The sequence below is a fragment of the Cetorhinus maximus genome, chromosome 6 (assembly GCF_964194155.1).
Source record: "Cetorhinus maximus chromosome 6, sCetMax3.hap1.1, whole genome shotgun sequence".
Classification (NCBI taxonomy): domain Eukaryota; kingdom Metazoa; phylum Chordata; class Chondrichthyes; order Lamniformes; family Cetorhinidae; genus Cetorhinus; species Cetorhinus maximus.
Genome location: NC_135884.1, coordinates 56,336,289 through 56,402,964, shown reverse-complemented (window position 1 = coordinate 56,402,964; position 66,676 = coordinate 56,336,289). Strand labels below are relative to the sequence as shown.

The following is a 66,676-nucleotide window of genomic DNA, read 5'->3' as shown; positions in this document are numbered from 1 at the left end:
TATAAGCTGGTTTAAGGTGGGGGGGGTGGGGGGGGGTGGGGGGAGAGAGAAGTTGAGGGTGTGGTGATTGTGGAGATAAGCAAGCAGTGATAGGAGCAGATAATCAAAAGATGTCACAGACAAAAGGATCAAAGAGGTGTTGAAGGTGGTGATATTTGTCTAAGAAAAGTGCTAATTAAGAATGGAAGACAGGACACTCAAGGTACAGCTCTAGTGGGGAAGGGGTGGAAAGACTAACAAAGTTTTAGTTTTAGATTTAAAAATAATGGAAATAGGTGGGAAAAGAGGAATCTATATAAATTATTGAAAAAAAAGGGAGGGGGGAGAAATGGAGTGGGGATGGGGGGAGGCGGAGTTTAAGATCTAAAGTTGTTGAATTCAATATTCAGCCTGGAAGGCTGTAAAGTGCCTAGTCGGAAGATGAGGTGCTGTTCCTCCAGTTTGCATTGGGCTTCACTGGAACAATGCAGCAAGCCAAGGACAGACATGTGGGCAAGAGAACAGGGTGGAGTGTTAAAATGGCAAGCGACAGGGAGGTTTGGGTCTTTCTTGCGGACAGACCGCAGGTGTTCTGCAAAGTGGTCGCCCAGTTTGCGTTTGGTTTCTCCAATGTAGAAGAGACCGCATTGGGAGCAACGAATGCAGTAGACTAAGTTAGGGGAAATGCAAGTGAAATGCTGCTTCACTTGAAAGGAGTGTTTGGGCCCTTGGACGGTGAGGAGAGAGGAAGTGAAGGGGCAGGTGTTGCATCTTCTGCGTGGGCATGGGGAGGTGCCATACGTGGGGGTTGAGGAGTAGGGGGTGATGGAGGAGTGGACCAAGGTGTCCCGGAGGGAACGATCCCTATGGAATGCCACCAGTGGGGTGTGTTTGGTGGAGAGACCAAATGCAAACTGGGCGACCGCTTTGCAGAACACCTGCAGTCTGTCCGCAAAAAAGACCCAAACCTCCCTGTCGCTTGCCATTTTAACACTCCACCCTGTTCTCTTGCACATGTCTGTCCTTGGCTTGCTGCATTGTTCCAGTGAAGCCCAACGCAAACTGGAGGAACAGCACCTCATCTTCCGACTAGGCACTTTACAGCCTTCCGGGCTGAATATTGAATTCAACAACTTTAGATCTTAAACTCCCCCTCCCCCCATCCCCACCCCATTTCTCCCCCCTCCCTTTTTTTCCAATAATTTATATAGATTCTTCTTTTCCCACCTATTTCCATTATTTTTAAATCTAAAACTAAAACTTTGTTAGTCTTTCCACCCCTTCCCCACTAGAGCTGTACCTTGAGTGTCCTGTCTTCCATTCTTAATTAGCACTTTTCTTAGACAAATATCACCACCTTCAACACCTCTTTGATCCTTTTGTCTGTGACATCTTTTGATTATCTGCTCCTATCACTGCTTGCTTATCTCCACAATCACCACACCCTCAACTTCTCTCTCCCGCCGCCCCCCCCCCCCACCCACCTTAAACCAGCTTATATTTCACCTTTCTCCTAACTATGCTTCAGTTCTGCCGAAGGGTCGTGAAGACTCGAAACGTTAACTGATTTCTTCTCCACCGATGCTGCCAGACCTGCTGAGTTTTTCCAGGTAATTCTGTTTGTGTTTTGGATTTCCAGCATCCGCAGTAGCTTTTAGCTTTTTGTTTTTATCGATATATTTCCAAGTCAGGATGGTGGGGGGATCTTCTAGGTGGTGATGTTCCCGTGTCTACTGCACTTGTGCTTCTAAATGGTAGCGGTCATGGGTTTGGAAAGTGCAGTCTAAGGAGATAATTTGCACATTCCATATGTATATTTTTCTCCAACAAGTTTATTGATTCCACTTTAAATAGTCAGCGTATTGTTAGCAGATAGCGATAGTATTATCACAAAAACAGTCACAATGCAAGATCAATTTGCTTGCAAGGCTCCCTAACACACCAATCCATGTCTTCTCACATTACACCAAACTCATGTTCCTATCTAATTTCCTGATTTTCATTTATTGATCTGATATAAAATATGAAATGCTGTTGTCAATAATACTGCCATTTAACAAATTTTTGAATCTAAGAGAAATGTCGATGTATACTGCCTTTGAGATCAATTTTTTAATGGCGTTATTCTGATATCATGTCCCCTTTGTGCCTGTTTATTCCTTTAAACAATCCCTTTAATTACTTTCACATTGATGTACCATTTGCTCACAGTCTTTTAGTTACTTTGCCTGATTTTCTTCCCAAATTGCGCTTAGGAAAATTGTGTACCATTTCTCTGAAAGTGCAGAGCAGCAAAGGACATCCATGCCTTCCTTTCAATCTAAAAATAAATAACTCTCCATTCAGATTAGAATTTAATCAGCTATCAATCAAGTTCCTGAACAGGAAATAAAAAGCACTTTCAACTGTTGGAGCCACTGAAAAGATTCAGTTGTAGTTGTTTTAATGTAGCAGTTATAGAGGTGTTTTGCAGCTCATTCGAGGCTTGAAAATGCATGTTATTTTTTTTAAAAACAAATTGCCTTAGATTACCTTTAAAACCCAAAGTATTTTAAAATAGCCTTACTGAAACTCACTTATTTTGGTTGCACATTTCTTCCATGAATTGGTCCACAAAACATGATTTATCACTAAAAATCCCCTTGGTCTCTCTACCTCAAAATAACAAGATTAAGAGATGGTAAGAAGACTAAAGCTTTACTCGTTGACACTATGAATGGTTTGGTTAATTGACATTTTTATAAGGTTAAAAGATGAGCAGTTTGTTTCCAAGTGATATTTTCAAAGCATCTTTAGTTATTGTGTCAGTTTCAGGAGCATTTCAAAGACTTGCTAATGGCTCACTGGTTCTGTACATAGTGGATACTGGGAGAGTGCGCATGAGGGATGCTTGGGAAGCATGGCAGTAATGAAAGGGTACGGGGGTGGAAGGGGCATGGGTATGGAGCGGATTTGTGGGGCAATGGAGAGAGCTTGAGGTATATGAGGAGGCATGGAAGGGGCATAGCTGATATGAGGGGACATGGGGCATATGGGATGAGGGGTAAGAGTGAGGGGGCAGGGGCGTGTGAGGGGACAGGGGGATGTGAGGGTTAGGGGTTCTAACAGCCATGTACAGGACCGAACGATATCCCAGTGAACCAATGCATACCTTCTAACCAACCTGCCTCGCAACCCCATGCCTCTGCCACCTCAGGCCTGCTTTGCAGGCAGGGGGCGGTGTTCCCAACTCCAGCCTGACTCTGACTCCAGGAGACTAAGTCCTCCTAGCAGTTCTCCAGCTTCCAGAAAGCAGGAACGTGACATCGGAAATGGCCTGTCTCATGGTCCTGACTCGAAGGAGAAAACCTGGCCCATGGTCTCTCATTCTTTTAAACAGCTCCTCTCCCTCCACACAGCCAAGAGTTCCTCAAACCCCTTAAATTCTTGCTTTTTAAATTTACATTGTTTGTGATCCTCTGATCTCATTGACTAGGTCATAAACTCACAAAAGGCCTCTCTAACATTTTCTAGCTCTTATTTCAAATCCTTGGGACAGGATTTTCCTGTCAGCGAGCAGGGGTGGGGGAGGGAAGGTGGGGCCTGCTCGCCGACACATAAAATGACCCGCGGTGACATCAGGCGGAACTCCCGACATCACCCCGCTCCATTTAAATTTTCAGGTAGGCGGGGTAGGCTGAATCAGCTGTGCGCCTGCCGACCAGTCAATGGCCAATTGAGGCCATTGACAGAGTTATTAATGTAATTAGTGGACATGCCCATCCATCTTTAAGGTTGGCGGGCAGACCAGGAGACCTGGCGGGCATTAGAAAAAGCATCAAACCTCGTCCAGGGGCAGGATGAGGTTTCATGTAGGTTTTTAAAAATTTTATTAAAGTTTTTTAAAATAAGTTATGGACATATCCCAACTCTTGTGACAGTGTCACATGAGGGGACATGTCAGGGAATTTTTTTTTCTCTTTTTAATATTTTTTACTGTAGAGACGATCTCCCTGAGACAGCACTTTGCCTCAGGGAGATGAGTGCGCTCTTTCATGCGCGTGCGTGAAAGAGCGCACTCTCGGGTTTAGGGCTTTCCTACCCCGCCCCCCTGCCTGCACAGGGAGCGCAAAGCACTTCTTTGCAGACGTCACGCTGGGCGGGCCTTAATTGACCCGTCCACGTAAAATGGCGGTACACCCCCAATCAGGGGCGCCAATCAGAGGCTCGCCTCCATGCGCCCACACTTCAACTTCACCCCCAACGGGGGGAAAATTCTGCCCCTGTTTTCCATAAAGTATCCAATCCTATATTGCCTGCTGACTCCCTAACCCTTGGATGTAACGATGCTAGCGACCAGTTGAAGCTGATTCAGAATGACCAATTTGTTATTTATTCATTGCTGATGTGTCGCCTCACACTGCACTTTCTCTTTTTCAACATACATATTCTATTTTTGCTTAACAGTGTGCAAAAGTGAGTCGAGCATCTTAACCAATGCCTTATTGCTCTTAATGTATTTTTCTCATTCACCAAATCTATGTGGGTCATCACAGTCACATGCAACTTGTGTTTTGTTTGTTATGGTGATCACTGCTGGTTATGCAATTAATTTCTTTTGAAGAGCTTCTCTGACAGTCACCATGGTTACTTGAATGACTGGATGGTAAATCCCACAAACCTTCCAAAATGGTTACCTACCAAAACAAAGTTTGATTATGTACAAGTCCCGATCATTCAAGGCACATAATATCACACAGGAAGGAGTGTTGCTAGTCAGATTCTGGCACCACTCACTAATATAGGAGAATTCAACTCTGACACTAACACAAACTGTAGACATACAGGGAAATAAATGCAGTTACCATGTTTTTCATCTGGGTGGTGGCATAATTTTCATTGATGCTGTGACTTTGACTCTCTCTACAAATTGAGAAGAAAAGTTCAAGACCTTTATAGGCCTTTAGGCGTGCACGTTGTCTTTGCTGACTTATTAGGCTGAAGTTTTTTGCAGCAGTGATGGGCCAGAAAGCCAGTAGGGACACCCCTGCCTTGGCCATATCCAGGACCTCGACCAGAATCAGTGGCAACCAAGCAGCTAATGAACTGCTGTCGCGGCTCCCATCTCTTTAAACTACGATATCCCACCTCCAAGAACTGCCAGCGAATCGAAAACCGACAGCTCTTCAGTTCAAGCAGTGGCTACTGCTGGGACCACACCGTGCTCAGAACAAGCTAAGTGGGGTCAGGTCGCTGTGGCCAGACTGGCTGGCCCCAGAAAGGGGATGACTGGTGAGGGCAAGGTGGTGAGGGCAATGGCGGGGGAGGATGTCCAGTGGTCAGCCCTTGCCACAGAGTGGCTGATCAGGAGGCCCACCACCATAACCCATATGGAGGCCTCTTAAGTTTTATTGGCTGGCCTCCCCATGTCGTGGAGGATTCCCCGCAACTGATAACATGCCAGCAGCAGCCGGAAATGGCCCTTAAGTGACCCTTATTTGGTCACTTAAGGACATCAATTGGCCTATAGGCAGAAAGGCTGTCCTCCACCTTCCCCACTGCTCATATAATTCCACAGTATTGGGAAGGCATTGGACACTCCACTCACTGCTTTCCTTCATGATGCTCCAGAAACTTCCACCTCCCAACCTGTTCATGAGGATGTCATAAATTCAACCCATTCTCACAACATGGTGTCCATGCTGCTTGTCTGAGCTCAGTGTGGTACCAGCAGCAGCCGCTGCTCCTAGTGGCACTGCTTGAACTGAAGAGCTGCCGATTGGCTGGCAGTTCTTGGAGGTGAGATATTGTAGCTTAAAGAGATGGGAGCCTCGATGGCAGTTCATTAGCTGCTTGATATATTGTGATATACAGTAATTAGGTAGTTCCTACAAAACACTAGGTGCAAATTTCTTTGCTATCTAGACATGTGTGAAATCATCCTAACCTTATTGTCCCACTTCCTATCTCTACCTTGGTCCCATTGTAATGACATAAAGAAGTCAGCTGGCATGCATCACACATCTTGTACTTCCCAAATCAGCTAAATTGTATCTTGAAATGTTAAACTCTAAAGTTCCTTGGAATGAAGAACTTTAACCATTTCATTATTGTTCGCTACAGTACAAATCCACCAGTAAAAAGACAGCAAAAACATTAATCATATGGGATTAATCAAAATCCTAATCCTATATATGTGTATCCTAGAGATATATATATATATCCTATATATACAAACTGGGGTATCTTATGGATGTCAGTTTTAAAGTTTCACTTGATACCTTGAAGGTGACCAAAACAAATCTGTAGGGAAAATATTCTGACATGTAAGAACTGTCTTACTGTCATTGATCATATGTATGAGGACCCAAAAATTCTTCTGTTCTGAAGTTGGAACATCATTTTTGCACCTATGTAGACAGCCTGAAGACTTGGCTGATGCCTACATTTCCATCTTCTTAAACAACATTACAAAACCAAAATAATGATGCACCTCATTACCTTCAGAAGATAATGCTTTTGGCCTCTTGTGAATGTGTTTCAGATGCTTGCCTTTACCCATTTCATATTTTTCTGGATAATGTTACTTCTCTCAACATTGCTATAAACTATTATTAAGATAGACTGGGAAAAATTGGCCAACAAAACTTTAATAGCTTAGCAAATTTCATGTAGTTAATCCTCATTCAGGTCAAAAAAAAAGCAGGGTTGATTAATAATCACAGTTGAAATATGGAGTTGAGGCCACAATCAGATCAACCATGATCTTATTGAATGGTGGAGCAGGCTTGAGGGGCCGAATGGCCTACACCTACACCTAATTCATATGTTCATATGTACGTATATTATCATTTCCTGGAAATGAACTGAAATTGGTGAAATGTGTTGATCTAATTAAAGGAGTGACAAATGTTTCTCAATATGTGGATAAAGCTCAAATAAGAAGAAAACCATTGTAAAATATTTTCATTAATCTCACTGACTTGCAGGTAACTTAAATTAATTTAACCTGGAGAATGTAAAGTCTATCGAAGAATATAATGCAAAATCAGTTGACACAAGTATATTTTTTTAATTTTACCACACTCTGCCTTGATATTGCTTCACTTGGACAAGATGTAGTCAGGAGGAAATGTCCTGCTTCATAGCAAAATTAAATAGATAGGCTTATCTCAAACTGTGTAGAAACAGCAAATTCACTCCAGCTGTTCCAGAGACCATGAGAAAAGCTCTACAGCTCAATAACATGATGCAATAGTGGGGAAGATTGCAGAGTAGCACAGTTATTGTAACAAACACCGAACACATGAAAAAGTATTGAGATGAAAAGTTTAAAGCATGTGGGGATGCAAAGTAATTTAAGATTTCAATCTAGCCTCAGACAGAAAGAGCCATGGTGAGCCCCAGCATTGTGCACAAAGCAGCTGCTGCTGCTTCACTGAGGAGGGGGGAAGCAGAGCAGATAAAAGTGAACAGCAAGGCCAAGTGATGGGGAAACACATCCCCAGCGGTTCTGAAGAAGGGTCATATGGACTCAAAACGTTAACTTTGTTTTTCTCTCTCCACAGAAGCTCTCAGACCTGCTGAGTTTTTCCAGCATTTTCTGTTTTTGTTTCAGATTTCCAGCATCCGCAGTATTATGCTTTTATCTAAAAGTTTTTTTTTTGGTTTGCCAACAGTAAATGGAATGTGAGGGGCAAGTTTAAGGGGAGGGACCTCAACGGAGCTGAAAACCTGGACATTTGAGCAATCTGGAGAAAACTGTCAGGACAGCGGGACACTTAGTGAAAAACCCAGTCTGTCCCAACCAAACAGGGATGTCTGGTCACCTTACGTGACACTCCACCAAAAGCCTCCTGAAAATAGCAACTCACCATCCGATTCACCATTCAAATGTATTGAACGCTGTCAAGAATAGAGAAGAAATCATCTACATTGTCCTAATGTCAGAACAAATTGACAAAAGATTTTGTTTCATATTTTGGGACCATGGTTCACTGCCTTTTATAAAAAAAGATTAGACACCCATGTGGATATCAAGACAACTAAACACGTTTTCAAGTTTTACTAGCTCTTATAAATATTTCTCAACAAGTAACTTCTATGCAAAGTAGCGCTGTAATTGTAAATGTTAGAAGTCTTGTCCTAAAAATGTCCCTACATATATGTTTGCATGAATAATCCAACTGAACTTTAAAAATAATTGCTCCTCAAGGAACATGAATGAAAACTGACTTGCTTTGTTTACATCTAGGAACAGAATCAACGTTTGCTGGTTATACTGAACTAAGAGGCGCTTCAAACAGAAAAGAACAAACTGTGGAAGGCATCTGACTAGGTTGGGGAGGTGGATTGATGAATGACAAATGGCATTTAATGTACATTTAAGCTAAACAAAAGGAAATAAATAATGTGAGTGGAAATTAAGTGGCTCTTGGCTACAAGGACATTACACAACTGAGGAATCTGGGGTATTTGATGGACGCCTGAATCCAACAGCAACACTATGGAAAGGTAATCAGGTTCAAATTGTATAATAAGGTGATAATGAGTTTGCACAGGGCATTGTCCAGCCAAACCTGGAGTTTGTGTTCCATTCAAGTCATCATACCATAGCAAGGATATCCAGGCAATGCAGAGACCAATCAATCTGATACTAAAGTTAAGCAATCCGAACAATTAGAAAAGGTTTATGAGTTTGGGATTGTTTATTTTGAAGGAGTGTAGGCCCAAGGTGGCACTCACTTAAGCGAATGAATCATTTATACTCCATTAATCTGTTAAAGATTTTGAAACAGTCCAGATAGACGAGTCCTTTCCAGTCTCTTTCCCAAAACCGCTTTTCCCTATGGCCAACTGCCTCCTCTACCCTTCCCACCAATATGTCCGAAAAATATTTTGGGCTGTTTAACTTTGCCATGCTTTCAAATGCAAGGGAGAAAATGGGTAGAAAATGAAACAGAAAAATGAAAATAAAGAAACCAAAGACAAATTGCAGAAGAAAAAGGAAAAGTATGAACAGCAACAGCTGTCCACCCATGTATAAGCATCACATTGCAGCATCACATTCTGGTCTTCAGAAGTATCATTGGATTAAATTATTACAATTCAACAGCCCATCTGAAACTCAAGGAGTATTCATAGCAATTTGATCTTAGGCAAAAGCAAACTATGTACAGGAAACATTGACAAAGATAAATAGAAAGTTATAATTTTTGCTCTCATTCAAAGCTTTCAAGTCAAGCTCATGCCAAAAGTTAGTTTCAATAGGCAGACCTATATCTCCAATATGTTAATTACCCATTCACCTTGGTAGTTTGAACAAAAGATTGCAGAATTTTAAGGGCAAATGTTCAGCACAAATCAAATTTCTGAAAACTTTGGCATTTATTTAAAAAAATTCAGACCAGAAGCCAGCCCTGCCTACTAAGTTAGCCATGCCCCACATCATTATTTAAAATTATTCATTCACAGGATGTGAGCTTCAGCCAGCATTTATTGCCCATCCCTCGTTGCCCTTGAGAAGGTAGTGGTGAGCTGCCTTCTTGAACTACTGCAGTCCATGTACACCCACAGTGCTGATGGGAAGGGAGTCCCAGGATTTTGACCCAGCGACAGTGAAGGAACGGCGATATATTTCCAAGTCAGGATGGTGAGTGACTTGGAGGGGAACTTCCAGGTAGTGGTGTTCCCATCTATCTGCTGCCCTTGTCCTTCTAGACGGTAGTGGTCGTGGGTTTGGAAGATGCTATTGACAAAGCCATGGTGAATTCCTGCAGTGCATCATGTAGATGGTACACACTGCTGCTACTGTACATCCGTGGTGGAGGGAGTGAATGTTTGTGGATGGGGTGCCAATCAAGTGGGCTGCTTTGTCCTGGATGGTGTCAAGCTTCTTGGATGTTGTGGGAGCTGCACTTATCCAGGCAAGTGGGGAGTATTCCATCACACTCCTGACTTGTGCCTTGTAGATTTTGGACAGGCTTTGGGGAATCAGGAGGTGAGTTAATTAATTATCCGTACAAATTTCCACTAATTGTCATTGATTCTGAAACTTCAAGGGGGCTTTAAAATTAAGCTGGTCCCTTTGGATGTAAGGATGGGGGGAGATGTAGGATAATTGTTCCTCATTACTCACCTCTCAGCTGACCACAACAATAAGTTTTTTTGAGAAGGCGTGTTTTTCTTTTTTTTAATTCTGTGACTTCAAAGAACAGACACAAAACAGGCTTTCTTGTAAGTTTAAATGAAAAGAAAGGATTAATGTTTATTTTTCACAGCGCCCAAAATATAAACGTAATAAACACCAACTTCCCAAAAACACAGACACTCATACAAGAAAAGATGAGTTATAAAGATGTAACATGCACATAAATTATTAACAGACTAAAAGAAATCAGGTCACTTTTTTACACAGTCCTTAAGATGGTTGTTGAACCATTGCTGGCCTGCAGGACTCCCTCTTGGTTCACTGAAGACAATGAAGGTTGGAAGTTTCTGGCTGTTTCAGATGAAAGCGTGGCTGAGCTCCTGTAGTGAAGAAATATAGTCTTTCAGGTAAAACAATTAAGCCCCAATTCTCTGTCTAAGGGTCCTTCCTTGAGCTATGTGACAGATGGCTTCCTTCTGGTTTTCATATCCCAGATTGGTCTACTGAGCTGCCCTGGTGGATTAATAAGGTATTGGCTCTCTCTCCAGCTAGTTTCAGCCATGTTATGACAGTATTGATGCATTCTATTGTCCACACAATGTGTTGAAGCCAATGTAATTGTCACACAATAGGGGAATGTTTGATATCCTATCAACATTCCAAATATGATTATCCTCCTGAATGACTTTATTTGAAATTTCACCTTCATGGGGCCAGCAGATCTAGCAGACATTGTCACTTTTTAATCTCTGCCATTGAAATGGTAATGGTTAGTCAATCAGTACCTGGGGGGCATTTGCATTTTAAGTAATTTCCCAGAGATTTGTGCAGACATGTCTGCTTCTTGTCTGTACACACCATAGAAGAAGTCACCCAACTCTCTGGAGTACATTTTGTGAAGGCACAGTATTCCTTGTAGTTTTTTAAAAGATTAAGTGTCCATCTCTAATAAGCTTTACAGATATATGATGTAACTGTGACACAACTTTCAAAGCTTTTGAATATATTTTTTCTAACTTACTGACAATCTGACTACTGTTCTGAAAATGATTCTGTATAGCTTTTAAAAGTCATTTTCAGCTACTTAAAATTGGGGCACCGATAGATGATAATTCATTTCATTTCCAGCTGCAATTATCAAACTGCATAAGTTATCGTTCCTAAATATATCAGGTAACAGTTTTAAAACCATTTTTAAAAATTATGTTTGAAAACTCTTCCAAATTATCCTGGCTGATGGAAGACTTTGCATTTGATGATATATAAATGATTTTGAAATGCAACTTTTAGAAAAAAAACTTCTCAATGCTAACGCAATGTTGTCCAAATCTATTAGTGCTCTAAGTGGAACCTCCATACCAATTTGTTTTAAATAAATGGACTTCCCTCCATTACAACTGGGCTGCATTTTAATATTTGTGCAACAAGCTCAAAGGAAATAAATAGTATCCATGAAAACAGGCATTTTGTCAATTGTGTTCGTACTTTAACATTTGTAACAATTGAAAGCAAATCCGTTAGTAAAATGAATTAAGTATGGGAGTTGGGAAGTATATGCTGTAAGGAGTCTGGGCGTGTGATAGTGGAAGCAAAAGTCAACCCGCTCGGGCTTCAAAGCTGAATTTTCAGTTTCAAAACACTGCAAGGAAACATTAACTTTCAAAGCAATTGCTGACAATTCTGTCACCAGCTTGAGCTCACTGAAAATGTTTAATGATGCACATGAATACTGCATGTCATAAATTCACCTCTCACAAAATGTTTTACTTTAAGAAATTAGTAGCAATTTGTCATAAGTGTCTTCAGCAAGATAGTAATAAATTTGGCCACAGTACTGGCTGCAATTTGTATACTCTGCAGTTTTATTATGCATTGTCTGGAATGGGATGGTGTGACTATCTCTGATGTACAGCACCTTTTTGCCTGTCATTTTGGTCATATCTGTTGGAGCTAATCTCACATTTGAGGAAAAAGGATTTACATTTGCTGTCCATGTTATTTTTCATTCTCATACTCAATATAAAACTAAGTATCTGCAAGATATCATTATCTGTTTAATGTACAGTGGAAACTGCCATAAATCACTTCCCTATGAAGCGAGATTGTCTTGGTTCCAATCATGCCTGCAGAAGCAGTGATAAGTGTTTCAAAAAGGCCCATAAATAAACTGAGATACCACCAAAAAAGATTATCCATATTGCTTTTACTTAATAAACGTCTCCTTTTTTACTACTTTTCACATAATCGAACAGAATTTGGTTAACATAGGACAGGTAAATCAAATGAACAAAATTGCTGCACCAAGGCATAAAAGTTTCTGAACATCCAAACACTAATTATAACGTTGTAAAATTTAAATTTAATGCTCCAGCCTGTGTCAGAAGTGTCAGAAATTGCCTTGAAAGTTAATATTTCCTCACAGGATTTTGAAACTGAAAATTCAGCTTTAATCCCATCCTGATTGACTTACAGCAGCTCCCCCAGATATGAACATATACATCCTGACTCTGCTATTTAATTCATTTTGATAATGGTTTTGTTTTCAATTGGTACAAATATAAAAGTATAAGCATAACTGACAAAAATGTATGGCCTGCTTTCACAGATGCTGTTCTCTTCAACCTTGTGGTACAAATATTAAAATGCAGACTAACTGTAAGCAGTCTGTTTATTTTAAACAAACTGGCATGGAGTATCCACTCTTGCTGCAATCAGAGATCTGGGCAAAACTTGCACTAGATTTGAGAAGTGTTTTCTCCCTGAAGTTCCTACTCAAACTCATTGTATGTTGCCAAATGCAAAATCTGCAACAAACCAGCACAACCAGGCAAAGTTTCCAAATGTAATTTTAAATAATTTACTTTTAGGGATATTTCTTGATACATTTAAAAGTAGTAACTCTGTTCAGAGGGGATGAATTCTGAATATGCAATGAATCAGTGTTGGAGTAAGCTTCCGCATCTTTCTTTTTTTTAATGGGTGGCAGATGAAGTCAATGTAGCTGTGTACAAAGCATGGGTCGTTTTTATTTTAAATTGTTGGTGCTATGGGGCCTGATCTTGAAGAAGAAATAATAGTAAGTTAACAATGTAGGCTGTTACTAATGTGCAAATGGTCAGCACATTCGAGGGGTTAAGAGATATGTCATGAGTTGTGAAACTTCATCCAGAGACTCATCATCTGACTTGGACTCAGCAGATTCCTTGCCTCCAGCAGTCCTCTGGGTGCCGGCGACCAAGGATGTCCCTGTCTCCACCTGCTGTGGAACAGATTGTGTGCTGTGCTCACTAGATTGTGATCCCGAGCCTGCTCTACATCTAGGTCCCACCAAGGTGTGTGTCGCTGCGCTGGTGGAGGGTGTGGGTGAGCGCTGTGACGGGTCTTCAATGGTGCTGCCCTCAGTGGTCCTTATCCGAGGTGCTCATTGATGCTGGGGTCGGGGCCAAGGTTGCCTGAGAGTGACATGTCAGATGTGCCTAGGAGAGAAAGTGGAGATTATTAGTGCTTGGCAGCTGCGTTGAACACAGAACAGTGGACTCAGAGTAGCATTGGAGAGGGATGATGTGATGCAGGATCCTCCCGTGGGTGTTCACTGCCGACTTCACCATTGCTGCAGGAACGGTCGACATCCTCTCCAGCAAGCTCCAACGTGCGACTCTCGAATGGAGTGAGGACCTTGATGTCCAGCACTCCACCCCCACTCTCCCCGCCCGGTCTGGAGCCTCTCCTATTGATTGTGCTCAATCTTGTCCTGCATACAGACAAATGGAGAGTGTGAGCAAGGCACATGCCAGGCCAAATGGGAAGGATGCCAGTGTGTGTTTGCTGAGTGGAGCCATGGAGAGGATGGAGGCAGTCTCCAGAGGAGATGAGGCCAGATGGAGATGTGAGGGTGTGTGTGAGAGTGAGTGCTGATGTCCCTTGAGCTGGCAGTGAGTGAGATGCCAGTGAATGTGTAATGGGCTTATGAGTGGGTGAGTTTAGACTGATGAGATGGTTGACTTACCCTGGCAGCACGGATGAGATCATTCACCCATTTTCTACGCTTGATGGCTGACCTCTTGTGTGCAGCGTTGGCACTGACCGCCTCTGCCATCGCCTCCCAAGCTGGAGTGGTGAGAGTGATGGGCCTCCTGCGGCCAGAGCGGGGGTAGAGGACTTTGCGGCAGGCCTCCATGGCGTCCAGAAGGCATTCCAGGGATGCGTCACTGAATCAGGGGTGTGCAATCTTTCTGCCTTTTGGGGCCATGTCTTCACCGGAGCAGTCCTGGGCTGCAAGCATTAAGAACTGTGTGTGTGTCTGCATTTTAAATATGCCACCCGGCATGAGGAAGCGGCGAGGTAAAGGCCAATTGGAGGCCAACTGCCAACAATCTGGTGTGTTTCCCGTGACTGCATAACTTATGAGGCGGAAATGGGACAATACGCCGTGAAAACTCACCATTGCAGCTGGTAGGTAAATCATCTTTTTTCACGCTGGCTACCGCACTTAGTGCCAATCTGGACAGTTTCGCCCCGTGTCTTTATCACAGGGTCACTCTGTGCTTTCAACTCATGAATCATAATATTCTGGATACACAGTGAAGGTCCAGCTCTAACAGCCCCAGACGACCAACTAGCACATGATGCATCCACTTTATCTATGGATGTCTTTCCTCCTTATTGTTTTTAATGAAAGTAAGATGGTGGATATTGAAACAGGAAATGTAAAACACATTTTCTCCTATAAAAGAACTCTTATCAAAGGTGAAAAATGTTTGGGATCTGGCTAGTGACTCAACATGGAGCTCATTTACTGCTTGACCCTTCCTTCAGGTTTCCTTTCATAACCCAAAACCAGTTGTAATAATTCTGCAATATATTTGATGAGGCCATCTTTGAAATTTCAATTTTCAAGAGGATGTTGCTGAATTGGGGAAGATTTAGGGAAAAGTGCTGAGGGAGATTCAAAGCTGAAGAATCCAAGTTATTACAAAGCTGGACTTATTTTCTTCAAAGACTGAAGAGAAGACATGATGAGAGTCTGGAAGAAAGCAAAATGTATATATAGCTTTTCTCATTTGTTCAGTGAGCACAGAAGTGGAGAAGACAAGTAAAACTTTAATGAGTGTCAAGCAAGATATGAGATTTAAAGTATTTTTTTCTCTGAAGCATTATGGTATATGGAATAGGTCCCAGATAAAACAGTTTATCATGTCAATTAATACATTTTTAAAAAAATAAATGGATGAATGTTTGGCTGTTCTGTGCTTTCTTATGTATGAGCATCAAGAATATCTTTCTTCGCTTTGCTAGAAGTATAAAATCCAAGAATATACAAGTGGAGGTGCTTAAGTGCCACACTATGTATAAAATCCATGAATATACAAGTGGAGGTGCTTAAGTGCCACACTACGTATAAAACCAATCTTTGGGTTATTAATCTTTATTAAGTCTGCTTGATCATGATTTTAATGCATCTTTTGAACTATTAATCTCTGCAATTGTGAATATGTGAGATGAGTAATTCTTATCTCATGTTCTTACCTCATGTAGTCTTTCTGAGTAAGATTGGCAAGTTATTGATAGTCAATGTTAAAGGTTTGGCAGTGTTGTGTTATTATCTGAATAGTGAAAGATTGCAGAGCTCTGAGATTCAGAGGTATCTGGGTGTCTTAGTGCATGTATTGTAAAAGACTAGTATACAGGTACAGCAAGTAATCTGGAAAGCTAATAGAATGTTATCATTTATTGCAAGGGGAATTGAATACAAAAGTAGTGAGGTATGCTTCAGTTATACAGAGCATTAATGAGACCACATCTGGAGTACTGTGTACAGTATTGGTCATCTAATTTAAGGATGTAAATGTGTTGGGAGCAGTTCAGAGGTTTACCAGACTAATACCTGGAATGGGTGGGTTGCCTTATGAGGAAAGGTTGGACAGGCTAGGCTTGTATCTGCTGGATTTTAGAAGAGTAAGTGGCAATTTGATTGAAACATATAAGATCCTGAAGGGTCTTGACAAGGTGGATGTGGAGAGGATGTTTCCTCTTGTGGGAGAATGTAGAACTAGGGGTCACTCTTTAAAAATAAGGGGTCACCCATTTAAAACCGAGATGAGGCGAAATTTTTTCTCTCAGAGGGTCGAGACTCTCTTCCTGAAAAGGTGGTGGAAGTGGAGTCTGGAGAGGTAGAGTTGGGTATCGTTAGCGTACTTTTGAAAAACTAATAATGTGCTTCACCAAGAGGTAGTCTGTACATGTGAAAAAGGCAGGGGCTAAGGATAGATCCTTGGGAGACACCAGAGATAACAGTGCAGAGACTAGGAAGATAAACTATTACAAGTGCATCCACAGATGCTGCCAGACCCACTGAGTTTTTCCAGCATTTTCTGTTTTTATTTCAGATTTCCAGCATCTGCAGTATTTTACTTTTATCGTATTGCAAGTGATATACTGACTATGATTAGATAGATAGGAATGGAAATGGAACCAGGTGAGAGCAGTCCTACCCAGTTGGATGACAGTGTGAAGGTGTTGGAGGAGGATGGTGTGGTCAACCATATCAAAGGCTGCAGACAAGTCAAAAAGAACGAGGAGGGAAGTCACATAGGATGTAATTTGTGACCTGATAACAGCTGTTTCAACGCTGTGGCAAGGGCAGAAACCTAATTGGAGGGATTCAAACATGAAGTTCTGGGAAAATTGAAAACATCATGGTGATAATGCAGATCTGGCTCAAGAAAAGACAAGACTGGGTACTAAATATTCCTGGATACAAGGTGTTCAAGAAAGACCAGAAAGGAAAGAAATTAGGTAAAGTGGGAGTATTTTTAAAGGTGTGTATTACAGTGCTTGAGAGAGGATGTCGAGAGGTCAATGACAGAATTGATTTGTATGTAGTTAAGAAATCAGAGGTGCCATTATACTAAGCTCTCTGCCCAAAGGCAGGTCTGTCCCACAACACACAACCTCCACCACGGGTAGGACAAGGAGGCAGATCACAAATCCACCACCCCAGCCAGAACGGGACCGCACCCTGTGCTCCCAATCTGATCCACATCAGTTGTCCAGCCAACTGAGCCAAATGTCAAACATGAAGGCATATGGGATCCTGGGCTTTATAACTGGTATCATGGAGTACAAAAGCAAGGAAGTTATGATGAGCTTTTATGAAACAGTTTTAGCCTCAGCTGGAGTATTGTTACCTATTTCAGGCACCACACTTAAGGATGTGAAGGCTTTAGAGAGGATACAGAATCATTTATGAGAATGGCTCGAGATTAGGCACTTCAGCTATATGCAGCTTCTCCATCAAGAAGACGGAAGAGATTTAATAGTTCAAAATCATGAGGGGTCTAGAAAAAGGAGAGAAACTGTTCCCAACGGCAGAAGGGAGGATTGAGAACCAGAAGACGCCAAAGTAAAGTGATTGGCAAAGGAGCCAATGGCGACATGAGATAAAACTTTTTTATGCAGCAAGTGGTTAGGATCCAGAATACACTGCCTGAGTGTAGTGGATGCAGATTCAATCATGGCTTTCAAAAGGGAATCGGACAACCAACTGAAAAGATTTGCAGAGCTATGGGGAAAGGGCAAAGGAGTGGGACTAGCTGAGCTGCTCTTGTAGAGAACAGCACCAGCACAACGGATGAATGGCCTCCTTCAGTACAATAACTATTATTGTAATTTAAACCAGAATCCTGAAAATTACTGATACTCCTTTTTAGCTATTTCTCAGATCTTCTTGTCAATATTCTACTGGCAAATATGTTTCATCCATCCAATATTTATTAGGAAACATATTCAACATTTGAATTTGTATATTCAGTTTCAGGATCAGAGTTCACTGCCTATAATTTTTCAATCAATAAAAATTAAAGGTTTCTCACTGAAAGGATGTGGGTCATTTTTGGTCACTACTGCTCATGTGACTGTTCAAATTCAACTGAAGCATTTAACAGTAAATGTGTTCTCACTAAATCACGAAGCTTTCTTGGTAAACTAATTGCTCTGCAGAACTGTACAATTATTTTACTATATCGAAAGTGTCAACTATTTCATATTTTTAAATGCTGTCAATATTCTCATGTAATAAAAATTTAAATATTTACACTATCTTTCATAACCCAAGGTCATCCCAAAGTGTTTTACAGCCAATTAGCAACTTAACAACACTGATTACTTCTGTACTTCAGGAGAAAATTGGTAGTCAATTTATGCACAGCAAGACTCTACAAACAGCAATCTGAAAACAACTGCTTAATCTCTTTTTGGTGCTATTGAGGAATAAATGCTTGCCAGGATAGCTCCTTTGGTCTTTTCCAAATGGAATTTTTCATATTCACCTGAGTGCAAATGGGGGTCTCTGTTTAGCATCTCATCCAAAAAATGGCACTTTCAACAGAGCAAGAGGTGAGAACACTACCAGAGACAAGGCTGATATGAGACATATTGCATATTACGTCACCCAATGACTGAATAAACAAATTAAACAAATGTTTAAGCCTGGCAAACTATCAAATTGAATACACTTAGGGTACTAACTTCTTTCCACTAATTCAATCTAGCTTCAACTTGCTCAACCATCAATAATGCCTTGATTATAGCTAAAAACTGTATTTGTATGACTACAGTTGTTTTCTTGTCCCCTTTGACCACTCGTCCATTGTTGCAAAGTCCATGTGCCACTTGATCTGCAGCTAAGCTTCATTCCTCACAGGCGATCATTCACCAAGATTATTTTTTCTATTGAAGAATTTCCTGCCTCTGCCACTCCATTGCCCTGATTCAAACCACCTTCATCACAATGTTTCTAAAAATACATTACTTGATAGCCATGCTTGGTGAAATGCAACTTTGTGGTTCATGTCCTATCTTGCAAATACCCTACACCATTTGATTCTTGTCAAGCTTCAATGGATGCTCATATTTAAAAAGATCAACTGTAAGATCTTTATCCTTGTGTTCCAATCTCTCCATGACTTCACACGACCCAACCCTGGTGATCTCTCAGAACCTTACATCCCCACACACAGGTCAATTCTCATTACTTACTACTATGCACCAGTTCTTCAACTAGTTTTAAAAGGTCATTGGCATGAAAAGTTAACTGTTTCTTTCTTCACAAATGTTGCCTGTTGAGTACTCCAACTATTTTGTTTCTATCTCAAAGTACTATACGTCCCTTCTACACCAGTGAAAAACCATGCAAGTGGTAACAGAAGTTACCTGGCAGAACAACTCCCTGACAGAGTTCCTGTTTAGAAAACAGGTGCTCATTTAAAACAAACTCCTGCTGACTAAGCATTCCACAAGACTATCTTCAAACAATTGTTTCTACCTCCTTTTTGATTTCTTACAGTTAATACATTGCACATGTTTCCTGACTATTAAATTTAAGCAGGTGTCTTTTTTTGATATCAAAGCTTTGCTTTGTGGGAATGAGGATGTGCTGTCATACAGCTTTTTACTACAACAGGAGCATCCTGTGCAACAATTAGATCCCTAATCAGTGCAATTTTGCCAATCAATACCTGAGTGATCAGGTCAACCTTTCTTTGCATTTTCTATGATTTCTGTTCAAAGATGTTAATATAGTAATACTAAAAACGAGTAAAGGTTGACTTGTATACAGAAAGCCAAGTTGTGTGTGAAAATGAAAGAAGGGAAATGTAGACGTTTTTAATCAATGCTTATATGGTATTCATCAGTGCTTAAAATAAAGTGTAACTTAATGCAACAAGATGCATTCAAAACAAAATAAACCCTACAAGTTCAGATGAATCATTCATCGTCAACGCCAATCCTACTATCTTCCTTGAATAGCATCTAGCTATATCTTGAATTAAATGACTCCAATGCAGGAAGGGTGAAGAAGAAATGGTTACAACACCCCAGAGCATAAATGTGGATGGAGATCGGCTTTGTGTATGCTCTGCTCATAATATACATCATATAATAGACTTCCTGGAAGCATTTTGAGACAAAGGAATCTTCCACCAGAGAGCCACTTCAATATGGAATGGACGATAGCACGCTGAAATCACTACTTCCGCCATTTCCACCAGATATACAGTAATTCACGTTTAGACTTCCTAAGGTAATAGCAAAAGGGCACAGTCCTGTGGCATTAACGCCTTCCTATCTCTAAAGGTATATTTACCTGAATTTGTTGTTTTTGAGGACTAATTACTACATAGCTAATAAGTAACAGTTACTAGTTCATTATGATGATGAAAGTAGTGCAAATCCACCAAAACTGCTCTTTGCATATGAATAGTATTTGCGAGAAAGTACGAGATTTATAAAGAGTAAAACAATATTAGAGATGAACACTTCAGTCTATCATCTGTAAAGACAAATGCAAGAATAACATTTGTTCATGAGCTTGGATTTTTAATTTTCTTTAAATGTCCTTCATTACAGAAAAACTACTCAACAGGTTGGAGCAATAATGGGTGAACCTGAACTCAAATTTCATATACAAGCAGCTTTATAGATCTAGTCCTTCAGGTTGCAGTCATTTATCTAGTACAAAGCTAACTTAACTTTTAGCCAAACTGTTCAAACCTTGAAGGCATAATTAGATTAAAGAGTCACAAGATCTAAACTGACTCCTAGTCATCTACACATTCCAAATTTACCCAATTTGTTTTTAAATCCAATTTTGTTGCTTCATAAAACTAGTCACCATATAAGTAAACTACAATGATCTTAGTGACAGAAAAATAAACAGTTGGATTAAAAATGCAATAAACATGTACATAATGATGAATCCAAGGTTGATGATAAAGATTGCAACAAAAACATTTTAGGAGAATAAAAATTGTTTTCAACGTAACGGTCTTTTCCCCTCCGTTCCAAAAGTTGTTGGGATGTGTTTATGGATTTTTTACCATACTTAGCAGTTCTTCCTTATCCATCAGGTAACCACTCTTTTTCCATGTATTCCTAAGTTCCTGCAGCATTGTTCCAATTTCCTTTCCAGAAACAATTCCTATTCTTCTTAGATCATGGCCACTAACAGGAAAGCGTGGAATGGACCACTGCTCCATAGTCTTCAGTAACTTCTCCTCTCCTTGGTACTTCAGCAATTCACACACTCTGCTTTGCACATCCGGTTCTCTGGACTGAAATTTGATCAGAAAACCAGATAAACCAAACCAATAGCATCAGTTTTTTTTGAACTAATACACCCAAGCAGTACCAAGAAGTAACACTAACCAGTCAACACCCAACTTAATGTAAAGTAAGTGAACTAATGAACAGATAACATGAAAATTCATGGTCAGACATTTAAGAGGATATATTTCTGAGTCGGGATGGTGAGTGGCTTGGAGGGGAACTTCCAGTTGGTGGTGTTTCCATGTGTCTGCTGCTCTTGTCCTTCTGGATGGTAGTGGTTGTGGGTTTGGAAGGTGCTGCCTAAGGAGCCTTAGTGAGTTTCTGCAGTGCACCTTATAGATGGTACACACTGCTGCCACTGCTAGTCAGTGGTGGAGGGAGTGAATGTTTGTGGATGTGGTGCCAATCAAGTGGACTGCTTTGTTATGGACGTTGTCAAGCTTCTTGAGTGTTGTTGGAGCTGCACTCATCCAGGCAAGCGGAGTATCTCATGACTTGTGCCTTGTAGATGGCAGGTAGCCTTTGGGGAGTCAAGGGCAGTCACTCTCATATCACCTCACCAGTCAGTGATGAAGCTTGGATGGTTAAGCAAAATATATTAAATGGTTTATTATTTTCACCAGGCAGTGCATGGTAAAACCAGGTTTTACATGGTATGTATATGAAAGCACAGTAGCAGTCGTACACCCAAATTATCCCTTTTAAAAGACTGAATTTATATTACAGATACTGGTACCTGTTTAAAGCAACATGGGAGACATCAGACCAGTTACACTGCTGGTTCCGTAGCGCTCTTTGACCAGGAAAAATGGTGCTCAGCTCATGTTGTATTTCAATTTACTCCCCAGGTTGGTGTAGAAATTATTTTCTGTATGCTCATGTTCCCATCAATCCCATGTTCCCCAAAACACAGAATCCTGTATTTGAACCAGTAGAATTTCTACCTTGGTTACTGAAACAACTTTAAAAAATGTTGTCGATTTAGGCACAAACAGGCCCTGGCATGGATTGAACCTGTTTGACCTAAACATCAAATATGTCAGCTGAAATTGGCCATCATTTTTTAATCACTTAATTTAAACGGTGTGATCCCAAAACCACAAAAATGAAAGAATACTGCACTCAAGACACAGTCAGGGCGCAATGAACCAATGAAGTCAACATATTTCCCATTTCAAAACAACTCAAAAACCATGTGATGCAGTTCCACCAGAAACTCTCATTACATTGTGTTATTTGAATGCTTTATTTACAGAAAAGTCAGACTATTTAAACTTTATAATATTCTATTCACGTCCCCACTTTTTTGTTTTGAAAATTTTAAATTTAATTTGTTACTTACATCGATAATGAAATCTCTGTAGGGTTTTAATGGATCGGTACCATCAGCCTTGATCAAATCTCTTCTGTACTTAACTAAGAATAAGCCAAGTTGCTTTTCCTCTTTTGAAATTTTGAGTCTCAAGTCAAGTCTCAGGACATCATCCTGTATTCGAAACAGTGCTGAAAGAACAGTCATAGGTTTTGGAGAGTGATGATGCACATTTTTGCACACACTGTTTAGTTCTTCCAGGTTGCCTTCAATTACTGGTAATCCTGCAGGGGGTGGGAGGGAGGGGGGAATTGAAGTTAAAATAAATAAAAGTAGTATACAGATCATAAAGATATCACATAACTATCTAGCAAGCAATGTGCTATGTCATACATTGACAACTCAGTAAGGAATTGTACATTACTGTAAGAGACATCAAGAGTTATATGCCTACCAATATACTGGGCTACATCCAGTTCATACATAAGGCTGACAAGATGAGCAGCATGGTTTCCAACTAGAGTTTTTTTTAGCTCTAACCAGATTCTTTCACCAGAAATCCCAGCCATGCCCTTTGCATGTTGTTTGATTGACTTCAGTGTCTTTGGGTCATGGTCCCCTGACTCTTTGGCAATCCTGCCATAAAACCTAGAAGGTATAAGAAGTTATCAGTACAATGAACTAGATTTTATTCCAAGGTTTCAAAGTTTATCTACTTCCCACAACAGTTATTGTACCGATCCAAATACTCTTCCCGCATGAGTTCAGTTGGTCTGAATGTGTATTAACTTTATGCTTTGACTGCAGAGAGAAGGGTGAACTCAAGTGGTTCTTGGGGTAGGGCTCTACATTTCAGGGGTCCCTCAGTTTACCAGAACTTGTTCATCTTCAGCAGAATCTAAATATTTTAAACATGGTGCTTGCAGCATAGAGGTTGATGCTTACGCTGTTCCAAGTTTCCCATTTCTCACGCGTATAAAGTTGATTTGTGAACATGGTACATTTATAATCTGGTCAGAAATAGTTCAGAGTTGTCAACAAAGTAGAATTTGATATGATTCTCAGGTGCACAGAACAGTATTTCTTTAATCTCCTAAGGCTGTCACTGTAGCTACACAATGTTGAATGTTTTCTTGGAACAATTACCAACAATTACTTTGTAAAGTATCTCCTGCCAAAGGGAAAGCATGATAGTAACTTGCTGGTACCACTGGTCAGCAAGAAGCAACAGTTAAGACACTTTGCCCATTATTTGTTTTTGGAGAGTAGGGGGGGGACAGGGAAGAAAGCAAATCATCAGGGGTAGACAGCTCAGTGCTAGGTTGTCGGCTTACATCAAGAAGAGGGCCACAATGATGTTTTTCCCCATCAATTGCCACTCAGGTCTCCTTAATCAATAGGTCTGTAATCACTTTTCTTTAAAGAAATGAAAGGAAGGTTTAAATTAAAATTTTATTTATTTATATATATAGTCTCATCTACTGGTGGTAGTCTCACTTACAATCAGGGCAGGAAAACAGCACAAGGTCAGCATGGGAGGTCAGATCTCCTGCACCACTGGATGTGGATCTGGGTGAAAGCACATACACGTAGACAAATTTAGTTCAATATATGGGTCAAAATAAAATACAGGCCTCAACCAGGCTCAAAACAGTATTCCCGGAAACTTGCAAGCTGTAACAGTTGAGATTACAAGCAGAAGGATTGTGTCAAAATATGTTTCATTCAAATATATTCTGAGTGACTGTTGCACCTTGATGGCCTAGAGGGATCCCACAAATAAGAGTCCTTCCCCAATAGACAGTAGGTGCTCAGGCCCTTCTCTCTGCAATTATATTTGTAAACAAGAATCAGCTTCTGGAGGAGTGACTGAATTTAGTATCACAGATCATGTTGATATAAAAATTTCTATAATATCTTGATATTCTATTTCAGTATGCTATTCCCTCAATGCATCCTAATTGGGGAGCAGGGTAAAGAAAGGAGGGTATGAAGATTTTTCTAAAAAATATAATGGTTTCTGACATCTTCAACAAATATATAAAACACTGAAATAGCAATTCTGGTAGATTGAAAACAGAAGTTTAGTTAATGCCATATGTTCAGCAATAATTCGTGAAACAAAATTCTCTGTGCATACATCTTGAAGTATTTTAGTAAATGCTTTAAACATTTTCTTAGGTGGGTTATCTAAGATATTACTTCTTTTTCTTACTGAACCAGAATAGAAATATTTTATATCATTATTACATTGTAAGGTTTTCAGGATTTGGCTATTTAACATGAAGGAATAAGTGGTGAATGCAAAGTTCACCTTTTGCACAGCTTATTGCAGGTTACATAAATATATTTCCAATTTTATTACTTCTAGAACAGTGAAGCTACAGTGACAGCTAAGTACATGGAGTGATCTAAGTATTTGAAGCTACATAAATCATTTTTAGAGTGGGAAGGGAGTAATTGAAAAACAAATTTTAGGTTTTTATAAAGAACCGTGTGCTGATTTCATGAAACAAAAATGCTAGAATTCCATGTTCCTTGGATAACTTATACTTGGTCCTGTGCTTTCCTATCACCAAGCCCTTGATAAATATTTGTAAAAAGGCGAAAACGCAATTCCTTCCAATTATACGATAATAGAGATGTCCTTCAGAAACCAAGGCCTGTTATTTGTCAGGTTTCGCCCTCATGCAAGATTTTTAAAAACTGGCATCACACCATTTTCAATCAGATATACCAAAAATGCAAAAATAAACCAACCTAAAATACCGCATTATTCTCAAATAATCTTCCTGTATTCTCTGTGATGGATCACCTACAAATCGAACTTTCTTGTTTTTCAGATCCTCATAGCCATTGAAATAATCATATAGTGTACCATCAAGATCTGAGAAATAATTGAAACATCAAAATGAGTTTCAGTACAAAGCCACAGCCTAACAAATTATACATCCAATTTAACATCAGATGCCAAAAATAAAAATTAAGACATAGCCCATCTGAAACTAAAATAGAACATTACCTAAAAACATAGCGTTGATGGTCAGGTCTCTTCGTTGAGCATCCTCCTGCCAATCTTTTGTAAACCGTACATCAGCATGCCTTCCGTCTGTTACAACATCAATTCGTAATGTAGTAATCTCAAAGTTCTGATTGTGAACCTATCCAAGTTATGTAAAATCAGGAAATTAAAATATTTCACTATGAACCCTAAGGACTATATCAATCTTGGTTTGGTTTATTTGCAGCCAACCCAAGGAAATAAGTTATTGAAGTGGTTAGAACTTTATATTCCAGATATACATGAACCCAAAGTCACGTGTCAGGCTTTTCCCCACCAAAAAACATGGTTAAATGTTTTAATTATTTTTAGAAATATTGCATCTATGAATGTACTCATGAAGATTGTGTATTTTTTTTGCTTCAGTGGAATAATGCAATGTAAACAAATGAAGTATGAAATGGCTAAAATAATCTTAATATTGTCAGAATTTGAATAAAACTTAAATAACTTCTCTGAATCGCTTATGGCAAATTAAACTTTCTACACTATTTACAAAAGCTGATAAATAGTGGACATTTGTTTTAACTATTAAGCCTCCTGTTTAAAAACCTTCTAAATTCTTTGTCAAGGATATTTGGGTAATTTATCAGTTGATCAAACTTAGTGGGATTCAAAGTATGAGATAATAAAGACACCAGAATTTTGAACAATATTAGCTGCAGGAACATCTTAACAGAAGCAAATACAGCATGTCAGTCCCATGTTGTTCTATAGGTTTATTGCTGAACTGGTCATCAACACTTTTACAAAAGGAGATGAGCTACTAAAAAAACACAACAACTGGATTTATTTAAGCTGCAGGAAGAGACAGGCTATTGTCACATCTCAGACCTACTCTTGCAGTGATGGTGCCATGTTTCTCCCCTTTGTTGTTGATCATCCGGATACCGGCGGCTTGGAACATTTCTTTCATGTGCTCAGGAGTAGCTGTGGTGGCAAAGTCCACATCTTCCGGCTGTTTCCCGCTTAACAGATCCCGCACGGCGCCGCCTGCTATTCTCAACTCATGGTTGTTTTTACCGAATAACTCTGAAAGGGAATGGAGGGGGGGGGGGGGGGGGGAGAAGAAATGCTTGGTCACTATTGCAGGGTTTCAAAAACACTTCCTCCCTGAGAAGTCAAGATTTCACCAGCTAAGAACTGAAACAAAAAGGCAAAAAGAAATCAAAAACTACCCCTAACATGGAAAGACTGACAGCGCCATGAGGAGAGGTAAACAGCGGGGGTTTCAAACTAGGACATCTTTGTTCTCGACTCTCGCTTCAGACAAGGCACCAAGTACGACATGCAGCAAATGGACGGCCCCGTCAGGTGGACAGGTCCCGCAGTTAATGAGAGGGATCGATCCCTGCCCCCGGGCCTGGAGACCCGCTGCAGATTCAGGGCCATAAGATGGCGGCCCACTGCTGCCCGGTCACTCCAGCGCCATCAATGCCGGCCCGGCTTCCCCTCACCTGCAATACTCTTTAGGCCGTCCGTGAACAGCGACTCGAACTCCACCGTCTTGAACTGCATAGTGAGGAGGCCTCGCCTCAAGGCGCCGCTCACACCAACAATGCGAAGCGCTCGACTCCACATCCACCCGGGCCTCCACTAGGGAATGGGGGAGGAGCGGGGCCTCTAAGGGAAGGGGTGGGGGGAGGGGCGGGGCCGTTGCCGGAAGAGGCTGCTCGCCACTGCCTGGAGACTGCATGACGTCTGCGCACTTGGACACCTGAGCGAGCCCTTCACTGTGATTGTGCCTGGGGAAGTATCGCGCGATCAGTCCGAGCTGTCAAAGATGAGAAGATGAATGTATACCTGCTAATCAAGCTGTCTGCAGTTGTCCTAGGCTAAAGTATCTCAACTGGGGAAGGGAGGCATAGGAGGGGAACATAGAGAGGGATGGGGATAATGGAAGAGGGAAGAAAAGTAAGGGAGTGGGTGAGGAGGAGAGGAGGGGTGGGCCACAGGAGGGGGATGGGGGTAGGGGAGGGGGATGGGGGTAGGGGAGGGGGATGGGGTAGCGGAGGAGGAGGGGAGGCGGGTAGAGGAGGGGGAGGGGGGTAGGGGAGGGGGGTAGGGGAGGGGAGGGGGACGAGGTAGAGGAGAGTGATGGGGAGAGGAGGGGGATCAAGGAGAGAATGGGAGGTGGGAGGTGGGAGGAGGGGAGGGGGAGGGGAGGGGAGGGGGAGGGATGACAGAGGAAGGGGTTGGGAGGGGTGGGGGAGAGGAGTGGATTGGAGATGATGGAGAGGGGATGAGGGAGAGGGGGAGGTTAGGGAATGAAGGAGAGAGGGGATGAGTGAAGGGCAGGAGATGAAGAAGAGGAGGGGGATGTGGGCTTCGCTGGCTGGGCCAACATTTATTGCTCATCCCTAGTTGCCCTTGAAAGGGTGGTGGTGAGCTGCCTTCTTGTACCGCTGCAGTCCATGTGGTGTAGGTACACCTACAGTGCTATTAGGAAGGGAGTTCCAGGATTTTGACCCAGCAACAGCGAAGGAACAGTGATATATTTCCAAGTCAGGATGGTGAATGACTTGGAGGGGAACTTCCAGGCAGTGGTGTTCCCATCTATCTGCTGCCCTTGTCCTTCTAGATGTTAGTAGTCGTGGGTTTGGAAGGTGCTGTCGAAAGAGCCTTGGTGAATTCCTGCAGTGCATCTTGTAGATGGTACATATTGTTGCTACTGTACATCGGTGGTGGAGGGAGAGATAGGGTGCCAAATCAAGCGGGCTGCTTTGTCCTGGATGGTGTCAAACTTCTTGAATGTTGTTGGAGCTGCACCCATCCAGGCAAGTGGGGAGTATTCCATCACACTCTTGACTTGTGCCTTGTAGATGGTGGACAGGCTATGGGGAGTCAGGAGGTGAGTTACTCGTCACAGGATTCCAACCTCTGACCTGCGCTTGTAGCCAAAGTATTTATATGGCTAGTCCAGTTCATTTTCTGGTCAATGGTAACCCCCAGGACGTTGATGGTTGGGAATTCAGTGATGGTAATGCCATTGAACGTCAAAGGGCAATGGGTGGATTCTCTCTTGTTGGAGATGATAATTGTCTGACACTTGTGTGGCACGAATGTTACTTGCCACTTGTCAGCTGAAGCCTGGATATTGTCCAGGTCTTGCTGCATTTCGACATGGACTGCTTCAGTACCTGAGGAGTTGCGAATGGTGCTGAACATTGTGCAATTATCAGCAAACACCTCCATTTCTGACCTTATGATGGAAGGAAGGCCATTGATGACGTAGCTGAAGATGGTTGGACCACATACACTATTCTGAGGAACTCCTGCAGTGATGTCCTGCAGCTGAGATAACTGACCTCCAACAACCACAACCATCTTCCTTTGTGCTAGGTATGACTCCAACTAACAGGGAGTTTTCCCCCTGATTCCCATTGACTCCAGTTTTGCTAGGGCTGCTTGATGCCGCACTCGGTCAAATGAGGCCTTGATGTTAAGGGCAGTCACTCTCACCTCGGGAGTTCAGCTTTTTTGTCCATGTTTGAACCAAGGCTGTAATGACGTGGGAGCTGAGTGGCCTTGGCGGAACCCAAACTGGGCATCAGTGAGCAGGTTATTGCTAAGCAAGTGCCACTTGATAGCACTGTTGATGACCCCTTCCTTTACTGATGATCAAGAGTAGACTGATGGAGTGGTAATTGGCCGGGTTGGATTTGTCCTGTTTTTTGTGTACAGGACATATCTGGGCAATTTTCCACATAGCTGGGTAGATGCCAGTGTCGTACTGGAACAGCTTGGCTAGGGGAGCAGCAAGTTCTGGAGCACAAGTCTTCAGTACTATTGCTGGAATATTGTCAGGACCCATAGCCATTGCAGTATCCAGTGCCTTCAGCCGTTTCTTCGTTTCACTTGGAGTGAATCGAATTGGCTGAAGGCTGGCATCTGTGATACTTGGGACCTCCAGAGAAGGCTGAGATGGATCATCCACTCGGCACTTCTGGCTGAAGATTGTTGCAAATGCTTCAGCCTTATCTTTTGCACTGAAGTGCTGGGCTCGTCCATCATTGAAGATGGGGTTATTTATGGAGCTGCCTCCTCCAGTGAGTTGTTTAATTGTCCACCACTATTGACGATTGGATGTGGCAGGGCTACAGAGCTTAGATCTGATCTGTTGGTGGGATCACTTAACCCTGTCTATCATTTGCTGCTTATGCTGTTTGGCAATTAATACTGTGTCATAGCTTCACCAGGTTGACACCTCATTTTTAGGTATGCCTGGTGCTGCTCCTGGCGTGCCCTCCTACATTTTTCATTGAATCAGGGTTGATCCCCTCGCTAGATGGTAATGGTAGAGTGGGGGATATGCCAGGCCAAGAGGTTACAGATTGAGTTCAAGTACAATTCTGCTGCTGCCACAGCGCCTCATGGATGCCCAGTCTTGAATTGCTAGATCTGTTCGAAATCTATCCCATTTAGCATGGTGGTAGTGCCACACAACACGATGGAGGGTATCCTCAATGTGAAGCCGGGACCTCGTCTCCACAATGACTGTGCGGTGGTCGCTCCTACCGATACTGCCTTGGACAGATGCATCTGCGGCAGGCAGGTTGGTGAGGATGAGGTCAAGTATGTTTTTCCCTCTTGTTGGTTAATTCACCACCTGCCGCAGACCCAATCTAGCAGCTATGTCATTTAGAACTTGGCCAGTTCAGTCAGTAGTGGTGCTACCGAGTCACTCTTGGTGATGGACATTGATGTCCCCCACCCAGAGTACATTCTGCGCCTTTGCCACCCTCAATGCTTCCTCCAAGTGATGTTCAACATGGAGGAGCACTGATTCATCAGCTGAGGGAGGGCGGTATGTGGTAATCAGTAGGAGGTCTCCTTGCCCATGTTTGACCTGATGCTATGAGACTTTATGGGGTTTGGAGTTGATGTTGAGGACTCCCAGGGCAACTCCCTCCCGACTGTATGCCACTGTGCCGCCACCTCTGCTGGGCCTATCCTGCTGATGGGACAGGACATACCCAGGGATGGTGATGGTGGTGTCTGGAACATTATCTGTAAGGTATGATTTTGTGAGGATGACTGTCAGGCTGTTGCTTGACTAGATTGTGAGACAGCTCTCCCAATTTTGGCACTAGCCCCCAGGTGTTAGTAAGGAGGACTTTGCAGGATCGACAGGGCTGCGATTACCATTGTCATTTCTGGTGCTTCGGTCGATGCCGGATGGTGGTCTGGTTTCATTCCTTTTTTGTGACTTTGTAGCGGTTTGTTGAGTCACTTGCTAGGCCATTTCAGAGGGCATTTAAGAGTCAACCACATTTCTGTGGGTCTGGAGTCACATGTAGGCCAGACCAAGTAAGGATGGCAGATTTCCTTCCCTAAAGGACATTAGTGAACCAAATGGGTTTTTACAGTTGACAATGGTCCCATGGTCATCATTAGATTTTTAATTCCAGAGTTTTTCAGGGAATTCAAATTAAGCCACCTGCCATGGCGGGATTTGCATTGGGTCCCCAGAGCATTACCCTGGATCTCTGGATTACTAGTCACATTCATGCCACATTCAAGCAACATTCATGCTACATAAGTGTTGGGCAGTGACCATCTCCAACAAAGGAGAGTATAACCACTTCCCCTTGACACTCGACAGCATTCCCAACATCAAATGTCTCACCATCAACATTCTGGGGTAGCCATTGACCAGAAACTTAACTAAATACTCTGACTACAAGAGCAAGTGAGAGGTTGGATATTCTGTGATCAGTAACTCACCTCCTGTTTCCCCAAAGCCTTTCACCACCTTCAAGCACAAGTAAGGAACGTGATGGGATACTGCCCACTTGATGAGTGCAGCTCTAATAATACTCAAGAAGCTTAACACTTCCCCAAGGCAAAACAACCTGATTGATTGGTAACGCCTTAGAAATTCACTCTCTCCACTACGGTTTAATGTGGTTGCAATGTGCACCATCTACAAGATGCACAACAGCATTTCCCCAAGGTTTCTTCAACAGCATCTCCCAAAATGGCAATCTGTACCACCTAAAAGGATCAAGTCAGCAGGCACATGGGAACATCACCACTGCCAAGTTCCCTACCAAGATGCACACTATCCTGGCTTGGAAATATATCACTGTTCCTTCATTGTCGCTGAACCAAGACCCTTGAACTCCCCGCATGGACTTCACTGCATGGGTTGCAATAGTTCACAAAGGCCACCCACTATCAGCTTCTCAAAGGCAATTCAGCAGAGACAATAGATGCTGGCCTTGCCAGCGATGCCCATGTCCTGTGAATGAATTTTTAAAAATCAAACCTGTTAGTAGTTATCTGGCTATGTTATGGGTTAGTTCAATAAGGTACAGTACTAGTGTACTATGCAGGTTCACATTCATGAATCCTTTCTTGATGAATTTATTCCCTCACCATAGCGATAGAAAAGAAACCATTTACATCTCCATAAAATATCAAAATATTTGGTAACTCTTGGATTGCTCCTTGCAGCTGATTTCAGGGTAAAGACAAAGGCCTGATAGCAAAACATGAGAGAGCATGAGAAAATACAAAAAAGGGAGAAAATTGTTAAATATTTTACACTTCTTTGGTATAATACCATTGAATTACATGCTTTAATAGCCAAATCATCAATGCAATTAAAGCTTCTATCAGTCTTGTTCTATCATTTGTGTTTTGGGACTGGTAGCTGCAATTCATATAAAAACCATCTGAGGGCAATATAAAGATAGGGAAACAAAGGCTGCACTCAACAGGAATTTGTAACCAAAGAAAAAGATTTTGCTGCAAAAATATACAGAATTTAATAGAAATCTCTCTAGGTACAAAATTAGCCAATATATGTCAATCAAGAAGTAAAACAGAAATGAATATTCTGTTTGACACAAGAGCCCTTAGGTTTTTGTTACTGTAATTGGACGTATCCCTATATTGCATTATCTGTAAATTGTCTAACCTTAAGACAAAAGCAACACATATGTAGTAAAAAGTAAGATCAGGTGTGTCTCTGATATTGTTAAATAGCTTGCATATGCTCACTACTCAGTCTTATGGATAATGGTCACTTTGGTGAAATACAAAAGGGTGGACTGTGTCTATGGGACTATATCCCAGTGTAAGTTAAGATATACCCTGACCTTTTACATTTTCTTCCTTCCATTATCAAAGATGTTTTGCACCACATATAGGTATCTCAATTTGGAGATTTAAAACATCAAAATTAACATTGTAACAAGAGAAGTATACTTGTTTTAAGAGTTTGAAGGGCATGGTCAGATTAAAATTGATAGTCTTGTGTACTCCAAATTAAAAGTTTATTTTTTAAAAATAAAAGTGGTACATCATCTGCAAATCTTTAAGGTTAGCTTAGGTTATAAAATAGTGCTTGCAAATAAAAATAAACATTTAAAACACAAACCTTACACATCCAACAACAACAACTTGCATTTATAATTGTGAATGCACGAGAGGCCAGAATTAGAGGAGTGCAGGTGTCTCAGAGGGTTGTAGAGTTGGAGGAGATTACAGAGATAGAGGGGCAAGATCATGGATGGATTTGAAACCAAGGATGAGAATTTTAAAATCATAAAGTTTCTTCACTGGGAGCCAATGTAATTCAGCGCGCATATGGATGATGGGCTTGTTGCGAGTTAAGACACAGACAGCAGAGTTTTGGATGTCATCAAGTTTACAGAGGATAGAATCCGAAGGTAATCCACTTTCAGATAAAAAGCTCTCAACAAAAATTGCAGCTTTTTGGCTACTTCTGTGACCCTATGAGAACATAATTCTCTTCATATAGGTTAATAATGGTGGCAGAACTTCTGTTTATCTGTACTCATTTTATATGTGGCTGTGTTTTCAGTCTCAGTCAATCAATTTCAAAATATTTTGTCACTGTGCATGCAAAATCCAGTTTTTCACACAAAAGTGGAAGTCATCCCTTTTTTCCATTTGAAGTGGTGGCCCTTCTGTTAAAAAAAAGATTTTTGAATTCATGCCCAGTGGGAACATCACTAAGTAAACTTCGGGCTGTTTTTGCATACTAAACAGTGGCCTTCCTTCATAAAACAGAGGATAAATGTTGGAGGGTAGCAATAACAGTGGATATTTCATAAACTCTGATTGCTGTTGATTTCTTAATATGGAATCTTGCTACCAAAGCCCTGATCAATATTTTGGGGGTAATTTGTATGTGTAAATCACATTCCTTTATCATAGGCTGTAGAGGATTCCATCCATTTTACAAATAAGTGACCAGTATATAGTTGAAAAGGTAGCTATGTTCATTTCTGGTTTACATATCAAAAATCAGTACCAACAATTCAAGCAGAACAAGCTCCCTCTCCCTCTAGCTCCCAAGAAAAGCAAACTCACTTGATATGCAAGTTGTTGGAAACAGACTTTATTTTAAAAAAACGCTGCTATCACAACAGCTCACTGATCGCATCTTCTCCGATGGGGTGAACTAGATTTCATGTAGTTTAGGAAGCCTACAGTTGATAAATCTGATGGTTGTCAGTCTAGGTTTGGATGCAGCCTGAAGCTATAGCAGTTCTTTTCCACAGTGAAGAATAAGATTATAGGCCCATTAATATATTCATTGTCTCATTGAAAAAATAACAAGGATTCCCTGAACTAGTTCCTTATTTCCATACTCAATGCATTTTTCTTGCTAAATGCTTTAACAAAAAGATGAAAAGAGGGACAGAAGTGGCCTGTAGCAATGCAAATACTTTAAAGATCAAATAAAGGGCATATCGATCAGCTTTAAAATGACAATTCATACATATGTGATCAAATAATATTTTAATGTTCAGTTTATAATTTATCTTCCCAAGAAGGTTTAATTTTAAGAAATATATACATTTTGGAAAGAGAATCTATCAATATAAAATCCAATGACATAATGCAATTTATCATTTGAAGCATGATTAAAACATGCAAGGTGATGTTATTTTTAACATGTGAAAATAAATTATTTGCTGTAAGTGCAAGGGGATATAAGAATATCAATTGTTATTAAAGTAATATGTGAAGAGGGAAATTGCAACTTATTGCATCCTTTTTAGCCACAAAGACATCAAGGTTCTTTTATCATGCCTTCAGGTGTTTGAATAATGGGTGAACTGTTGGTGGAGATCCTTTTCTGAAGGCAATACAGTAAGGCTATACCACGCCTGGGTGGGGTGGACATGATGAACGAGAAGATCATGTATTGCATTTCATAACATATCAACCATTGAGTGGCAAATACTGAGTATACTTATCATTGAAATAAAACTGTATTGTTAAATTAAATGTTAAGACCAGGGAAACAGGCAATCTGCCATGTAAACTGTAAAGAAATTGAGTGAAAAGAGCTTTCAAAATTCAGTATTTTTGTTGCACCTGAACAAGAATACTACTGATTTTTTCTGTTTGTTTATATTACAATGTATGCAGTGTTAAGCAGCTGTCATGGTTATTTGGGCAGGGCATTGTTAGAAGTCTGAATATGTCTCAAATCAAAAAGGTTCTGGCATCAATCTTGGAATCAGCCTTGACACTTCACATTAAAAATTCGCACCCACCAGCTTATGCTGGAATATCAACACAGTTTCATTTTTTGAAACAAAAACAAAAAAACGCTGGGAAAACTCAGCAGGTCCGACAGCATCATTTTTCATTTTTCTAATGCTGTTTTCTAAATTTAAGTGAGGAAATGCTAACTCTGACCATTATCCTGCTTATAATGCTATTCAAATGTAATTTCCTCATTCTGTCATTAAAGTTCAAAATGCTTAAGTTGACAGATTTCAAAGTTGAAGTGTGTTTGATTTCTGCCATGTTTTCTAGATGAGCATGTTTTAGCAGTCTAGTTTTTTTAATGCTCAGTTACGCTTACTTCTAGGTTATTTTACATGTTGTAAATTCTGTATTTTGGTGCAGTAGTTGAATCTCCAAAAAGCAGCAGCTTTTGCTTCATAGAGTGTGCTGTTACTTAGTATGAAAAATTTAACATCATCTTCTCAATAAATGACAGCACTGAGTTCTGATGCTGCTTCATTATGGAAGTTTTGGAGCAGACAACATTTCATTAACATGGGCCTGGGTTTTCGCTCCTGGGTAGCGGAGTGCAGAGTTGGGACATTTCCTCCCTTCACAAAATTGAGCTGGGAGCAAGTGCGGAGGTGGGAGGTAAAAATGGGAGTTGTTGGGTGCAGAAGTGGGCTGGGGGCAAGGCCTGCCTCTGTGCTCCACCACTCTGTCCAAGATTTTTTTTAAAAGTCTGCAATAGACACTTAGAACTTTATTTTCTTTAATCTCAGCATGGACTCTGAAGTCTGTCCATGCTAGATATTGGGTGAGTTTGCATGGTAGGTATAAGGGCAAAGGGTGATGGTTGGGGGTCATGGAACGGCATTAAGTTGACTTTGCAGCTATAAAAGAAAAAGCAGCCCTCACACTTCACACCCCCTAACCCCCACACACTCTTAATGCCACCTCATGCCCTCTACCCACCCCCCCATGGCCCCTCATAATGTTCATGCCCACCTATGCACCTCTATCCACCTCGATGGCCTCCCATACCCTCTATGACAACCTATACCCTTCTACCCACCACACAATGCCACTCATACCCTCCATGCCAAACCTATGCCACTCTACCCACCCCTTGTGGCATTTTATAGCTGCAAAGTCAACTTAATGCCAACCCATGACTCCCAACCTTCACCTTTTGCCCTTATCCCTACCATGCAAACTCACCCAGTATCTACCTAGACTTCAGGGCCCATGCTGAGATTAAAGAAAATTAAGTAATAAGTGTCTATTGCAGATTTTATTTTAAAAAACTGATTCATAAAAACCCATTCACTACATTTACATTCCTTCAACTACATCCTTAAAAAAAACATTGGAATTGATAGTCCCATTTCAAAGAGTGCCAGACCTGCTGAGTTTTTCCAACACTTGGAGCTGTCAATCAAACTGTGAAATGGAAAGCACCTGACTATGATAATGGAAGGATGTGAATTCAGTCATGCAGCACTAATCCAGTAATGGTAACCTTCCAGCTTATGTCAACAGACAGAGTGAAATAGCAAGATTTTATTTTTAAACACTCCAGACATTTTTTCAAAGATTTATAGTGCAGGATTTTAAATTCCTTGACAGCTTGACAGTTGCTTTTGGCAGTTCATTTCAACAGTTTTGACAGTTCCAATGTGCTTGACAGCTAACTGGTTTATGCACGTTTTACATGTATCCATGCCTACTTTTAACAATACCTCTCCTAAGGGGCACCTTATCCCCACCAAAAGGCACCTAACTAACCCCCAAAAATGTTCCTTATCATACTCAAAAGGGTGTCCTGCCTCTCCAAAAGGGTACTCTACCTCTGCAAAGGACTCCACGAAGGTCAAACCTGCTCCTACCACGTCATGTTTCACACATCTGGGTCAGCAAAATTAAACATGAGTAGAGGTAGCTGCTGATTCATAAAGACAGCTGCATCCGAGAAACATGCATGCACAAATTCTGACCGAGGCCTAATGCCGACCCACAAAAATGGTAGGTGCCGTGTTGAGGGGGTGACTTCTGTTTTTTTTTGGCCTCTTCTGCCATTTTTGCAATGATGGAGAGGCTCCTTGTCATTACTAAAATCCATGCTACAGAAGAACTTTCAACAAAATAGTGATTTATCAGCAACACTAATTGTCATGTAAGCAATTTGTTCTGCAAATATAACATAACAAGGTATCAAGGTACAATGTATCTTGTTTCATTCATTGAAAAATGTACAGGTTCCTAAATGGACAGAGGTTCCTGCTGCCCATGTTTTGAATTCTGCCAGTTCTCTAGAAGCCTTCCTTGACTAATGGGGTACAGATATACGCATTTTGTATTACTTTACAGTTATGCAGTCTCAGTTTATGATTTTGATACTTCAGTTGAAATACCAATTCAGCAGGACCACCAATTCCCCAAATATTAACTTTTCCCAATTTGACAATTAGTGGCATTCTGCACAGTAATATCTCTTCATTGTGCACACAGGCTTTTGTATCCTGTTCCAATATACATTATATTACATTTATCTAGATTAAAATCCATCTGCCAGTCCATCTGCTTAATTGGCTCAGATCCTTTTGCATGCTGTTCATCTCCCTTTGCATTTGTCAACTGACCGTATATTGCATCCATTTTTAAAAATAACATTAGAAGTTATTTATGAATATTGTGCATGAGGTGGCCTTGTGTTTGTTCTTCTCATTCCACACACCTACCAACCCCCATGCAAAACAATCTATTATTTAGAGTTAACGCTTCGAGTCCATATGACTCTTCTTCTCTGAAGAAAACTCATATGGACTGGAAACATTAACTCTGTTTCTCTCGCCACTGATGCTGCCAGACCTGCTGCGTTTTTGCGGCATTTTCTGTTTTTATTTCAGATTTCCAGCATCTGCAATATCTTGCTTTTGGGCAGTTTTGACGTATAAAAGGAAGCCAAATTTGGTACAAAAATAGAAATTGCTGGAAATACTCAGCAGGTCTGGCAGCATCTGTGAAGAGAGAAACAGACTCATCAGAAGTAAAGGTGGGTAGAAATGTTTTGGACTATATGCAGTCGAAAGAGGGGGAGAGTGAAGAACAAAAGGGAAGGTCTGAGATGGGGTATGAAGGGTTCTCAAAATTCCCACATTTTTCATATCATCAACAAGGATATGACTTTTGGACTTTTATGGCAGAGGACCCAACTGCTGAGTTAAGTGGAGAACCCTGCAGACAGGAGACTAGGCTCATGAAGGCCTGGGATCGGACATGCCCGGGCTTGTTGAGTGCAGTGTGGATTGTTGCCTGCAACCAGACAACGAGAGGAGACAGAATATGCATTCTTTCCTTTAAAACAATCAACCCAGAGAAAGACTTCATCTTATACAAAACTATAGCCCATCAAAATCTTGCATAAATAATCACTACTAACTACTAAGGCAGGAAAGCAACAATCAATGCAATTATGCGAACATATCAATACTCCACATATACAATGGCTTGCAGTTCAAGACTAGTTATGGGGGCAGGAAGACAACAGCAAACATCATGTGAGCCCATTAAAAACAACGAGACAACAATCACTTGACGAAGCCCACCAAATTCAGACAAAGAACTAACTTTGATTTGGATAAGAAATTCGAAAAAACAGTATAACTGGGCCACCGGTTACGAAGGTGAAGCTGACACAGGAGGGTGAGCAGTTTTGGAGCAGTCGAAGCAGAGTTTAAGCAGAGGAACCAGGGAGCTGAGCCAAGTGGAGGGAGGAGATCTGGAGGTTTGCAGGCCCGCAGGCAACATCACGGCGAGGGGCACAGGGTGACAGGCTCAACCAAAGACAACAAGGCCACAACCGCAGCCCTCCACGAAGATCGACCGCCCACAACCACGCCCTCCACCCAACTGAAGAACCTTTCCAGATTCCACAGACCAGGACCATATGGGGACGGCAGGCCCCAGAGGACACAGAGAGCGTACCCCAAAACTGCAACCGGCTTACCTGGCTGGATTTCGAACTGTCAAGGAACCCTGGTTGGTGAGCATGATCCCTGACCTCTCCTAGTTCAATTTAGTTAGGTTTTGGGGGTGGAACAAGGGTAAGGGGATTAGTAGCTTGATTTTCCCTCGTTATGCCGTGTGTTCCCCATTCTTAACTAAGTGTACTTTGTAAGTCTGTATAATCTCAGTGTAATCCTAATGTTATAAGTTCATTTCTGACTTCAATAAACCCAGTTTTTTTTTTCTTGCACCAAAACCAGTTGTCTGCTGCACTTTGTCACAACCCCCAAATAAGTTCAAGGTCTAGAACCCAGGAGTGGGAGCGATTCGGACCGCTCAGAAGTCAGAGGTGAAGCTGACACACACCACCACCCCCTACATAATGGCGACCGCGACAGGACCTTGGCAAAAAGGATGCGATGCAGTGGACACTAATTTGGAAGAGAGAACTGTAATGGAAGAGAGGATTTCAAATTATGTGTTCAGTAAGGTGAATATGGAAAAAAAATGGGTCACTAATCTGTTAAAGGCTGGGCGCCCAGTAGATGCTGCAGCTAAATGGACAGCAGGGAAGGATCATAAAAAATCCATAGAAAAGCCAGTCTGGCTGATGTGCTTCAAGAAACAGATCCAGCTTTTGGACAGGCTCGTTGAAGCACAGGCAGCTGAGATTCGGCAGTCAGCCCTGGAAATCCAAACAAAGGCCCTAGCAGGGGAGAAGTTACTGTTAGCATCGCAGGCTCTGAACCAGGAAAGGGTGCAGCTAGTGGGGGAGCATAAAACCCAGCAGGAATATTTATAGTGTCAGGTCACCGAGGCCAAGAACAATGAGCTGGGGTTGTGGGAAAAGAATGCCCGCCTAGCAAGACAAGTAAGAGAGCAGGAGGAGAAAGTAAAAGGCTCACAGGCAGCCTATAAGATAATGACTGCACAGGGGTTTGAGCATGCAGACCATAGCCCCTGCCAGAAGCAGATAGAGAGTCTGAACCTTGCTCTAAGGACGGCAAAAGGCATGGTTTGCCTCATAAGCCCTAGTGCAGCCCAGGTCGACTTCACAGGGAACCTGAGGAGGACAGTTCAGACACCACAGGTAGTGCCAAGGGACTACCCAGTTGAGGAGCAGGAAGGCCCACGACCACCACCCGTATCGCCAAGCTTTAGCAAAATCTGGCAGGAGGGCGGGGTGGAATTAGGGGCAGAAGCTGAAGAGGAAAACCCCCAGCAAGAGAGGCTGGGACCGGGGCCAATGTGCCCGGCCCGGCAGCAAAGGTTCGGCCCGCCCGCTGATAACGGGGATGAGGGACCCCTCCAAAACCAGTTCATAGTTCTCTACGGCACCCAACAGCTTAGGACGATGGTAAGCCATTTAACTAAACTTGCGGCAAATGGGGATCCCTCAGTCCACTTCAGGGAACTGGAACAAGCAGCAAGCATCAACGAGTGCAGTGATGCTGAACAGGCCAAAATGCTGCTATTCTCCCTGGAGAGTAAGCTCTTCCAGTCCCTCTCTGACCAATGTAAGATGGGACAGTGTGATTATGGGGAGCTCAAGGAGGAAGTTCTTGAGGCCATGGGGATGAATGAGGGAAGTCCTTTCTCCCGGGTGTAAAAAGCAGTGCAGCTCGTAGGAGAACCCCCGCGGGCTTTTGCAGACAGGTTGTAGCCGGTGTATAGGAGCGTATGCAGTGGGACTCCTAACCAGGCTAACCTGGACCAGGATCAGTGGGCCCACTGGCTCTTTTGCCTGGTGGCAAACAGCTTGGCACAGGTCAGGGTCATGGCAGAAATGTGGTTTGACCCAAAGAATCCCCTGACTACTGAACTCACAGTGATCAGACAATTGACTATAGCTTACCGTAATGGTAAAGGAAGCAATGTACACCCACCTAAAGGGAAAGTGCATGAAATGAAACCCAGCCAGGGTAGGAAGGAGCGGCACCAGGAAGGGAATAACCCTTCCAGCACAAAGCTCAACTGTTATGGGTGTGGGAAGAATGGACACTGGAGGAAGGAGTGTAAGAATCCTTGGAAAGATAACAAGGGAAAGAATTCCTCAACCCCAGCCCAAAAGGCAGAGACAGGAATCCCTCCCGCTACGGTCAAGTCATTTTTGGACGCCATAAGAACCTTTTTGACTGGCCCAGGGAAGGTAGCAGCCACCTCATCAGCCCCATTTAACCCACAACCCTGATTAGAGCCAGCGCAGCCTGTTTACCTGTGTTCCCTTACCTACGACATATGGAAGAGACCCCTCATTGAGATGGAGGTAGAAGAGGTAAAGGGGACCTATCTGTTGGACACAGGAGCATCATGTACCGTGATCCCTTCAGCTAACCCCACCACCTCACCCCTATCTAATGGGGTCCCATATAATCTGTCGGGATTCACAAGTAAAGAACAGGCTGGCTCATTTTCCATCCTGCTGACCATTCGTTTAGGAACACTCCGCTCTAAGTGGACCTGTATCCTAATGAAGTAGGAAGTGGAGAGTGGAAAAGGGATCCTGGGAGCTGACTTTCTTGTAGGTCACGGGATCCTAGTAGATTTGAGGAATCACTGCCTATGGGGGGCAAAAACAGGAAAGGAAGGCTGAGTAGTAGTCATCCCAGGGAAACAGGGGAAGGGGACCCTGTGCAGCATGAAGCCTAAAGAGGGTTATAACCTCGAACGCATGGTCAGTAATACCCCAAGGGAGTTCCAGGCATTTGTGCGAGCCCACCTAGCCACATTAGCCATACCCAAACACGACTGTGGGAAGGTCAACGGGTTCGAGGTCAGTGTAGATGGGGACCCTAAGGCCCGACAACAAAAGCAATATAACTTCCCCAGGGAAGCAGAGCCAGGCATGGAAGCAGCCATGTCCTCCTTAGTGTAATAGGGGCTCCTGAGAGCGATAACCACCCACGTGAACTCTCCACTGTGACCGGTTAGAAAACCGGACAACTCCTGGAGGGCCACAGTGGACTATCGGGTACTCAACAGTAACATCCCAGCCTGTGCACCCACAGTAGCAGCAGTTGCCGACCTGATAGGAAGTATCCCAGCATCTGCGACCACTGGATATCTCCAACGGGTTTTGGTCCATCCCTTTAAGGAGAGAGGATCAGTACAAGTTTGCCTTTACCTTTAAAGGGCAACATTACACCTGGAACTGTCTGCCTAAGGGCTTCCACAATAGCCCCAGCATTTTCCACCAATGCATGGCAAACAGTTTAAAGGGCTTCAGCCAGCCCATGCGGCTGGTACAATACATGGATGTCCTGCTTCTATTCACCGATTCGAGAGAGGAGCATGGCCCACTTCTGGCCGAACTGCTGGAACTGCTCGGGCAGGAAGGTTTTAAAGTGAGCCCAAAGAAAGCGCAGATCGGCCAGCAGGAGGTGAAATTCCTGGGCCTGACAATACGCACTGGGGAAAGGGCCATAGATAAAGCTAGACGGGAAGCAGTACAGGAGTTACCAGTCTCAACACAGTCATGGGAGTGAGATCGTTTCTAGGGCTAACCGGATACTGCAGAGACTTCATTGAGGACTATGCGGCCACAGCAGCCCCTCTGCTCCGACTCCTGCATAAGGGAGTGGAGTGGGTTTGGGATGAGGGGTGCCAGGCAGCATTTGTCAGGCTCAAAAAAGATCTGCAGACTTCACCAGCTCTGGGGGCCATAGATGGAGGGATAGAGTTCTTCCTGGAGGCAGCAGCCAGCGGCAACAGCCTGAGTGCTGTGCTGCTCCAAGAGCGGCATGGCAAGCTGAAACCGGTGGTCTACTCCTCCAGGATACTCACAGATGTGGAGAAGAGCTACTCCAATTGTGAAAGGTACTTTTTGGCCACACATTGGGCTGTGAAAAGATCGCTGATCTTCACAGGCACCTCTCCCATCACCCTCCTGACCCATCACATGCCCATTCAGATGCTCCTGGATGGGAGAATTAAGGATGGGACAGTGAGCAGTGCCCGCATTGCTCGCTGGACCCTGCTTCTCTCACAGATGGACCTAAAAGTAAAAGGGCTCTGCGAGTCAAAGCTCGCAGCTAACCTGGTATATCCTGGAACAGCCCACCGGTGTTCCATAGAAGGGATTTGGGAAGTAGACATAGGTTTACGGGCCGGGATACACCCCACAGGCTGTGAAATCTATGTGGATGGCTCCAGCACAGTATCTGCTGGTGAGCGACTCACGGGTCGTGGAGTTTATGACCCAGCGGCAAACCTTGCCCTGGCAATTAAGCTCCCCAGCACCATGAGTGCCCAGCAGGCTGAACTGTCCGCTGTAGTGTACGTGGTTACACACCCCGAGATCTTCCCCACCCCATACACGATTTGCTCGGACAGCATGTTCACATGCAATTCGTGTACGGAGTACCTGGCCATCTGGTCCCACCGTGGATACACCTCCGCTGTCGGGAGACCCCTCACAGTGAAACCCTTGCTGGAGAAAATCTTAGCAGCAGTGGGGGAGGAAGGGGAGGTTTTCATCCATAAGGTGAAAGCCCATTCCTCCGCAGAACCCCAGAGTGAGGGCAACTGGCAGGCCGACGTGCTAGCTAAGGAGGGTGCCTGCACAGGTATTTTCTGGGACCCATATGGGTCCCGTCCTATAGCAGCAGTCACGGTAGGAATGGGTCACGGGGGAGTGCACCCCGGACCTTAAGACGGTCCAAACCCAACACCCCGTCCTCAAGGCAGTCCTCAGTGCAGTGGCAGAAGGGAAAAGGGTAGAAGGCCCTTACAGCACAGCAGCCCTCTCTGTAAAGGGAGGCATGCTGTTTAAGGGAGAGCAATGGGTAGTACCGCAGCAGCACAGGAGGGAATTCCTTAAACTGACCCATGAGGGTCCAGGAGCGGGGCATCCCGGGTCTGAGACCACTGGCAGTGGGTGGAACAGGCAGGATGGTGGCCAGGACTCAGGGAAGATATCCGCGAGTTCTGTGCCAGCTGTCTGGTGTGGTGCTGCTAACAACCCTGACCCACACAAAAGGAAGGTACCTATGGGACACATCAGGAGGGTAGAGGGACCATGGCAGTCGATCCAGGTCGACTACATTGGGCCCCTACCCACCGTCCAGGGAGGCTATAAGTATTGCCTAGTCCTGGTGGATGTGTTCACAAAGTGGGTAGAAGCCTTCTCCTGCCGAACAGCCACGGTTCTGAGTACAGCCAGGATCCTGGTCAGGGAGGTGTTCTCACAATGGGGGCTACCACAGTACGTGGAGTCCGACCAAGGGAGTCACTTTACCGGGCAGGTCATGCAGATTACCCTTATGGTACTCGGCATAGAGGGGAAATGGCACGTTGCACACAACCCACAGTCCTCAGGGATTGTAGAGAGGATGAACAGAACCTTGAAAGAAAGGCTGAGGAAAGAGACGGTAGACTCACCTAGAAAGTGGGTAGAAGTCTTACCATTGGTCCTAGTGGGGGTCCGAGCCAGCCAGTCAAAAAGCAGGGGGTATTCCCCACACGAACTCATGACTGGTAAGGTTATGCAGATCACCACCCATGTGCTAGCCCCGGTGCTCACGGAGGGTCAGCTCAGAGAGGTGAACCGGGACAGCTTCATCAGGAATCTGTTTGAACACCTTAAACAGGTTCACTGGCAGGCTGCTAGCAACATGGGAAAACAGCATCGGAGTAACCGACTGCTGCTAGAACCCCGTACGCACCACGAGTGAGAGATAGGGGATCAGGTTATGGTTAGGAATCTTGCTCGGGTAGGCAGTCTAGAACCATTATACATGGGGCCCTACAGCATTGTAGATAAGGGAAGCCCCATGGTATACGCCATAAAGCTGCCTCGGCACACCAAATAGTTCCACATTAACCAATGTAAGTTGTTTAAATCTGAGAGAAGGGAACAGCCAGTTGGGGCAAGGTCTGAGGATAAAACTCCTCAGCCTGCAGCAGGAGCAAACTCACAGACTGCACAAGCAGGTGCAGTGGCTTGTTTTAAGGGAAGGGCCATCCCACCCACCGTTTGGGACACTCCGCCACTCACCTGGGACTCAGACGAGGTGGGACCTGAGGGCAGAGAGTTACCTGCCCCAACAGGTTTAGAAGAGGTACAGCCTGAGGGTAGAAATCCCCAGCCAGCGGCAGTGGAGATTCCACAGACCGCACAAGAGGGGACAGTGGCTCGGGTTGAAGACCCACCAGCCAGAAAACCCCCACTAGCCAAAGTCCCTAGAAGGTTCCCACGAACGTCACGGCCAAAGAAACCATGGTCACCAGCTCCCCAGATTAAAAGTGCAGCCCCTTAAGTCAGGGATCGATCTGAGGACAGAGGTCCCCAGCCAGCAGCCACAGGCTGCGAGGGACCAAAGGTACAGGACAGGGTGGCCACACCGAAGGGAGTAGTGTGCTGTAGCCCGAACAGGGATTAACCTGGCCGCCTGGGGACGGGCGGCGGATGTACATAGCTTCTGTTATTTAATTCTGAAATTGTTAAATTTGGGTGTTTTAGTTAAATTTTAAATAAGGTGGTTGGTAGTTTAAGTATTATTGTTTAAGAATGTTTGTATTGAGTCAAGGTCGCAAGACTCGACTATGCTTTACCCAAGCCAGCGAATCTGTTCGGGACCTGGCTATATGCTCTTATGTCTCCCTACAGAAAGGATTTCTCGCCCTGATAGGAATGGCTGCTGGGAGGCGAGGTGATGTGGAGGACTCCCACATTATTGGGTGCTCAGGGGATAGAGCACCGGTTGTGACTGCGAGAGGCAGCGAAGGTAACGTGGAGGAGATCACTACCTATTCCCATGTGGGAAGATGGCCAGGGTGGCTGGGATCTAACTCCACCCGATACTCCAGTCAGACCGGGTTCACCTACAGGGAGGCCTCCCTCCCCTGCCCCAGCATACAGGTTCTAGCCACACGGGTCGGGGTCACTGAGGGGAAACGCGTGTGCCTGACCTGCAGAGGACAGATTCCTCTGGGAAGGTGGTGGTGGCTCAGGAAACTGAGCAGAGACATGGGGGACGGTACAGCTGATTGGGAGCGACTGGGGAACGACACCCATCGGACCATTACCGGGAACCATGGGGGGGGTGTGAGCGTGTGCTGGGACAAGTGGTGGAAATCAGAACAGGGAATCTATGTCTGCATGTGGGGATCGCGGAAGACATGCCCCACGGGTGTCTCCATTATCTTTTCCGCAGCATGGCTGGACAAGGGGAAGGGGGTGGAATGGAATTCCCACCTACACACTTGCATAACCCCATCCTCTCCAGCCTCAGTTAAGGCCACTGAACTCATGGCAAGCGCCCAAAAGGCCCTGCCCACGGCCCCGACAGTAAGGACACATATGGAGAAGAGCCCTGTCACCACCAAGGGACCAGGGAATGTGCTGATTCTAGTGCCGACCGAAAAGGTGCCATACCAGGGGGTACACTACGCGGTAGCTTTCGTGATTCTAAACCTCACAGAGGTACATTTACCTGAGTGGTGCCCCAAGGAGACAGAACAGCTTTACCAGGCCCTGTTAAGAGAAATGTTCAGGAAATTCTACGAGTTCGATTTTGCCAATGTAGACATAACAGAACTGTACACTACCCACACTGAGTACTTTAGCAATGTGGGGAGACAAAGAAGGGGAACCTGGAATGATGTTTTCACAGCATATAATACAGGATCCTCTGTGATAAACAGTCTGGATGACATAGAATTGCAGACACAAATAAACGGTTTAAAAACACAATTACGAAAAATCTTAACAGAGGAGAACACAGTGATAGGCTCAGAGCTACACGAGGACCAGGCCATAACGATCCATTTAAAGGAGATTATTGCTGAGTTGGAAAGGCACGCCAAAACAGTGAATGCACTCATTCGAGAGGATAGGAATGCATCAGACCAGGCTGCACAGAATGAGGTGTGCGTGCTGTATGGGGCATGGTTGCTGGGCGAGGGCCACAGCAACCTGGAGGATTTAAAGCAAGGTTTAGTCCCCTCCTGGATCAGCAACAAGCACCTCGCAGCCCTCCACCCATTTGAGAATTCACTAAGCCCATGTCAGTTCCGCCTAGCCTCTGAAGCCTACCCTGTCCCAGTAGATTGTGGGCGCTCCAACCACACCATCATGGGTATAGTAGTGAGGATGCTGATCATGGTTGGGACAGCCCGACCTGCACAGGTATATAGGGTGGAGAACAATGGAGTCATTCAAGGGGGTGCACACGTCCGTTTCGCAGCGGTCCCACCTTACATCATAAAGTGGGAGCACATGACGACAGGTACAGACCTCTCTGGGTGCCAGAGCCAGGATGCACACGTAGTACTGTGTCCCCAGCACTTGGAACACCGATTCCAGACCACAGTGTGGGTTTAAAACTGCTGGTGCATGGCCTATAAACTGTACCATGGAGGTAATGGCACAAGGCCATGTTCCCCCACAGGTAACATATATAGGGGGTGGGACATATTGTGTCACCACAAGTGTGCCCCACTACCAGCTTGGACAGCACATCCGGTGTCCGGTAAGTGACAGCAGTTTTTGTTTTAAACCTGAGGCAGAAGTTCAAGTGGCCCAGGAACGGATTGTCCCCATTCCTGAACCCTCCACTGTTCACCTCACTGTTAGGGAAAACATTATCAATCTGCAGAGCTCTGTCACACATTTCGGTTACGATATTCCCCCTCTACCAGAACATCTTACTAAACTGCTAAAAGCTGTAGAGTTATCACAAAAGTATTTCTATACTTTGGAACAGAAAACACACGAGATAGAAGTAGAGATTCAAGGTATCACAGTCCCACCCTGATGGGACATTTTCGAAAACGTAGAGGTCCCTTCATGGGTCAGAATGGGTTCCCACATCCTTGTGGTTTGCCAGCTGGGAATAGTGTTGTACCTGTTGGGCTCTCAGTGCAAGGGAAAAGGCAAAATCCTACAGTTCCAAAATGAAAGGACCTGCTAAGGTGGAGAGGGATACACCTGTTTGAACCTTTCCTTTAATTTTTTTTTGTGTTCCTGAATAAAGATTGTTGTTTTTTTATGTGTTTGGTTATTTTTAAGAAAGACTTTTACATGTTGGTTTCTTTTAATAAAGATGTATGTGCACCAAGTGGGGTGTTGGACCCCCTTAATGTTTGGATGTATGTAACTAACTGTATTTTGCCTATGCATGCTTACGTACACCACATTTTAAAGAATGGGGAATGTATGTGTCATGAGATCTTAGATAGGTAATTACAGGGGAAGATTGACTATAGAGGGTCGGGAATTTTGTTTTTTTTTCCGTATGATACTTGAAGCAAGGTTTAAGTATCACAGGGGGGGCTGAAGGGTTCTCAAAATTCCCACATTTTTCATATCATCAACAAGGATATGACTTTTGGACTTTTATGGCAGAGAACTCAACTGCTGAGTTAAGTGTAGAACCCTGCAGACAGGAGGCTAGGCCCATGAAGGCCTGGGACTGGACATGCCTGGGCTTAAAACAATCAACCCAGAGAAAGACTTCATCTTACATGAAACTAAAGCCCACCAAAATCTTGCATAAATAATTGCTACTAACTATTAAGACAGGAAGGCAGCAATCAATGCAATTATGCGAACCTATCAATACTCCACATATACAATGGCTTGCAGTTCAAGACTAGTTACGGGGGCAGGAAGGCAATGATAAACATCATGCGAGCCCATTAAAAACAACGAGACAACAATCACCTGAAGAAGCCCACCAAATTCGGACAAAGAACTAACTTGATTTGGATTCGGATAAGAAATTAAAAAAAACAGTATAACTGGGCCACCGGTTACGAAGGTGAAGCTGACACAGGAGGGTGAGCAGTTTTGGAGTGGTTGAAACAGAGATTAAGCAGAGGACCAGGTAGCTGAACCAAGCGGTCGGAGGAGATCTGGAGGTTTGCAGGCCCACAGGCAACATCACGGCGAGGGGTACAGGGTGGCAGGCTCAACCGAAGACAACAAGGCCGCAACCGCAGCCCTCCACGAAGATCGTCCACCCACAACCGCGCCCTCCATCCAATTGAAGAACCTTCGCAGATTCCACAGACCAGGACCACATGGGGACGGCAGGCCCCAGAGGACACAGACAGCATATCCCAAAGCTGCAATGGGTTTACCTGGCTGGATTTCAAACTGTCAAGGAACCCTGGTTGGTGAGCATGATCCCTGACCTCTCCTAGTTCAATTTAGTTAGGTTTTGGGGGTGGGACAAGGGTAAGGGGATTAGTAGCGTGATTTTCCCTCGTTGTGCCGTGTGTTCCCCATTCTTAACTAAGTGTACTTTGTAAGTCTGTATAATCTCAGTGTAATCCTAATGTTATAAGTTCATTTCTGACTTCAATAAACCCAGTTTTTTTTTTCTTGCACCAAAACCAGTTGTCTGCTGCACTTTGTCACAACCCCCAAATAAGTCCAAGGTCTAGAACCCAGGGACTGGGAGCGATTTGCACCGCTCAGAAGTCAGAGGTGAAGCTGACACACACCACCACCCCCTACAGGTACAGGATGGGAGAGACCTTCCTATCCAAGACCTTCCTTTTGTTTTACTCCCTCCGCTTTTTTGATGGCATATAACCCATCACATTTCGACCCTCCTTCAGTCCTGAAGAAGAGCCATATTCAGCTCAAATCATTAACTCTGTTTCTCTCTCCATGGATGCTGCCAGAACTGCTGAGTTTTTCCAGCACTCCCTGTTTTTATTTCAGATTCCCAGCATCTGCAGTATTTTGGTGTAACATTTGGTAATTTAGCTTGCCACCACAATCCTGTTGAATAATTGTCTCAAAATCTTCTATCACCAGCTGGTATTGCCACCAGGTTCACCATGGATATGCCTACCTTCCCCAAATTATGTGCAATGCTCCTACATCATTTCCTCCAACTTCTAGATTTCCCAGAATAGCGCCACTCTTTAAGTGGTAGCACGAGAAGCAGAGTGGTTTCCCTGAGGTGGAGACTGCATCAAGCAGACCATTTTTGATTGAAGCTTGCAGGAGCTTTGGCACCACAGTTACTTTTGGTTGATTCCTGCTCTGAAATTTCTTTGAAGATTTCTGACTTTTTTTAAAAAAAGTTTTTGACCAAGTCTGTTTTTAGATAGGCTCTCTATTCCTGTGTTGCAAAAAGGAGAATGGGAATATGGAAGAATCTAGATTAATGGCCCTCAGAATGAAGCTTAACAGATTTGTTTTTTGTTACATGTCACTACCCACTCTACAGGGTGTGCAGCTCTAGAAGGTGTTATTTAAATTTCTCTGTCAATGCCTCAGTAGACTACAGTGTCCAGTGGAGGGTATTGTGGGGAATTATGCCAGTTGCTGGATAAAGTCCTGTAGCCTACTTCAACATAGGATAGTTATATTGTTTGTGGTGATGTAAGTAAACGCTGCCTTGAGTTTTCTAGCTATTGGGCCCTTCGAGGCAACCTTGGTTGTCCTTTCTCTCATTAGTCAGGCAGCAACCCACCGTTGCATAAAGAGAATAACTGATGTTCTATTCAGGCAAGCTTATCAACCTTTTCATTTCTGGAAATTACCATCTGAAGCATCGTTAAAGCAGGCCCGATGAGTTTATTTTTAACATGGCAAAATAAGTTATTTGTTGTAGGTCTAGTCATGTCTTTGAAAGGAATATGGGAGTATCAAAGAAGAACAAGAATGAAAAAAAAAACTGAAAATAGGATGTATGCTCATAAGAACGGTTCTTATGAGCAGGCTGCACTCAAAATGTTATTTCACTTCCTCATGTGGAGAGGTGCTGTGTATTTCTAGTGTTTTCTGCTTTGGTCCAATAATGCATCAATTACTGCTCGAGGGAAATGATTGACAATAATCCAGAGCTTGGGCAACATGCAAATTAGAATGTGGTGTTTGTTATGTTCCTTACATAAGTAGTGAGTCACTGATTACCTGTTTGGAATATGAAATTGTGGCTGATCGAGATATATGAATGAAGACCTGCATCAGGTGTTGCATGATCTATACTAACGAAAAGATTAACCATGTTAGAGTGGGAGCACTCAAAAAAGCTCCGTCCCAATCGTCATCATTGGCAGCTGTAAATGTTACACTGAGCCAATGGTAGAACATGGTGGAAGAGCATAGAAGATGCTGGAAATTTGGAATAAGATCAAAAAATGCTGGAAATAGTCAGCAGGTATGGCAGAATCGATGGAGAGAGAAACAGAGTTAACAGGCAGAACCTGAAACACTTCAAAATAATCATGTCCAGTTTTCCTCCCACCCTCCTTCAAGCTCACATGGGTGCTCGCTATGCTTGCATTTTTGTGGGATGTGTGGAACATTCCTTGTTCCAGTCCTACTCAGACCATCTCCCTCACCTCTTTTTCCAATACATTGATAATGGTACCGGTGCTGTTTGCTGCTCTTGCCCTGAACTAGAAAGTTTCAATTCTTTGCTTCCAATTTCCACCTTTCTCTCACCTTCACATGGTCCTTCTCTGCCTCTTATCTTCCCTTCCTTGATTTCTCTGCTCAATTTTTGGTGATAGACTATCAACCAATATTCACTATAAGCCCACTGACTCCCACAGCTACTTTGACCACACTTGCTCATGCCCCGCTTCCTATAAGGACATTATTGCATTCTCCCAGTTTTTTCCTCACCATTGCATCTGTTTCAATGGTGCAACTTTCCATATTAGCGCTTCCAATATGTCCTTTTTCCTCAACCAAGGGTTTCCCCCTCTTCTCCTTTCAACATTCCGTAGGGACTGTTTCCTCCACACTGGATACATTGATTCACGCCTTAACTAGCCCTACACCCTTTCCCCTTCCCACAGTACTTTTCTGTAGGAGTAAGCACTTGCCCCTTTGCCTCCTCCCTTCCCACCATCCAGGACTGAAAATACTCCTTCCAGATGAAACAGCAATATATGGTGTACTTCTTTCAAGTTAGTAGACTGTATTCACTGCTTACAATGTGGCCTCCTCTACATTGGGGAGATAAACTGTCATGGAAAGCAGATTACAGTCATGAATTACTTATGGGTATATTGAGCTTTTTAAGGAAGACTTGTGTGTGTTTTAAGGAAATACAAGCAAGGTCACTAAGCAAAAGATGGCAGCTAATGTAAAATGACCACTTTCTGGAAAATTCCTGTGTGGATTATACTGACAGACTTGTCCAGAGAGAACATGGAATATTGCACCTGAAAAGTTATCATGGCTTTCTTCAAGCAGAGACACTTGAAAGGGAGATAAGAAAAATGCAAAAGACTGAACTTTAATCTTCTGTGATTGCTGAAACAATAGACTAAAGAAGAGTTAAATGGACTCAAAATGTTAACTCTGTTTCTCTCTCCACAGATGCTGTCAGACCTGATTTTTCCAGCATTTTCTGCTTTTATTTCAGACTGATTTGCACATCTTAGCGGTCACCCAAAAATCTATCTCTTGTTGATTTATAACTAATAATGTGTAAATAGTACTGGGATGGATTCAAGGTGACTACTTCCCCTCATGGAATACGCAGGGAAAATGGGTTGACAAGCTAGCTGCAGAGCAGTGCAGTGTGTGCTGTGAGCACGACAGCACAAGACGACCAACTAGTCAACCCTACAGTTGCAGGTGAAGTCTCTCTCTCCCTCTCTCTGTTGCTGGAAGCAAGGCTTAGCAGAAGCCACAATCAAAAAGGAAATAGGACAGCCTCTTAAGCTACCCTGCAGAATTAAGTGTCTCCAAACCAATTGCCAAACTTCCAAAGTCAGCTCTACCAGAATCACCCAATGTAATGGCCGCAACGTACCACCATCTACACCTCATGGACAAGCTAAAGGCTGATTTAAAGCGTGATTAAATTGGCTCCTTCTAAAAATAAATACATTTGGACTGGGAAAAGGTATCCACGGGGAAGGGATCCCTTTTAAATTAGCCTTGTTGTGACCAACCGAGGGGGTCGACTAAAGAAGGGCAGCCAGCTTATTCCTCCTCATCTGGGACTATAACAAAATTGGGATCCCATTTGGGAAGGTAATAAATTGGGGAATCTCGACTGGGGATCGGTTGTAACAAAACACAGACTGGGTGACCGTTTTGCAGAACATTTCCATTCAGTCCGCAAATGTGACCCCAAGCTTCCAGTTTTAATTATAATTTTCCACTTTATTTCTACCTTGACCTTTCTGTCCTTGGCCTGCTGTGGCGTGCCAATGAAGCTCGATGCCAGGTTAATGGCTTTACTGGCTTCAGCTCTCTTTAATTTATCCCTACTTGCAGGCAGCTGAGGGAGCCTCCAAGTTGAGGTACCTTCACACTTAGAATCATAGAATGGTTACAGCTCAGAAGGAAGCCGTTCAGCGTATCACGTCCATGTAAGAGCATCCTATAGCTCCACTCCCCTCCCCTTTCTCTGTAGCCCAACAATTTTTTCTCTTCAAGTTTTTATCCAATTCCTCTTTGAAAGCCATGATTGAATCTGCCTCCACCCCACACTCAGACAGTGCATTCCAGATCCTAACCACTTGCTGAACAAAGAAGCTTTTCTTTGCTATTGTGTCTTTTGCAATCACCTTAACTCGGTGACCTCTGGTTCTCTATCCTTCTGCCAGTGCAAATAATTTCTCCCTATCTACTCTGTGTAGACACTTCTTGATTTTCAATTCCATGATCAAATCTTTCTCAACCTTGATCTCCTTGGAGACCATTAATGTTTAAAGAGAAATTTGAACACCCAGTGATCAACTGAAAGAAATTATGCCATAAGGTTTAAATATAAACAACCTCTACTGTATAAGAAACAAAATTAAATAAAGCAAGTACTACTAATTTGAATATAGTCTTAGGTAACCACTTATACTTTACTTCAAAACGTATAACAAAAAACAACCACAAATACTTTAGATTAAAATCCTCAACCTACCTTCCCTTTTCCCCTGTGACTCCCCCAGAAACTTTGGCTACTTATCAGGTACTTGAAGGTTATCCACTTCCTTGGGATTAATTCCAAACTTTTCCACAGCTGCCTTGATCGGTCTGGGACTTTTCAGCTCAAGCCTGAACTTCACTTGCAATTCCTGTGCAGTGAATTTAACAGAAAATTAGAAACACCTCTTGTTTCTAATACTGTAGCTCTATTTTCCTGGCTCATAGCTGTTCTACAGCTCTTGGCAGATTCCAGGCTGAACTCATTGCTTTCAGCATGAGGCTGACTGCACATTTCTGCCCCTAGGTCCAAGCTAAGCCATATCTTCCAGTCTCTATTACCTCACAAACTCTGCCTTCAAACTGAACACAAGCTCTCACCCATGCTCTGCATGGTGAACTATGAAGTTAGTATTTTCTCTGCTTAAGGTGCAGGCCTGGCTAATATTTATATCTTTTGGCTCCTTTGACTCAGTGGGCTGCAAAATGCCCAAGACTACAGCTGCTTTTGCCTGTTTCTGTCAGCAGAATTCCAAGCATGGATAAATAAATAAAAGAACCTCCCTCAACCCCACAGTCCATCTCCATGGTAATGTGGCATACTTGGGATGTTCCAAACAGAAATGTAAATTAACCATCTTTTATCTTCAAAATCAAACATTTTGATTCTGGGATCCAAATGACTAATTGATATCTCTAATGGAGGTAAAAAGCTGCTCTTCAAACTTGCTGGTTACAAAAGTGCTTTTAGCTTCTTTCATCTGGGAACTGCATGACTAATTTAAATCCCTTATTGGCATATCTGTAGATCTCCTGTCCCTAACAAAAGCTTAAAGATGGGTCATCCATATTTTAACTTTTCTCACTTCCAATCCTAACCTCAATGAATAAACATAGGTTATTCTTTGAACCACAATCACCCCAGCTTGGTTTACCAGTTCCTCAATAAAGAGTTTCCATTTATCTACATTTAATACTATGGCCCAGATCTTCCAGGCTCTGTATGGTCGGGTACTGGACATACCCCACCCCCACAGCCCAAAATGCGCTTCAGGACTCCTTGAGAATTGCCCGGGAAGTTTGAACTGCCAACAGGCAATTCCCCTGCTCCCTGGGAGCCCCTGTAAAAGTCTCTGGCTCTGAGTTAAGTGTTCTGACCTACTTACCTGTATAGTTACCCTGGAAATGTTAGTCAGACAAATCCTAACTCCTGGATAACTATAAAACTGACCCCCTCCACCACCCCCCGACCCCTTCAACTCCCCTGACTAGCCCCAACCACCTGACTCCCCCTTGACTCCCAGCCTGACCTGATTAGCCTGACCTGTCAGCCCCTCCCGACCCAGCCTGACTACCCCCTGACCCACCTACCCACCTGCCATCCTCTCAGCATACCCGCATGCCACCCTACCCATCTGCCACCCTACCCACTTGCCTCACCCACCTTACCCACTTATACACCTACACATCTCCCATGCACGAGTTCACTAACGCACTGAAAAGCTGTTTAATTGTCCCAAAGCTTTTGTGTGCACGTGAACATTTAGCAGAATATGGCAGCTCATGCTGCAAAAAGTGGGTGTGGCTTGTCTTTCCCCCAATGATCCAAGGCTACTAGGAAAAAGTTCGATGGAAGACCGTTCCGCATTTCCGGAGAGACCGGGATCAGACAATCCGGCCAGAAATGTGGAGCTCTGTCATGATACAGAAAAGTAGGGCAGATAGGCAATCCAGCCGGAATGAATTATGGAATCAGCTATCTGCAACAACTCTAGGGAGAACAACCTCAGCCCTCTAAAGCCTTCACATCCTTCCTAAAGTATGATGCCCAAAATTGGACCCAATACTCCATTTGCAGCTGAACCAGCCCTGGTGGAGTTGCCAGCCTGACATCACTGCAGGCCTGCTGCATTCAGAATCCTCCCACCATTCTTAATTGGGCAGCAAGCAAGGATGCCGACAATTAGGAGGCTGCCTTGCAGAAGGTTGCACTGCATTGGCTGGCACACCGAGGACATGGGCAGCCTCAGGACTCCCATAAGGGCCAAATGTCGGGGTCCCAAAAGCCCAGTGGAAAATACAGCCCATTAATTCTGTTTCTCTCTCCACAGATGCTGCCAGACCTACTAAGCATTTCCAACATTTTGTTGTTTAATATAAAATATAATAGCGCTATAGCAGTTTACTTATGTTAACTGTCACCTGCTTAAGGAGAGACACACTTGCTTTCAAAGCAGATCACTAGGCTGATTCTTAAAAATTCATTGACGGGATGTGGGCTTCGCTGGCTGGGCCAGCATTTATTGCCCATCCCTAGTTGCCCTTGAGAAGGTGGTGGTGAGCTGCCTTCATGAACCGCTGCAGTCTATGTGGTGTGGGTACACCCACAGTGCTTTTAGAAAGGGAGTTCCAGGATTTTGACCCAGCGACAGTGAAGGAACAGCGATATATTTCCAAGTCAGGATGGTGAGTGACTTGGAGGAGAACTTCCAGGTGGTGGTGTTCCTATCTATCTGCTGCCCTTGTCCCTCTAGATCGTAGTGGTTGTGGGTTTGAAAGAAAAAGCCTTGGTGAATTCCTGCAGTGCATCTTGTAGATGGTACACACTGCTGCTACTCTGCATCAGTGGTGGAGGGAGTGAATATTTGTAGATGTGGTGCCAATCAAGTGGGCTGCTTTGCCCTGGACAGTTTTAAGCTTCTGGAATGTTGTGGGAGCTGCACTCATCCAGGCAAGCTGGGAGTATTCCATCACACCCCTGACTTGTGCATTGTAGATGGTGTCATAGGATTAGGGATTTGTCTTACAAATGTTGAGCAGGTTGGCCCCATAGTCATTGAATTCCAGTGCCACAGTAGACTTGATAAATATTTCTAATTTCATGTTAGGCCCCACCATCTCAGCCCCTGGACTGTCATCTGTCCTGCCCAATAAGAAGGCTGAAGAGGCACAATATAAATTGCAGAACTATTTTTTGTTTACATGTTTTTAAAAAAGTTTTCCCCCTCCTTTTTAAACTAATTTTATTTACTCCTCCCCTCAAAATAATTCGTTTTTGGCAATAGTTTTACAGGAGTTCATCATCCTCTGGTATCCTGCTCAAACAAGCCTTGCCAGTGAGCATCAATGGACTATTCAACTTCGAAGACATTGCAGGGAGGCCAATTCTGTCCTTAGCCAACATTTTCACATGCACATACATGGAATACATAGCACAGAAAAAGGCCATTTGGCCCAACTAGTCCATGCCAGCAATTATGCTCCACTCAATTTTTCTCCCATCCTTCTTCATCTAACTATCAGCAATACCTTCTAATCCCTTCTCCCTCATGTGCTTAATTAGCTTGCTCTTGAGTGCATCTATACTATTCTCCTGAGGTGTCAGCTGTGGCTCAGTTCATAGCACCCTCACCTTTGAGTCAGAAGGTTGTGGGTTCATGTCCCACTCCAGGACTTGAACAAAAAAAAGTCAAGAACTGTGAATGTACTCAAAGGAATTATACTATTCTCCTTAATTACTCCCCATAGAAGCAAGTTCCAAATTCTCACCACTCCCTGGGTAAAGAAATTTCCTCTGTATTCCCTATTTGATTTCTTGGTGACTGTGCTGTTGGTTTCCACAAGTGGAAGCATTCTCTCTGTCTACTCTATCAAAGTCTTTCATATTTTTACAGAGGCTGTCAAACGTTAATTAGGAGCAGGAGGCCTGACCAATTTTCTCTCCCTAAACCAAAGCTGCTGAGGTGAATCATAGCCTCCCTATCACCACCTCTGGCGTGATTAGCTAATTCAACACAAATCCAGGATTAAAACCTGATCTGTATGGCTCAGCAATGCAGCACCTTAAGCGGCAGTAGAGCCAAGTTTCCAGCATTTAACCCAGGCCTCCATTTTTATGCCAAGAACAGGAAAAGAGGTGAATTTCCCAGTTCTTCACCTGTCCAAAATAATACTCGAATACAAACTGTATACTTGAGCTGAATGCTTCTCCTACATGTGGTAATCTCCTAAACGGGGTGTTATTCATGCTAATGCTGTTCTGTGTCCAGAAGTTCAATTCCGTTGACCATTGACTCAGGATTTGTAGAAGTGACAATAGGCAGTGGGAAATCTTCATCTTCACTATCAAAGTCCTTGTACAGTTTCTCCAAATTTTCCCATGCCCTTAGCAATAACAAAGGCCAATATGAAATACAATCCTGGTTACAGATGCTTCAGGCTGCACCTTGTAATTCAGCATTTTTTTTAACCCAAGTAATTCCATGACACCATACATTGTGCTGCAAGGGTCTTTGTTTTATATAAATGCTTCTATCTGCAATACTGTGGAATTAAAGAGGGTATACTGTCATATGTTCCTGACAGAGGAAGCTGTCTGTAAATGTAATGAATCCTTCAACTGTCCTTTGTTGCAGTGTTTTGTGCTTCAGCCTGCTATAAAGACAGCAGAATGCTCACACATTTTCTGTTCAATTCTTCAGTTAATAAAATTCCACTCCAGTCTCATGAATTGGGAATGTTGCCCATGAGTGAGTGATATCGGTGAAGAGAGGATTTTATATGAAAGTTTGTACCTGCACTGCTTTCGACTAATTTGCAACCATAAAACACAGGAACAGAAGGTGATTGAAAAACTGCAAACAAGTACGTAGGATTTTGTGGCAATTAGGCAAATTAATTAAGCAAAATTAGTTAACCTTTTCCTTTATATTTGCCCCTTCTAATTGATCCAAGATCTATATTAACATGGAATAAAGCAGTTGCATTTCATTTGACGTGTGACTCTGCATAGCTTTTAGGAGTGAATTTAAATCACTCCTAAAAGTGGTTCACTCCTAAAAGAGGTTCACAATCTGCTCTTTAAACGATCAAGGACAGTACCATAGATTGCTGCACAAACTATTCCTAGTTTTTACACTGCTCCGATATTAGCAATGAAATGTTTTAACTTCATGTATTCTGTTTGACCAAGTTTACTTTAGTTGACTAAAATTCATGTGCACTCCTCTATGTTTCAGATGACTAAACAGGTCAATCACAAAAATACTAAATCAAAGAGAGAAAAACAATACAAAATCTGCAGAGTACTACAGCCTTTAGTATAAATTGATTAAGCTTTCTAATTTATGCTCTTTAAAGTATTAATCATGACTGAAATTTAACCAGAATTTGCTATTGCCACAGTGTTTCAAATTTGGCATTAAATGTATGATTTTTTAAAATAAAATCACTGAGACTTGAGCTGCCATTAGTCAGAAAATATATGGATTCAGGATGAGGTAATTTTACTGTCCTAACAAGTTCAAAGTCAGAAAACTAATTACTCATCACAAAAACATCCTTCAGAACTGTGACAGGATAAGTTGAATCTCAAACATTGTCACATTATGCAGCCTTGAAAGAATCACAGAATAAATTCCGTAATTACAATTAACATTTTATTAATTATTTTCAGCACTGAAGTATAAAAAAGGCATCTTATTCAGTAGTACTATGGCATCTCCATAGGTTCCATGTATGAATGTCAATTTATTTGCACAAGCCATATATAAGGACCAATGAGGAAAAGTCGAATAAAGATCTTAGCCTTGAATTTCAATCACATCACGCCTGTTTTATAAGCATTAAATGGGCGCCTAGGTGTCCAATATGGTGGGCAGCATGCAACACTCAATCTGTACTGAAAGTGCATTACCTGCCATTTTGGATCAGGCTCCTCGATTAGCATCCTGTCATGATTGCTGAACTTTGCAATACAATTATATTTCAAACTGCCCCTTTAACTCCAAGTAAAACAGATATTTCTGAAGGGGTGGTGGTGAACTCCTGGTAAACAACTCAGTTTTGAAAAGTTGCCAAGTGACTTCAGTCTTCCAGGGGATGAGAGTTGAGAAGGGATAGAATGTCAAATAGAAATCCAGTTAGGTGTTGGGTTGCAGTTTCTAGCACTTCACAATAGCTTCCAGAAAGAGAGGGAAAAAGCTGCTTCTGGGAAGCAGGTAGAAGGGAAATGGAACTCTCCCAGGAACAGGTCTTATCTGTAGGAAATGATGGAGAGTAGAAGTAGAACTTGTGGGAAGTTTTGGAAGAAAACTGGAAGAATTGGGAAAAACAATTTTACCAAAGCTGACTTAAAACTTAACGGAGTCTGATCCAGGAATCTCTGGAACTCGAGGCTGTCAGGACTGTCATGACCTGAGGGAGAGGGGAATTCATTGGCATGTGTTGTTGGTGGTAAAGCATCTGGAAGATTTGGTGGGAGTGGAGCAGTTGGCAGTGGACAATGGAAGATTCAACTTGGTATGTCAAGGAGTGACTGAGCTCAGCCAGAGAGCTGGGAGAAGCTTTTGGACTGCCCTTTGATACTACACGTCCACCAATTTGTGGCATAAAGTTAAAGAAATTTACCTCTTTCAATTGATGAACCACTTGTCTGTTAGTTAATATTTGAATGGTGTTGGTTAATATTCGAATGATGTTGATTATAGTTTGTTGGCTACAATAAAAGCCTTAAAGTGAAATCTTGTCCTTTGGTTATTTCCTTTGGGTTGTTTGGGAAATTCATCTCTATAAAAAGAGATTGGTCTCTACGGGGGTCGCAAACATCTAGATTCATGTTAATGACTCATTATAATGTCTAAATAAGCATATGTTTGTTGTAGGACCGTTCTGTGAAATTGGGCTGCCCCTGTACCTGACCTGCAGGTAATCAACACATTCAGCAAATCATGGTACTGATAGTAAGGACCCTGCAGCAGCATTAAGCCTCAACACCTCCATAGAGTTTACTTGCTAATTTGTCCTTTGAAAATACTGGATAAGTTCTAGACATTTTAAAACCTATTTGCTGCCTTTTTAACAATTAGATTCTGACTTTTGCAAATATTTATTTTTGGTGCTGGGCTGCTTTAGGCTGTCTTTAAAACAGTTTTATTGCAGTCATGAATAGTCTGGTAGGCTTTCTTCTGTGTCTGGAGAATGAGGGGGAAGGTATAAAAGATGACAAGAGAGAGCAGGAGCAACTGAGAGAAGTTGGGAAAAGTATTGGCACTGCACTGGAGGCCATACCCCAGAGCAGGGCTTCGTAGAGAATTTCAGCTCCCTCAACTTAAGTCAAAGAGCAATTTTTCAGGGGTTAACCATCGCCAAGCTGTGCCATCTATTGAAGCTACAGCTCAAATCTCAAATCAGAAAATGGACAGCACTGCCTGTGACTGTCAAAGTCACTGTGACCCTTAGCTTTTATGGAACAGACTGCAATAAGTAACATCAGCAATATCTCCCAGCTCTCTGTGCAACACTGTAACCAAGGTATCACAGGAGGTTCTCTATATCAAAAAGAACACATTCACCACCTTTTCAATGGAGAGAACAAAGCACTGCACCCAGCTGTTTCTTGATGTCACGTGGGGTGAAGTGAATTGGCTGAAGGCCAACACTGATGGCAACAGCCTCAGGTGGAGGCTGAGAATCATCATCCACTCGGCCCTTCTGTTGAAAATGGTTGCAAACACTTCAGCCTTGTCTTTTCCAATCATATGCTAGACGCCACTATCGAGGATGGGGATGCTCAGAGCTGCTTTCCCCTCTTATTGCTTAATTATCCATCAACATTCACAACTGAGCTGTAGAGCTTTGTTCTAATCACTTAGCTCTGTCTTTAGCATGCTGCTTCCACTTTTTAAGCATATAGTTGTAGCTTTAGTACATTGGCACCCCATTTTTAGGTATGTTTGCTGCTGCCCCTGGCATGCTCTCCTACACTCCTCACTGAACCCAGATTGATCATCTGGCTTGACGGCGATGGAAGGTGGATCATGAGGTTAGATTGTTGTGGTACACTGCGGCTGTTGGCATGTCCAGTTCTGAGATGCTAGATCTTTTCTTAACCTCTCCACAGCAAGCTTGTCCTAAGTTCTTCACCATTGTTAAAATGGGAAAGGTGGAGTCACAAATAAGGCACTGAGCTGCCTCAGTGTCTTAACTGAGTCACTGGATGTCCCTACCAATGATGCAATTATAGCAGCGATTTTGGTAAAGTAATAGCTTATTCTGTGAGATTTTGTTTCAGATCACTTTGAACCCATTTTATAAATTAATGGTTTCAATTATTACATTTCTTCATCGTCTGCTGTCAGAGCTGTGTTGTTATATGTTTCATGCATGTGTCTAACTTCTACTATAAATCATGAAGAACAGACGGAATTTTATTTTGCAATTATTTCGAAAGATACAAATATTTTGAAAGTTCAAAGAGTGTAGTGCCAGGAGTGGTGTATATAATTTGAAGCACCATTTATAAGATTCAATTTATATTGGCATCTATACAATGGCTGACAGCTTACTTTTATCTGTAACTTCGGACAAAGGCTTTCAACAGCAGACATGAATGATAGCCATGTAAATGCGATGCCACTTAGAGTAAATGATGTTTATTTTTGGATTGTGGAAAATGAAACAAAAAAACAAAATTGGCAGTCTCTCCATCCATCTAATAAATATAGCAGAAGCATACTTGAAAGCAAGAAACCTATCAGAAGCAATTCAACATTTGGTTTGTAAATTAAAGCAATATCACACATGTCACATTGTATTATTATAGAGAATGATATTGCATATTTCAGGTACAATGTAAAATAAGTATTTGACAATTTTTTTTGCACTTATTATAAAATTGTAATATTTTGATTCATATGAATAACAATCTTGAGTGGAACTTACCTTTCCACTTATTCTGATGAAAATTTTAAGTTTAATCTTTTGCAATAAATTATCAAGCAAACATTTTGCCTCGGGTCTTTGTTCGAGATCCTTGTAATTCCAGCACCGACATCCCACATTTAAGATAGAAGTGTAAGAGACTCTCTGGTCCAAAATACTGGATCTGTAAAGGATAGTGCAGAAAACATAAAGCGACAGGAGCATTAACATTGTGAAGGTGAATCACAGCACCACAGCCATAGCAGATGCTGCAGGTTAATGTTGACATTTTTTAAATGGGTTTACCCTTTGACAAGGGAGTTTTCAATGCACTTTGAAATTAAGTATTACAACCCATCCAGCATTTTAAACATAAAACGTATAACATATTTAGAAATAATCACAGGATAGATTACAACTTCTCAGCCTGCCATCATGGCTGTACTTTCATCACTATTATATACTGGCTCAAGCTTTAGAATCACAGGTGGATCCATAATTCATCCATTATCTTACCTGATTTTGTATCTCAGATGGCAAAAATTTTACCAAGCCTGTGGAGGGGGAAAATTAGAAACAAATGCCTATGGCCTGGTAACCTGATGTCTTCAAGGCTTCTCCTGCTGTCCCAGGGGCAGGTTGAGAATGCTGGTGGCCATCTGCCTGGCAGTGGCGGGAAGGCAATTGAACCTGTTAAGAGGCCAATTGACAGGATTTTTCCAGTAAAATCCCTCTTTCCCAACAGTACAGCAATCTCATCCCACATTCCTAACTGGCAGTGAGCAGATGGTGAGATCATAGTGGGATGGATTGCCTCAGTGTAGCTGTGAAGACTTTGATCAGTTGCACTGAACACAAATGTTCAGGCTGAGAGGCTACCTTGCACGGCACTTCACCCACCCTCAAATGCACTTCCCTGCTGCCAGCCTTCAGACTGGCATGTGAGCATTTTCAGTAATCTCAAGGTAGAAAGACCAAATGACTCTTGAGCAACAAAGTGGAATGATTGAACAACATAGGTCATCACTTCAGTGAGAAGCATTGGAGCCCTCAGGTGTCTCTGTACAACAGAACTTTTACAAGGCCAGAGGACAAAGACTGAATGGTTCACAATTGTATCTATTTTCTTGATCAACAAGTTTGAAGACTCTGCTGATTGCTATTTCTCACTACAATATATTTTCAATATCTACTATGCAACGCAACTTTTATCATGACATTTCAATACCTCAAAAAAAACTTACATAAAGCACCAAGATAGAGTGGGCTAATAAGTAGATAAAAGGACAATATTGAAGTCAATGGAAAAGACTCGAGAATCATGTGCAGTGTAAAACAGGTTTCTGATTCACTATGAGCACACTATGCACTTCTGTCCTGGCAATCTCATCCCCACAAATGCCGTTCACAGTAAACTTTCATTAGCAATAAAATAACCAGAACTCCAGCCATGATTCCAACCTTTACTCACAAGATAATTACGGATGACAAAGGCCACCTAGCCCAGTTCATTGCATCCATCCCAGAATGATATGCGAACATATGTATTATGGGCAGGAGTAGGCCATTTGGCCCCTCGAGCTTGCTGACCATTTGATAACATTGCCTACGTTATATCAGTGACCACAACTCAAATGTATTTAATTGGCCGTGAAGTGATTTGGGACATCATGAAAGGCGCTGTATAAATGTAGGTTTTGCCTTTGTTTCATTATGCCTGCATGCAGTAGGCAGAATGACTGTAACAATGGTGAAATTGGAGACCCAATGCTGATTCCCCAAGGATAATTAGTCACAAAGCAATCAACTGATGTTAGGAAAGTGACTAAAAAGAAATCACTACATTTACAAAACAATTCAACTTTATATCTCATCTCCCCCAGCCCCACCCTCCACCCACCCTCCCTCCAACCCCTCCAAACCCCCTCTAACATCCCTCCAAACCATACTAAAACTACCCCCCAATGTCCCCCACAACACCCCCTCCAACCCTCACTCCATCCTCCCCAAAAAACCCCCTAACCTCCTCCAACCCCCACCCACACACACACACAAACATCCAATTGGCTCTAAAGTTGCAGTGATTTCACTTACCATTTTCCAAGCAGAAACACTCTCCTGATAGTTACTGTACTGCTGTTGACTTATGGGCAGCTTCAGTTTTCTGATGGGCTTCACAAAAAAAAAATCAGAGCCACGAAGCTGCCCGAAGGTCAGAAACTCAGTGAAGTTGACACCGACAACTTTAAGAAGATTGAAACTCTTTGGCTCTAAAGCCGATCTGCAGTTCAATCTGGGCGATAAGAAACTCCATTTAAAACAGAGCCTGGGCACCCCCCACAGCCCTGGGCACTGGTGTTTGGCACCACCTCCACCCCTTTCTTCCAGATCCTGCTCCCCAACCCCTATATTCCTAACTCTCCCCAAATTATATGATCTTTCCTATTAGGATAGAAAGTAGGAAAGTGGGAGTGTTAGGAATGGGAATGACTTGTGTTCAGAGGAGCACAGGGCAACCTTTGTGTATCTGCCATTGAGGCATGGATGAGAGAGGCACTTGCTGAGGGTGACTATGAGTGAAGACAGCTCAGATTGGAATGTGAGATACCTGCAGGGAGGGGAATGAGTGGAGCTGCAAAGTGTGCTGTGCAGAAGAATGCTGTGCAAGCGTAAGTGTGAAGCTTGACACCTGGTAGTGTTAGGCCACTCACCTGTCATACTCTCCTGAGGTCCTGAACCTTCATGGTCCAGGGTCTCCAGATTTGAGGGGCCACAATGCTGCTGCTCACTTCCTTGGCCATTTTCATCTATACTTGCTTGGTTGGAGATGCTGTTCTTGTCTTCCAGCATTAGGAGTGCTCACCTCACTGCAATACCTCAGCTGGACCACCAAGTAAGAGTAAGAGTCCCAAGGGCCAGGTCTCCTCACCATTCCTGTGGTTTCTACAGCCTACAAAATCCAAGCCCTTCTTCTCTGAAGCATGCCATTTAATTAGATAGCATGCACCTTTAATTAGATATCCTACCTCTGACAATATGGCATACTCTCAGTTCATAGCACCCTCGCCTTTGAATCAGAGGGTTGTGGGTTCATGTCCCACTCCCGGAAACCAAGAACTGTGATTGTACTTGAAAGAGTTGCAATCTGTGACTGTTGATAACTCGAAAGAGTTTCCCACCAACCTTGCCTAATTGATTGGGGAGTTCAGGTGCAGGTTGTTCATTGATTTGCTCTGGGAAAGAGCAACCAGGAGGCTCATTGCTCCAGGAAATGTGTTTGTGACCCAAAAATGGTCCTAACTGTTAATAGGATTGTATTCTTATCGTGTCCACGGACAGTCTATACATGGCCCAGCCAGAACTGGACACATTTTTGCACCTTGTTGTTGAAATCGGCAAGATCTCCAACCGTGCAGGGTTCCTCTAGTGATAGATATTGCAGGAGATGTTGCATAGTCTGTGGCTCAATTTCACACTCACAAGTTGTCGGGCTGGTTGTATATCCCCATTTGCTTAGTGACACGTTTGAACGACCTACACCAGTCCTAAGTCTGTTAAGGCACTTCCAGGTTTCCCAGTTGCAATTAGCTCCTGGGGGAAGGCTTTCATCCGGTAGAATTTCCATCGCTGTTAATAGGATCAAAACTACTCACCTGTCATACTCTCCTGAGGCCCTGAAGGTTGGCGAAGCAGAAACTAAGACACAGGGCTGGTTTTTTTTTATTATTATTGATAGAGCTTATTGACTTTATTCAGTCTCATAGCTCTCCTCACAGACCCAGTGTTCCAGCTATTCCCTATTTATACTCTTTTGAGAACCAGTAAAAATAAACTAAATGACAAATTAAATAGCTAATTGACAGCCCCAAGTGCCTCATTAAGCAATGCCCTTCACCTGTCTATCCTAACATTATAATTAACATACCATTAAAGGATTCCCCTTTCTTTCTTTAAACAATAACTTTATAACCCACTCAAATAATTTCAAAACAAATCAAATAAAAAAATGATTTTCCACATTTCTTATAACCAATC

General features: G+C 42.9%; 1 protein-coding gene across 1 annotated transcript; it reads right to left on the bottom strand.

Moving 5' to 3' along the window:
* Window positions 1–20,464: 20,464 nt before the first annotated feature.
* Window positions 20,465–27,218, bottom strand: trnt1 (tRNA nucleotidyl transferase, CCA-adding, 1). The gene is made up of 7 exons (XM_078543745.1): window positions 27,045–27,218; window positions 26,426–26,619; window positions 25,549–25,687; window positions 25,287–25,413; window positions 22,981–23,174; window positions 22,557–22,810; window positions 20,465–21,219 (listed from the first exon to the last, which is right to left on the bottom strand). Exons 1-7 carry the CDS (start codon window positions 27,166–27,168, stop codon window positions 20,971–20,973), a joined length of 1,281 nt encoding a protein of 426 aa, XP_078399871.1. The 5' UTR covers window positions 27,169–27,218; the 3' UTR covers window positions 20,465–20,970.
* Window positions 27,219–66,676: the final 39,458 nt, after the last annotated feature.

What these genes read in the sequence shown, in the direction of transcription:
- trnt1 (XM_078543745.1), bottom strand. Translation starts at nt 27,168, where the DNA reads ATGTGGAGTCGAGCGCTTCGCATTGTTGGTGTGAGCGGCGCCTTGAGG. An exon ending in CATCAACGCTATGTTTTTAG is followed by an intron (nt 25,414 to 25,548) that starts GTAATGTTCTAT and finishes ATTATTTCTCAG; the next exon opens with ATCTTGATGGTACACTATAT. An exon ending in GGATGTAGCCCAGTATATTG is followed by an intron (nt 22,811 to 22,980) that starts GTAGGCATATAA and finishes CACCCCCTGCAG; the next exon opens with GATTACCAGTAATTGAAGGC.